General features: G+C 41.7%; 4 protein-coding genes across 10 annotated transcripts in view; 2 read left to right on the top strand and 2 right to left on the bottom strand.

Moving 5' to 3' along the window:
- Window positions 1-30491: 30491 nt before the first annotated feature.
- Window positions 30492-45092, bottom strand: tfap2a (transcription factor AP-2 alpha). Of its 5 annotated transcripts, none has more exons than XM_071906345.2 (8): window positions 41930-42500; window positions 41033-41059; window positions 40064-40483; window positions 38759-38810; window positions 36816-37041; window positions 35675-35793; window positions 33813-33954; window positions 30492-32164 (listed from the first exon to the last, which is right to left on the bottom strand). In XM_071906345.2, exons 1-8 carry the CDS (start codon window positions 42041-42043, stop codon window positions 31876-31878), a joined length of 1389 nt encoding a protein of 462 aa, XP_071762446.1. In that variant the 5' UTR covers window positions 42044-42500; the 3' UTR covers window positions 30492-31875. The 5 variants fall into 5 exon arrangements, with proteins under 5 accessions (XP_071762446.1, XP_071762447.1, XP_078147588.1 ...); XM_071906346.2 differs by having other exon boundaries at window positions 36816-37035; XM_078291462.1 differs by having other exon boundaries at window positions 41033-41462; window positions 41930-42017.
- A 4074-nt stretch (window positions 45093-49166) lies between these two features.
- Window positions 49167-51388, top strand: tmem14ca (transmembrane protein 14Ca). Of its 3 annotated transcripts, none has more exons than XM_071906423.2 (5): window positions 49167-49233; window positions 49796-49880; window positions 50386-50487; window positions 50661-50748; window positions 51130-51388. In XM_071906423.2, exons 2-5 carry the CDS (start codon window positions 49805-49807, stop codon window positions 51185-51187), a joined length of 324 nt encoding a protein of 107 aa, XP_071762524.1. In that variant the 5' UTR covers window positions 49167-49233; window positions 49796-49804; the 3' UTR covers window positions 51188-51388. The 3 variants fall into 3 exon arrangements, with proteins under 3 accessions (XP_071762524.1, XP_071762525.1, XP_071762526.1); XM_071906424.2 differs by having other exon boundaries at window positions 49169-49230; XM_071906425.2 differs by having other exon boundaries at window positions 49196-49237.
- Window positions 51389-51528: 140 nt separating this feature from the next.
- On the bottom strand, window positions 51529-68671 carry mak (male germ cell-associated kinase). The gene is made up of 16 exons (XM_078291382.1): window positions 68638-68671; window positions 65807-66151; window positions 64460-64514; window positions 63990-64111; window positions 63252-63331; window positions 61869-62001; window positions 61593-61764; window positions 60396-60563; window positions 58858-59100; window positions 58353-58561; window positions 57178-57317; window positions 56121-56267; window positions 54788-54874; window positions 53795-53914; window positions 53160-53255; window positions 51529-52745 (listed from the first exon to the last, which is right to left on the bottom strand). Exons 2-16 carry the CDS (start codon window positions 65908-65910, stop codon window positions 52585-52587), a joined length of 2037 nt encoding a protein of 678 aa, XP_078147508.1. The 5' UTR covers window positions 65911-66151; window positions 68638-68671; the 3' UTR covers window positions 51529-52584.
- A 1965-nt stretch (window positions 68672-70636) lies between these two features.
- Window positions 70637-71461, top strand: part of plcxd2 (phosphatidylinositol-specific phospholipase C, X domain containing 2) — a 7242-nt gene continuing 6417 nt past the window's right edge. The window contains exons 1-2 of the mRNA XM_071906417.2: window positions 70637-70739; window positions 71004-71140. Of these exons, the coding sequence (XP_071762518.1) occupies window positions 70637-70739; window positions 71004-71140 (240 nt within the window). The remainder of the gene's footprint in view (window positions 70740-71003; window positions 71141-71461) is intronic.

The raw sequence follows: 71461 nt of genomic DNA, 5'->3' as shown, positions 1-71461 counted from the left end.
AATATACAGTACGAGGAAAGAGCTCTGAACGCCTCTTCTTTGTGATTTCACACCCTTGCCAGCTATTTGCATGGCATTGTGTGGCGCTCATTTACTATTTATAATATCGCATGCACTGGCTTTTGTGCAGTCAATTCATAATAGTCCACTTTTTTCCAATTAATCACAAAAGATTTTTGTTTTGCCTGCAGCGGATTCAGGGGAACTCACAATAGTAAGCCAGAGCTCATACATCAAACACAAGTTCTTTCTTTCTTTCTTTCTTTCTTTCTTTCTTCTCATCCCTTATCTTTCCCTCTTTCCATCACCCACTTCATCCCTCCTCTCCCTCCCTCTCTACCTCGATCCCTCCTTCCCTCTGCACATTTTTTACAGATCTTTGCCCCTTAACCGTCTCCTTCTCCCCCGTTCGCTCTATCCTTCCCCTCATCCATTCATTCCCCTGATCCCTCTCTCATTTTTGGCCGTCACCCCTTCATCCCTCCTTTCTTTTGCCCTCCCCCTCTCCCTCTGTGGCGGCTGGGCAGGCCGGGCCCTGGGGCAGGGGAAGCAGTGCCCAGATCTGTCCTCTGCCGTGTGACTAGTTATTTTTATCTCAAGTCACTTTCTAGGCCCGAACCGACTCCCCTTTCTCCTCTCTCTTTCTAAATTTTATTTCTATTTTTTGTCTTTTTTTGGCAAGGGTCCTGGTTTACTCATTGTATTGTACTGTATTTGTATTTACTTCTAAACAAGCAGTGTAAGATAAGTCGAGTGGGCAGTGTTTGTGTGCATGCGAGCGTGTGTGTGTGTGTGTGTGTGTGTGTGTGTGGTAAAGAGATGATTCAGCTTGCTTTCTGTCATTGATGTAGACAAGCATAAACAAAAACACTGCTCTCTGTGTGTGTAAATGGATACATGTTGCTGAAAATAACACAAAAAAACCACAAACATACTATATTTAACATTACAACATAACAACTATATTTATAATAAATACATCTATATTTTTGACTGTCTTCATGTCTAATTTTTCTGAAATATATGGACAATATGCAAATGACTGATCTAATGATACAGTATTAAAGTGAAAAAAAAGTATAGCAGTACATAAGTACAACTTACATACTGTAGCAGCATTTTATAAACATCAGAATCAGCCTTTCTGGAAAACACCTTGGAGAGTTGTCCTGGAGAGTTCTGGGCATGTTGTTTCGAACAAAATATGTTGTTAGGAAAGAGGACATACACACACACACGCTCACACACACACACACACACACACACACACACACACACAGACACACAAACAATGGTCTGCTCTTCAGGAGGAAGCCCATTCTGTGCAGTGGAGATCGATGGAGGGGTCAGGCCGTGTCAGAAGAGGTAAAACAGAAACAAGCAGAAGATTGTTTTCTGCGTCTCTCTCTCCTCCACTGTCTAGAGACCCCGCTGGTCAGTGCTTTGCGCCAGGGTACAACCTTTCGGCTCAGGGAGGAGGCACTGTTCACTTCCAACCACAACTTCTTTCTGTGCCAACTGTACTGTGGAAATACATATATGCATAAAAATACCAGCCGACTACTTTAAGATGATATATTCAAACCATATTGATGCCCAAATTTATGTATCTAGCATTATGTTGTTATTGTTTCTCATGATCATTTTACCGTCACTATGGGCAGTTTAATACTCCTGTTGTGCCATTAGTATTTTTTCCATTTGTACTCAAACAAGCATGCCATTTTCAGTGTAGTATGTTAAAGAAACATTTGACTGCAAGGATGGAGAATGGATAAAGTTTTCATATTTTTGCCAAATGCTAATTTCAAGGATGCACTGGATGGTGGACTGGCTGATGAGAACGAGTGGGAAGCCCCAAGATTCATTGCAAGAACAAACCATCTATGTCCAAAACATACACAAAAAGTTTTCAAAACATAAAAACTCTAACTACCTTGCTCAAACAAAATGGCAATGTGGAGTAAACAGTCTGATTTCACAACAGTTGAAACAGTTGGGAAAATGAACACCTTTGTACAATTAGAAGAATCTGTGTCCTATGAAGGAGCTTCTTCATCATGCTATCGAAATTTGTAGCATTTTGGATGTAGGATAATTTATAGATGAAATGTTGATGTCAGTTCAGAATGGTGTAAATATTAGTATACATCCTGCTGAGTAATAATAGGATATAAACACTCTAACAGTAGCTCACCATCTCTATCAAAACTGTTAATTCCCCCTTTCTGCTGTCTCTTGCTGTTTTTAGCCATCAGCTGTTATTTTCGGATGCTGGCTCCAATTGATAAGTGTGGGAAAGGAGCATGTGGTTCTCCACACCAGTCCTCCAACCTCACCCACAATGGTCTGCTTTGTCCCCCTCACCTCCCTCCTGCCCTGTCTTGGGCCCTACATAGGGTTGGCATTGTGCTTAATAAAGTTACAGTGGCCCTAGGACGTCTGACTTCCCTGGGTAGCAAAAGCCGGCCTAACAGGGGCGTAACAAGCAGGGACAAAGGGCTGCAACTGCCACTTTGCCACAGCCGGGCCAAGTGGAGCTTAGCAGGGCCAGGGCCAACAAGTCCAACATGGTTACATCAAGTAATAAAATGCAATAATCGTTTATTTGAAAACCTAGCTGACAAATTTCTACTGATGTATTTAGAATAAAAGAGATTCTGTCTTGAGGGCAACTTACTGACGTAGATAATGAGTTAGACCTGGCTGGCACAAACCAAGATAATGATTCACTAGGGCTTTCTTATGACCTTACAGTCCTCATGTGCCCTGTGTCACATCTTTTCAGGGGAGGGCAGAAATCCTAGCAGAGCCCTCGTGGTCAGACTATGCAGGGGAGAGAGGGTTGGTATAACCAGAGGGGGTAAGGGAGTGAAAATGCAAGGGTGCTGGGTGCAGGCACAAATGCTAACAAGGACCTAGCTTCATTGAATTAACTGCCAAGCAGTTGGTTCATTGTCCCTCGCAATGTGGTGCAACGGAAGAGGGGGTGGTGAGGTGTGGAAGATTGATGGTGATGGATAGGTTGGGGTTAGGGTAGGTAGATTGTTTCAAGACCGACCTGTGGCTCATTTCCCAAAATTTGCTGAAGAAATAGTTCTTTGTTTTCAAAACTCTTATTCAAAACCCTTTATTTACTCGCCAATGCTAAGCGTAGGATTTTGATGTAATTATTGTGCAATGAATTTAGGCATGATGAAACATTCTAATCCTTGTAAAAAGGTGACTGTCTTCATTACAGAAGCCCCAGTGATTTGTGCCATGCTTTCATTTGATCCAATATGAGAGTTCTTACGCTTGATTCCAAACAAAACACCAAGTAGACTGGTAAGTAAAGGATCAAATATAGTGGGCAAGAAAAAATAAAATATACCAAAAGGCAGCCATTCACAGGCTCTTAAAAATGTGGTACCAATGGTTATCATAAAAAATCATTCAATGATAATATACTAAGAAATAATCCTACTCAGATATGCTATATGGTTATGCAAATTTTTGGAAAAAATAGCCTCAGCTCTTGTGACTCTGTGTTAGCTAACACTTTACATGTGTGACTGAGGGTTGAAGAGGACAGATGATGGCAGTTTCAGAGAGGGGCAAAGGGGGTGCTAGGGATAGAAGGTTACAATGGAGCCACACAGGAGAGACAGCAGAGCAGTGACACCCATAAATCACCTCTGCATGAAGGTGCAGAAGGCCTTAATGGCTACAAAGTAGAATTCAAACCATCCAACTTCCTCAACCAAACTTCTTTCTTCCCCTTTTAAAGGGAGATACACCTGAGCTGCAGAATTAGCCATTCTGTGACCTTCAACCCTGCAGGATTTGATGCTAACACTGTGCTACCAAATGCTATTCTGTGATAACTTTTCTGTGAATATCATGGCAGCTCACTAGCTTCGTGCTGTATACTGAGTGAGAGTATGTTAGATTGTTGCGGTCATTTCTAACTCATAGCAGGATCACTGTAACTATTCTCAGGCCCCAGGATGTTACAGGCCCTATATATCCATGGGTCCTTTAGTTATGTATCATTTATCATTTATGCAAGCGTCCTTGCATGTTGGAAGCAATGTACACAGGTTTTTATCATCGGCAAATTTTGCCAGGAGACACAAGAAAATGGGTCAGGTGACCATAACCTCTCCCCAAAAACCACAGAACAATGTGGTGTCATCAGTCAACTCCAAACTTTTTACTTAGATAAGTTCACTTCATCATTACCATGAATGTATCTATTTATAGTGATCTGCTCAGTCACTGCTAACTTAAACTTACTTAGTGTGAACAGCTAAGCTGCCTGTCAATATTGGCCTATGTTCTTTTGTCAAATGTTATTTCAACATTCATAAGAATGAAGGAATTTAAAGAGTTGACCATAGAGATTGATGTAGTTTTATCAATTTATTCTCATCCAATTGTCTAAATTATTTATGAATAGCCGTCTTTGCCTATTGCTAGCATTACTCTTGTGGCTCACAGGCTACTCATTGCTTATTGCCAGCAAAATGTGTCCAAAATATGCCAAAAATATTTGCACATGTATCATCACGTTAAGACATTGTTTGTTTGCTACCCATATATCTATCTTGCTCATGTCACAGCAGCACATGGCGAGCTCTTGACTGATGGCATGCTCTCTTTCCCCAGAGCTGCTGGGTCCCCTGGTAGTCTCTTTCTCCCCCCGCCACATAGCTCCCTCAGGTGTCACAACCAGGCTGTGTGTGTGTGTGTGTGTGTGTGTGTGTGTGTGTGTGCTGTATCTCCCCTGTGCAGGTAGCTAGCTGTGACAGCTCAGTCCACAGGTAATAGTCAGGCAGCTGAATGGAGGACCCCCTCGGGACCAGCCCAGTCCACCAGACCCCAAGGGACAGAGAGAGAGAGAGAGAGAGAGAGAGAGAGGACTGGAAGTAAGACTGAAAGAGAGCGAGGTGGATAGGTCAGCCAGCCAGGGGTTTCAGAGCTGAGGTGAGTGTTCCCCCCTGACTTGCCCACAACCACCCTTCACTCTACTTTACCCAGGCTCTGTCCCCACTGACATACTCGTTGTGTGTCTGTGTGTGTGTGTGTGTGTGTGTGTGTGTGTGTATGTTTATGTGCGTTTGCGTGTGTGCATATAGGTGTGTGTGTGTGTGTGTGTGTGTGTGTGTGTGTGTGTGTGTGTGTGTGTGTGTGTGTGTGTGTATGTGTCTATATACATAGTGATTTGTGGTCCTGGCTGAGTCTGAATGCACAGCCACAGAATGCATATGAGTGCTGGGATGGCGAACAGCCTTCATACAGACATCTGCCTGCTAATTGTAAGGAGGTCGGGATCTGACAAGTGCATGATAAATGGCTGCTTGATCCTTCATTCCCCGTTTCCCCTGGTCTGTATGAAGCTCTGTGGCTGGGTGGCTGGAACCAGAGCCATTTATTTAAAGAGTTTGGGCATCATAGCTTTCAGTGCTATGGTAGCTACCTCCATGATCCTGCCGTAAAGCCATTCCTAAGTGAGTTCTGATTCCCTGATAAAATAGTTTAGAAAATGTTAATAATCTCAACATTTTATGTAATGCTCAAAGGGCTTTGTTACATGTGTATAGCCACCTTTACTTGGTTTTATAGAAGAGACAGCAGCATGACAACCATAGTGCAATCTGACCAAACTCCCTGTGGTTCTGGTAGGGACTGATTCCTGTCCTATATGGATTCCGGGTGCGTCTCATGAGGCCAATCAAGTTGTATAACCACAGTGAGAGTGCAGGGAGAGCGAAGAGAGGGACTGCATTTAAGAGAAATGTGTGTGTTTGTATTTGTGCTTGTGTGCCCAGGCTTACTGTAACCCCACAGCTAAGGTTTCTTAGTTTCTTAGATTAGTTTCAAAAGTCAATCTTGCGATCATTTATGGCCACCTGTGTTTTGGCTAGATGTGTGATACAATTATTGTTTATTGTACACTGAATAATGGTGTCGTAGCCAAAATGTCTGTATAAAAGTGATGAATGAATCTATCATTCAATATATCTTTGTGTGATGTTGCTGTTGCGTGACGTAACTAAAAAAACACCCATAATATCCAAATATATGAACATCAATCTGAGCAGAAAGGTGTTGTTCCTAAAAAGCTGTATTTTTGGAGTTGCAAAGTTTATATGGGCCAGTAGCAATAACAAGCATCTCCACCCTCCATATAATGTATTAATTCTCTTTTTGCTTGCCCCCTCCACAGGGAAGTCAGAGTGCAGGGTCAGCTACAGAATAGCACCCCAAAAGCTGGGAGGACACTTCGATGCTTGTGGACACAGTGGCTTGAATCTTGTGCTGCAGGTTAAAAGGTAATCTCTCCACTAACACTGCCACCCTGCTGCCTAATAAAGTAAACGTGCATGTGATCCATTAAACAAAACATCCATTAAATAAGGGCATCATCTTCACTGATACATGCGCATGGGCAGGTGGTGATTTGATGCGCCAGTCCTGCTGCAGAGCATTATAGCAGGTGTTTGCAGGATTCTTAATGGCTCCCATGTGCCTGAACATGCCTTGGCCTACGATGACGGTAAGTGTGTCTTCAGAGGATGGATCAAGGTGGATTTGCATGCGTGCTCTCTTGCATGCGTGCAAACTTTTTAATTTACCAGACAGGCGTACTTAGTATGGGTGGTGGAGGAGATGGGAGGGGAAGGACCTATTGTGTTGTCTGTCTGTCTAGTCAACCACGCAGTGAAAAGCAGGATTTGAGTCAGACAGTTTACTCGGCCATGGAAACATTCCTACTCATGTGTCACGAGATGACAGGACCTCCCCAATCTAGCGCTGCATCGCCAATGAGCCCCGTTAAGAAAACTCTCTGACAAAGCAACACAAACAAGATTCTCTTCCTCTTGACTCTTCTTGTCGGGGCTGCCCTTTATCACCCTCTCCAGTTTTTATGAAGGGAGGCCTATCTTTGGACTATCATTTGACATCATGTACACATTCCTCCTACCCAGATGCTCCCTTGTGATATGCTGTGTGTGTTCCCCCCTTGCTATGTGACTCAATGGGCTGCTTTCTTCCTCTGTAGCCTCCCCCTTCCCTCCACACACAAACATATAGACCATGTCAGCCACAAAGTCCATTCAGCTGATGGAGGCCGCTTGCTGAGGGGAAAAAAGCCACCACATGATAGCGGGTCCGGCCCCTCTCAGAAAACCACCTTTTCTGTCCAAGGGGGGAAACAGACAATGTATTGTGGACCATATAGAGGGAGTCTACCCCTTCTATTAAGGGCACTGACGCCCAGCTGCTTAAGCACGTCGGCCAGACTATGGACCATTGTTCCACACATGCCTGCTTTAGTCACAACCCTGCCCCGATAGGCCCCCAGTGATGATCTATGGCCAGGCCCTGTTGGAGTGTCCGAGGGTCTGTGGCACCCCACAGGGTTCTATACTGGGCCCACTCATCTTCTGACTGATCGCCTGTCACTCCCCACCCTCTCCACACCCCTGGCCTGGAAGAGGCACTCATCTTGTCCCCTCAGTTAAGCCCACACAGCAGGTCTCTCATAGTCTCCCTGATACTGGTTGCTGGTTTTGTCAAACTATAGGAACAACAAGCCCTGTTTTTTTCTTCACGGCAAGGTACAGTTTTTATTGGCTGAGTTTGCTAGGGATAGGTGTACCAGTCCTTATGTTTTTCATCTACTCTCCATTTTACGACGGCCTTTAAAAAGCTAATGTCTGTCATCTCATCTGTTTGGTGCAATTAAATTCTTCTTTTAGTGGTATTGCGAGGAGGCCTCAGCTAGCACGTCCATCAGAAGAGGAGCTGTGTATGGGAGACATGCTCAGTTAGGCCGCATGGTCGTAAAGGTTATATTAATGGTTTATGTACCCCACTGCAGCATTGTTAATGGCAAATGGCATTTACTGGGTGCTGCAGAGGAAGGCCATTCAATCCACTGTATGGTTTATCTATCATGTCAAGCGCTCAATAAAAAAGCCCTCAGTAATATCAAAGGAGACTCAACACAAAGGCTCTACCCCAGGGCTAGGTTTAAACCTTCTCTTGTGCTCTATGTAACAAAATGAATAGTTTATATTTTCAAAATCCGTCTGAAATTAATCAAATTTAATTCCTCTTTGCGCCGTGCCTAAGTACATGCACACGGACACACAGAGACAAACACACACCACGGTGTGTTTGTGTGTGTGTGCACACAAGGCAACAAAGCAATCCACATACAGTGAAACAAACCCTATTAAAAGCATTTCAGGGGTCGTTTCAAATCTGGCTCTGTGAAACAGCTCACGCCTGAACCGACGGCTGATTTCATGTGCTCGTTTGATTGTCTGGTGTCACTTTATTGTTGATGATGTCATCAAACCGAGTCCCCGCGCTGCAATACCTCACTGGCTTTACAGTTAATCGATCCCCTCAACGTTGGGCGAATGTTGGTGAGGATAACGATAATGATGATGGAGGTTATCGTGGAGTAATTACTGTGCATGGAGGATTCCACGCAGTGTGAATGAGTAAAACAGCCAAGTGAGAGAGAGAGAGAGAGAGAGAGAGAGATTGAGAGAGGAAGAAACATAGAAGGGGAGGGGTGAGGGGTGGGGGGTGAGGAGGGGGCTGTATCTCTAAATGTGTCGCTTGATTGAAGTGCGTAAGGTTCTGAGCTAATTACATCCAGAACTGCAGCCTAGGAACAGATGCCACACTTGTGCATCAATAAATGCTTATAAGTAACTTATTTAGGGCTGCCTGCCATGCAAGGAAATGGCATGACTTAAAGCACAAGCGCCCGGGGGCTATTCCCCGGCTCTTTGTCTTGTCATCCTGCATCTTTTAAATCTATTCACCGCTTCAAAACAACACAGGCAGACAGCAGGGCAGGCAGCAAAAAAAGAGAAGAGGAAGAAGGAAAAAAAAAGATACAAATATTCACACTTTGCAGACAGTATTATGTTCGCCGTTTGGGTTGTCTGGCATCAAAGATATGCTGTCTTCTCTTAGATTTGTGAGCAGTAAAGGAGTGGTGAGAGCGCTGTTTTTAAGGCCAAGCTCCTGTTTGATGAAATGCAGCTGTTCTTTAAAGTTTTAAGATAAATATGTTTTGACTTGAGCATAGAGAGTTACATTAGCTTGACAAGCCTGTGCTATGTTTTATTTAGCTGTTGTTGTAGTAGAGTATTAGGCTTGTATGCCTCAAACTTGTGTGTTGTCATAAATTAAAGGTGCAGTCGTGCTCTATTATTTTGTTTGGTGCGAATACAAGGGAAGTTTTTTGTTTTTTGTTCCAGGAGCATATATATTTTGACATGCCATTATCTTTAGTGACCACTTTGAGTGACGGATTCCAACAGACAGGTTGACTGCCTTGACAATTCCACAGCAGAGCACATATAGAACAAAGTGTGTTATCAAAGACGTACCTTATCATTGCAAAGATAACAGGCAATTAGTGATGCGACAGCCATAGAGCATCACTATTTAATAGATACATTTGATTGACACAATTCATTTCCATATCAATTCTGAATTGTTTGAGGTTAATCCTTTGAAAAGCATTTCAATCATTAGTGCGGGGTTGAATATAACTTTTGCTTTCTCTATTCTGAATCTATCTAACTGGCATTTTTTGTGTCACCTGTTTATTTTTGTCAGCTCTCTAGCATTCTAAGCTGCTATTTTAATGAAAATATAATTTACCTGTGTGTGTGTATGTCTGTGTGTGTGCGTGTGTGTGTGTGTGTGTGTGTGTGAGAGAGAGAGAGAGAGAATGTAACTGCATGCCATAGTGCACTCGAGTGTGTTTTTGCTTGTGTGTGTGAGTGTACTGTATGTGCGCGCCTGTATGTGCGTGTGTGTTTGTGTGCATGCGTGTGTGTGCATGCGTGTGTGTATGCACGCATGCTCAGCATTGTGTGTGCGCATGTCCAGTGTCGCCGCTCCTCGCCCCACTCACAAAGCTATTTAGAGTAGCAAAGCTGGAAAATCAACTGTGTGTAACATTAAGGGCCTCTGCACATTCCCAAGGATTTGCATACAGAGAGAAAGAGCTTCTTCACTCATTACTGTCTCTGCAACATGATGTAAGAGGGCGAAAGTCGTTGGGAATTCTGGTTGGTTTAGATCAGCTTGCATGACTGACTGGTGCTGAAAACATCGCAATGCTTAACACAAAAATGCTAATGCAGAAGTGGAGTGAGCATTTCCCTCTGACTATTTGTTCTTTCTCTTTGAATGCAAGAAGCTGTTTTGCAATTGATGATTGTCCCCACGAATAATTAGACAGGTTTGCATTTTTCATGAGATTAATTCATGGCTTTCTAATGTGCGTTTTGTAACCTCTCACTGCATATATTCTGCACCGTATTAACATATTTGAAATATGTATGATCTTTAAGGAATATGCCATGTGTTAGAAACCAGCTCTGCAACATGGGTTTAACCATGTGAAAGAAGAATACAAATGGCCTAGTTTGTTTTTTAATATTTAGTGTAATAAGCTTAGTAGTGAGTTAGTGAGTTCACCATGGAGTTTTCACATAGACTTGTCTGTTCACGTTCAGTATAGCCAGATCATATTCATAACAATATTCATTGCCAAAGATTGCACACACATACACAAACATAAACCCAGGCACACACACACACTCACAGGCGCTCACACACGTAAATAAAGATTCTGGTGCTGTACATACTGTCTACTCTGTTTGAAATGTGAGGTTGATTAACTTATATTGAGATTGAAACACATGGAAATCCTTATGGTGTCTGTGTGTGTGTGTGTGTGTGTGTGTGTGTGTGTGTGTGCGCGTGTGTGCATGTGTCTGTGTATTTGTAAACTGTCACCCCCTGCGTAGACAAACAAGGAGGTAGACGACGTTGAGGTACGTGGGTGGGAAGGGTCGGGGGGCGGGGTGCAAAGGTGCGAAACACCAGCAACTTTTCCATGACATCACTCATCTGGCATTAACCCTATTAACGCGTCCTCCTGCTTTCCTCTCTTCTCCTGTGCCACCCAAAAGGAAGGAGGGAATATATAAGAGGTAGAGAGAGAGAGAAACAGGGAGAGAGAGAGAGAGGTAGACGGAGTATGTTGCTGTTTTATGGGGGTTCCATGTGGCCCGCTGCCAGAACCTCTGCTTTGCATTTCCTCCAAGGGCTAATTTATCACATCCCTCTCTCACTCTGTTCTCCAGGGGTGCAAGTGCTCCTGGGACCGGCCGCTGCTGGGACAGAATAATGTGCCAGTGACCATGGGACACAGTACTGTACTTGATTTTGTTCAGGGTATCAATAGTTGCGCTCCCATGCTACTAACTCTGACTATAATTGAATATATAGACGTTGATTGTGTTGTTTGTATTGTATTTTTTGTGTTTTATGTCCTGCACTGTCCTTTGCACTGTTTGTGAGGTCCTGTCTGTCCTGGTACCATGTGTGTAGTTATATGAACATGTAATGTAATGTGAGCTGTGTAACTGCACCATCAACACCAAGGAAAATCACTTTTTTTTTTATTGTATTGACGAATAAAGTGTTTTCTGATTCTGATTTAGCAATCAGAATCAGTAAAAATTGTTTCTTGTGTCATTTCTTTGAGTTTTATTCACAGCATCCTGGTTCAGAAAACAGCAAATTTGTCATTAATTAGCAAAGGAAATTTTCATGAAATGTTTGTCCAGCTGTACAGTACTACAGTGTCCATATATTGCCAGCAATGAGTAATAAATCTATGCCATAACTTCAACTGTGTTACATACCAACTGACAAAACAGAAAAATATTATTCTAACATGTAGCTGTGTAAATGTGTTGAATAGTGTGCATACTTCTATGGGCTCACACCACACCGCAGTACTTTAGTACAGTATAGTTGCTACTTTGCAGGTGAGAGAGCCAAGAGCCCAGTCTAGAGTGTTAGCGCCTGTATTTTCATTAAAAGTCTATTAAGTCAATCGATGACGTGAAATAGTGGTGTATAAAAAACCCATAAGCTGTCAGTTGAGTTGATCAGACTTGAGGCGTTGTTAGTACCAGAGGAGCTGGGACGTACTTTCTCACGGTGTGGAGTGAGTCTTTAAAACAAAGCGGGGTGCGCAATGAATATGAAAAACAGTAATCCAAGGTGTCTCATTTCACCTCCGGGGCAAGGGGGGGGGGGGGGGGGGGGGGGCTGTGTGTCGAGAGGTACCATATTTTAATGCCTCAAAAATTACCGCTTGCTATTTGTCGACTTGTTTGGGCAGTGAACACACACTCTTGCCATATATACTTCCAAACCCCACCGCTCCCCTGCACCCACAGCCGCAACCGCCAACCCCTATCGTTTTGATCTAATTTCCTCCTCTTTTTTTTTCTTCCTTTACCTTTCCTGCTGAAATTGATTTCTGCTTGTTTGGTTTGGCAGTAATAAGATCAACAGTAGGATTACGTTTCAATGGCATACTACCTTGAACCCCAGGCAAATGATTTGTCCAAACTTAATAATGGAAATACTTAGGATGTATGGGAGATGTAAACAGTAGTTGTAATAAAACAGTGCCGGAAGGTAAGGGCTCCTTTAAGTTGCAAAGCCCTTCCGCTTATGTTGGCCTTACACACCTCAGGCTCTCCCCAAACAGTAAGAATAAAATGTATCCCCATTTAGCCTGGCGAAAAGTCACCCAATAAAAGCTATTTAACTGGAGTGCGGTGTGGAGCGTGGCATGTTTAGCCCACTGCAAAGTTTGACCGGCAATGACAAAGCTGTCAGCAGAACAGGAAAGGACTAATGCTTCGCCATACTCAGTTATTTTAAGTCTGTCACATACATAAATAGCCATTGTAGAAGTCCCACCTTGTACACGCTTGCTGTTCTGCTGCTGTATTGTTTCTGCTGCTGCAAGAGGAATTATCTGGAAAATCCTACCGCATTAATGTAGGGAAGGGGGACTTTTACTTTTGTTTCCACTGTACCTGACTACAGCATATAAATATTTTTCTCCTTCAGGAGGCACATAGAAACAAAGGTGTTTTTTTTTCTCTGTGGGTTGTGCAGGTGGCTCAGAGTTAGTTCACACTAGTTCATACATGAAGTAGCATAGGTCCCTACTCTTAAAGTCACACTGAAATGAATTACTTTTTTGCCTTTTTAGCTTATTCTAAATATTTATACCATACACCTATTTGACAATTTATAGCCTACCAAAAAAAAAAACGACAAAATTTTTTTTATTTTATTGTATTTTTATATTAAAATCTCATTACTTTTACTTCCTGGAAAACAGGAAATCTTTAGTGGTGACTGGTGTAAAAGTAAAGCATTGTGGTATATAGGTATATAGCGGTCTTCAGACCTTTGTTTAAAACACTAGCATTACAGAAAAACTCTAGGTAATTGAGGTAGTAATTACAAGGTGGTACTTTTAGGTAACATTTTTCTTTTCAAAAGTTAGATATATAGCATTTTTGAATGAAACCCTTCAAGAGTTTTGCTCAGTGACTATTGCCTCACACCTTGTGTTCATTGACCCACTTACACTCCTTAATGTTAATTGGATTAGTTCCACCCCATGCAGGACAGCAGACACTCCCTGTCTTCTGTCGTAACCTGAAAAGTCAAGTCATCCCTTCCAGAAACCCTTCCTGTCCTCCCTCTCCACACCCTGTCTCCCACAGAAAAATGCTTCTATCTTTTAATAAAAACTTCTACCTTTCCTTACTATTCCCTCTTACTATTCCCTCTTATTATTTCCTCTTATATCTTTAAATAGAAATTCTCTATCAAACATGATCAATTTGGGGACAGGAATATTTGTTCTATCTATTGTCAGCACACTGTGCCTTTGATACTTGCACTCCTTACTATTGGCTACTTTTAATCTAGGCTTAATTCTAGTGTTGCACTCAGTCACTCGAGCATCAGCTAAATGCCGAAAATATAAATGTATCTTGAATCTTGTAATGAACATCAAATGGTCTCCCTTAAATTAGTGGCAATCCTCTTAACTGTGCAGTGTGAGTGGGTTTGATTGGGGTGAGTTCAGGGTCCCCAGACACTTCTGCAGCTGTACTGTGGCACTATTGACCCAAAATAGACAGATTCATGGTGTATTTAATGCTGCATCATACCCACTGTTGTCTGCCGCATGGAGTCCTTGTGACTAGGCCACAGAATCAAGATAAAAGTTTTGCGACCGCTAAGAGCTCCTAATAAGCTCTTTCTCTCAAACACAAATATGGGCGCTCAGAGATGCACGCATTCAAACACAAACACTTTCAAAACCGCACTTAGACACGTGCACATCCAAACACACATCTGAACACACTCCATGTACACATACACTCAAGGTTCACACATACACACTTGCACAAAAATGTGTCTATCTATTCTCCCAGCAATTCCCCTAACACTGTTTCTCCACATGCAGAGCTCCGCATGCAGCCAACGCACACAAAGACCCCATTGACCCAGGATCCAAAACTCTCTCCTGCCTCAAAAATTAAACAAGTTACACAAATTGAATCTCTGCCTGTCCAAATCCAATTTGTTATCATGATGTTTTTTTTTCCTCGTTTGTCACGACGGAATTGGCAAATCTGACACGAATGATAACACGAGATAAAAGCAGCCGGACATCGGACGGCTTTGTTGGGTGGAAGAACTAGTCTGATGAAGGTTGTGAGACTGACATGTCATGTTTGTACTTAAATCAATTTCTGCTCTTGGAATTGAGAGTGTCATGCCGTTTCCGCCTGAGTTATATAACGTTCCTGCAGCACTGATTCTTCTGCTACTGCGGTTGTACAACCGATAAAAAGAGGCCTAGTCAATGATCATAACAAGGCAGATAGTCATCATTCAGCAGCAAAGGAACCAGTATTCATTCAAAGAACTGTTTTTAGTTAGGCATCAAAACAGGAAGAAAGTACACACCATGTGATTTGAAGCTGTCACCCATTGAGTTGTTTACTTCCTTAAACCCTTGGCCAGGACTAGAGAGGGTGGCGGAGGGCAAATCTGAAAGTCGGCGGAAAGAAAAGGTGGCGGACCAGCAGGACTTGTGTCAATGCGGGGGCGGACTCGTAAAACACCTGTTTGCCGTATGGGGGCCTGAAAGCAGGAGTTGTTAATAGCCAGCCATAAATCGCTCACTCCATTGTTCTGTCACCAAGTTGCAGGCCCACATTTCTCAGCGGAGCTCAGGAGGTAAAACTTTGTCGAAAGTAAAACCGCCCTCTTGCTACTTTGACATCAAACATTTCACAGCGCCAATCGCTCGGCACATCGCGCTTACCTTTGAGATTGGAAAGCCAACTTCAGAGCCGTGACCTCACAAGAACATGCAAATCCGCTTTTGAATTTCGGCTTCTTTGCAAGTAATTTGGTTCTCTTCACATAATCTACATTCAAATGTTTCCCTAATTTGAATAATAAAGTTGCTGTCTTCTTTTGTGGCACGCATTATTTGACTGTACTGTATATTCGTCACAGCCTTTTAACAGACGCTTTTTGGTGGAATGCTGATATTGAGATTAATCTTTGCATACAAAAACACTCTAATTTATCAGAACTTAGCTTCTGTTGACCTTTTGTCAGAGCCTGGAAAAGCCAGCAGAGAGGGGTCTTTTTCCTAATCAGTCTTTTGACAACAAACACAAGCTGTTTTGGCAAGGAAGGGCCAAAGAAAGCGTTGGAGAGGTGTGTGTGTGTGTGTGTGTGTGTGTGTGTGTGTGTGTGTGTGTGTGTGTGTGTGTGTGTGTGTGTGTGCGTGCGTGCCTATGTTTGAGTATTTTGTGTGCGTATATACGTATCTCCATGCATGTTTTGTGTATGTGTATGCGCACACGCATGTGTGTGTGTGTGTATATAAATGGACTGAGTAATCCCCCACCCCTCTGTATTTTCTAAATAGACCAGTGGATCTCTCAGCCGTCTCACTGATACAAACCACAAGTCTGACGAACAAAGGAACAGCCAGAGAAATTGCAAGAAAAAAGAAAAAAAAAAAGAGCAGTCGCCACAGACAAGCCTGGACGGGACAGGAGGGAGACCTATGGCCTTCTACCAGTCGGATGAGGGGATCAGCTCACTGTAACAAGCCGCACAAAGACAGCGGGAGGAGGAGGAGGAGGAGGAGGAGGGGGGTGGGGAGGATGGATTGGGGGGGTCGAACACCTGAGATCAGATCTGATCACTTGCCTGCAGTAAGGGGTCATCTCTGTGTTCATTCCTCCTTTAAAGGGCCGAGCCTCCATTGTGTGGGAGGAACATCAAGGGGTTAAAGACAAAAAGAGAAGAGAGAGAAAGACAGAGATAGATTGTGTCTTTCATTTTGAATAATAAGACACTTTGCTGAATGGTAGCTCTGTGAATGCCATGGCGTCTGAGCTTCATTTTTATTTAATATTATTATTTTTTTAATTATTGTATTGTCTTTTTTTAATAAATTGTATTCTACTTAATTAATTAATTGTTTTCATTGTAAATAATATTTTAAAGGGGCTAAAGTCTGCAGAGTTTGAGGACATCATGACTGATTTCCGGCCAAATGAAGAATGCTAAGTATGGAGCATGCTAGTGTAGCTTCTACTCCGAACAGCAGACAGAAGGAGAGAAAGAGAATAGACAAGGGCCACGCCAGCTTTTTCTGCATTCTCTGTCTAGTTAATGTTGGGAGGCTCTAATAAAAAGCCACCATGTGCCAATTGAGCGCCTACAATTAACAGATTAGAGTGATAAAGAGGTTGCATGGCTGCGAGGCACGGGGCCGCCTCCCCGGGCCCTCAGGGCTCCACGATGGGCAGGAGGAGGAGGAGGAGGAGGAGGAGGGGGGTGGGGGGAGCCACTGATGAAGGGCCCAGATAATCTCTTCCTCCCTCCCGCTCCCTCTCTCTCTCTCTCTCTCTCTCACTCTCCCTCCTCCCACTACCCTCCCCTCTCTCTTCTCCTCCCCTCTCTCTCTCTCTCTCTCTCTCCGCCACCCCACCCCGCCCCATCCCTCGCACTCCCTCGTGCCCTGGAGCACCTTTCGCAAATACCTGCTCAATATTCTAGTTGGGGGTGCAGCGGTGGTGGTGGTGGTGGTGGTGGTGGTGGGGGCATGTGGTGTGTCTGCAGAGGGGAGATACAACACACAAAAAAGCCGCTTGAAACAAAAAGCGGAACATCTGCTAAAGCGATTGCGGGGTAAATATGTTTGACAATTATTGTTTACAGTGACAGTGGTAACAGTTTCAACACCCAAATCAAAACCCCGCCATTTCTCTATTTGCAGTGAAACAGATGGGCCTACAGCGATCCATTAGCAACCTGTCAAAAGCTTCATTCTCAACTTACTTTTATGTCTTTGCTTCTTTGCAGTGTGACAGAGGGGAAGCACTATTTGGGCATAATGATTATTATCTATTTGCCCGGCATAAATCAGATACCTACTGTTCATTGTGTGTAATCTTTTTTTTGTCTTGCTTTTTCTTTACTTTCTTCTCCTGCCAGTGTTTACTGTTCAAGGATAGCTCCTTGAATCTACATTTGTTTCTCTCTCTGCACATATTATTGTATTATTGATGGCGATATGCTCTATGTTGCACTTGAAAGAACCTGCGAAGGAGATAACGATTTTTCTGTGGTTGCTGTTTTTTTGTTTGTTTGGTTCAGCGGTGAAATCTATTACATTTGGGGCATTACTTATTTGTGTGAGTGAGATTATTCAACAATACAAATTATTAACAACTTACCTCTTTCATCACTCTGCCTGTATTCTCACGCTACCTCAACAGATCAACACAAGCCATTATGAGCGAGCATGCAAAGCGTGGACTTTGAATACCATGTGCAAAACTGTGTGGGTCTTAATCAAATCAATTGCCGACGGTTTCGAAGCTAGGATGGTACATGGGACCTTTTCTTCTTTAGGCTATATTCCTAGACACAAAATATATAGCATGAAGTTAAGCATCAGAGCATTACTCTGATTTTCAAATTAAGAAAACTCATGATTTTGTAGTAAGACCTAATGGTTTGTGATTATCCAGATTATTCTAAATGCTGAGCAGCAGCATTTAGAAGTGTTTTTGTATGTGTGTGTGTGTGTGTGTGTGTGTGTGCACAGACACATCAGCACGCACATGTCTGTCAGTGTCTGTGTGTGTGACTGCAAGTGTACATCAACAAAGACTAAGGTGTTATCTACCGTTACCCCGTTTTTCCCCAACACTGTACCGCTCTAAATACGCTCAATCAAATAATGTGTTGGGGAATAATTAACCCCGGAGCCCCCGTTGGCTCTAATTGGCACCTATTAGAGGGCTGTATGATTCCTTGATAAACACTGAGGAGAGAGCAAATGGTGGTGGCAGCAGCGGTGGGTGGAGGTTTGATTGGTAAGCAAAGTGCGGGAGCGATGCATACCGGGGGTAACCAACATTTAATTATCAATGAGGTTTTCGTAACACTTTAGAGAGGCCCCGGGCACCGTTTCCTTCAGTAGTAGTAATGGGCTCTTTTTAATGGAACTTGTGTTAAACACGGTGCTGCCACTGCAAAGCTTTGGCGTTCATCCCCAACCCTTAGTTGTGGCTGCTTTAATTTAGGCGACGACTGAAAGAAGACGGAGCTCATTTGGGTTGCTGCACTTTGAAAGCGCGCACCAAGGCCGTGGCAGAAGATAAAGAGGGTGTCCACAGTGAATTCACATAGGCTGCATTTACATTTTTTTCATTTGCATCTGTTTTGCAACTTCTTTAGGACTACGGTTAGGGAAATGTTTCATTTATTCGGGTCACATCTAACAGTTTCAGAATTTTATGACTTTGGTGGCAAGAGTCAGGTGGTTTACTGTGTTTTTCTTGGTAATAAAGAAGATATATTCAAAGTAGTACAACTTGTTCTATAACTATTGCAAAAAATGCTATTTGGAGCCACGCAGTTATGAATGATTTGAGGTTGAGGATCTGTATAATGTCAGACTCCACCATTGTCACCACAGCATATTCAACATGGTTTCCACTTCTGGGCTTAATAAGGCCAGCTAGAAATCATAGGTGAAATGTTATTCAATTTCCCCACCAAATTATTCTATTTTTGACTTGTCAGTTTGGCCATATAGTGTCAAAAAATATACTTTTCAATGCGTGTTATATATCCATGTTGGCTGGCCGCGGCCTTGGCTCCCCCAACTTTGTCCGGCTATAAAGAAGCAGTTACTAAAGAGTATGTGCTGCAGTCTATGCAGTACAGCATCCAGGCTTTCACCAACATCCATATCCATCAGTTGTTGGAAAATGACTTGCCAAGTCCCAGTGTTGGCAAACATCCACCCTGCTGAAGTGTTCTTGAGCAAGACACTGAATCCCTACCTGCTGCAGGGCTGCTGCTCTGCATCTGACCCTGACCTCTGACCTCCCTGTGGAGGGGCACAAGTGAAAAGAGAATTTACCTACAGGGATCAATGAGGTATCATATCATAAAGCACCTGGGGTGTCCTGTTGGCTCAATGTGCTACAAGACATCCCATGAACCTGGAACATTGTGGGTTCAAATCTAATTCACATCCTCTGTTACAGTTCATTTGTCTCCCTTCTTTCTTGGCACTCTCTGCACTCTATTTGATGAGGCCCAAACAAGCCTTTTTTAAAGAAGGATTGGAAACAAGGTGGGTGGGAGGGTGTTGTAGCCTTTTGTAAAGGGCAGGGGCAAATGCTAGGGCCTACACTATAAAAAAAGCTATTGTCTCAACTTAAAGTATCACAAGAAAAATTTGAATCTTGCGAATTATCACTTTAACAACATTTTTTTTAACTTTAATTTTCAGTTAATTTAAAATATCCGTGCCAGTTTTAGATTCCTTGTGATTTTAAGATGAAACAATGACTGGTTTAAGGTGCTGTGATTTGGGCAGCGATGGCTGCAGATGTGTCTGCACTGACTGATATTTCACTCCAGCTTTGGGTTTTTTAAGATGGCTGCCATAGAATTCTGATATTGGAAATGAGCATTGTGGGAGGGCTGAGAGATGAAGCTGGGGTAGCTGCCTGGGCTCTGGCCCTCGTCCGAGGCCCGGGGCTCGATCCTAATCTTCAGCAAGCACTTGCATCGGGACTGGAGCTGGGGCAGGGGGGCTCGGGGCAGAGCCAAGCCCAAGTCTGACCCACTTTTCTGGGGTTCCTGACAGGAGGCGGCTGGGAGTGTGAGGGTAACCCTCCATCAACACCAGCTCCTGTAATCTGGCCTAGCATGTGCCAATCAAGCCTAGCGCGATGACAAGCTCATGATGACACGGCCATAGTCCTCTCTCCTCTCTTTGCTGCCTGGACATCTCAAACCCAAGAAAACGTCCCAGTGATTATGGCATTTTAGTGTCAACTGGCATGTTGAGTTTGGCAAGAACCTTGAGATTGACAATGGAGAGACAACATGTTTGTGAAGTTTGCAAAGTTTATCGGGAAAGGTTGAGGTTTTTGGCACACAAGTGTTCAATAGCATTAGATGAAACTTGTTTGTTGAAGATCACAGATCAGATCAGATTCAAATCCATGAAGTCTGCAAAAACCATGAACCATGAATAAAGAAAAGCCACACAACAAATCTTTTCAACTTTTAGAAATGTTCTTTTCAAAAATATGTATACCAGATCCATATGAAAACTGTAAACATACATGGCAACTTAAATACAAACCTCACCAAGAGATGAAAATTAGCAAAAGAAAAAAGAAAAAACAGAGAGAAACCACAAAGCACAGATTCATTTCCCATGAAAGCGTACATAGACACTTTTTTCAGCCATTTTGAAAATGGCCTTTTCCATTCGCCACAGCTGTCAGTAGGGAAGCCTTTTTTTCTGGACAGTCACATATAAGAAAGAGAGGAAAAGAGGGAGAGAGAGAGAGAGAGAGAGAGACTGGAGCAGCACATCTGACAATCCACTGGCATGAAAGTGAGCCCCTCAAGCTAACAAATTCAGAGAGAAAATTACAGTTTTGCGCGTTTGTGTCAATATGCATGTCAAAAGGTAATTGGGAAATTGTTCTGCAATGTCAAGTCCTGTTGGCAGTGTTTAGCCTGTGGTAAGATCAAAACCATTTCTTCACAGGCTCCGAGAGGTCAGACCAAGCACTCTAACTCTCTCTCCCATACAGGGCTCTCCTTTAAGCTAATAATGTGGCCGTTTATCGTAAAGTTATTACTTGTTATTATCAGCCGTTCACAGAGATCTACTGAGAATGACAGCGAAATTTAAGGTTGCATTTATGCCCCGTCATAAACAATTGCAACTTTCATGTAAGTAAATTTTCAAGATCATAAGGTCAGTTAACAGTGGGTTTTAACAATATATGTAGATGAATAAAGAAGAAGAAGAAGGAAAAGAAGAAGAAGAAGAAAAAGAAGAAGAAGAACTATCTCTTTGCTTCGGAGACATTGTTAAATTTGTTTGACTGGTTATCTGCCCGAGAGAAAAAATAGAGATGATGAAGTCAGATCGCCTATTTTTTTCTTTACTGAGAAAAAACAAGGCTTCATTATCACTGTTATGTTTGCATTGATTTTGAAAGTGATTTCAGGATTAGGGTTAAAAATGCACCCATTGCATCCAATTTAGTACTGTGTCACTGTTGACATCAGCTAAAGTAGCTCAATAGCTCTGCTTCTCCAGGCACTGAAAAAGGTTAATCATATGTCTTGTCCCACAACACAGGACTTTTTAAATCTCTGTGAAAACAAAAGCACAGTGGAAAGAGATGCAGAGAGGAGAGACAGTAGTAAATTATATCAGAGTAGAGTATAGTTGTGAGTTTGGGGATAGAGTTGAACTGCTGAAGTGTCCGTTTCTGCATTTTAGACAGTGTGCAGTGAGGAAAAGGGAAAAAGAGGATGACAGAGTTCTGGAGAAGGATTCAGTCCCATGTGTCTTTGGCAAAACACTAAACTCCTCTCTAATCCAAGGCAGGGCCAGACCATTGGTTTCCTGATATGTTGGACGGCTATTTTCCCTTCATGAAATAGCGGTTATCGGCCAATCATGTCATCCGCTGTCAATAATAATAGAGGTTTCTCCCTGACCACAGCTGCAAAAAAGACAGTCTGTATAAAACCTTCAATGAGATTTTATTTTCTTTGCACTTTTTATTTATTCACTTAATTGTTCAGTACTGTTTATTGTAAATAAGTTTCCCCTACCATTGAATAGATGGGGTGGATCATCCTCGCAGAAGCAGCTGCAGACCCACCTAAAACAATTTTATTAGTCTGGGTTTCAATGGAGAACTGTAGTTTCCCATGGGTCTAAATGTTTCAGTGGCTTTTCCACACTGCCAAGAATACAATTCTGGGGGAAACACTTAATATTGATATTGAATGTTTCCAGATTATATTATCAGCAGCTTCAGTTCAAAAATATCAGCAACAATATCATCAACATCTTCAAAAACCCATATTGGTCGAACCTAAGGCCACAAATTTGACCCCTCAAGTGACATTTATACATGAATGCGAGGGTTAAATGATGTTGTTTCCATCTTTGGAAAATTGTTTTTATCACTGTACACCACAAAAAAATCAAAAAATGGGGTCTGCTCTTGGCTCGACAGGTTAGGGTGCATACCATGTGCTTGAAGAAGTGTGAGTTTGAATCTGACTCATGACCTTTGTCACATTTCATTCCCCCTCTCCCCTCCATCTTCCCTGTCACTCTTCACTGTATACTGCCTTAATGAAAGCAGAAATGCCATAGAATAAACAAATCAAATGTGACAGGGTTTAAAGTCCACAGTTGAAAAAGTAAATTCTATAGGAGAAAAATTCCCACCAGGTTAGTTTTTTTTTCTTCTTCTAACTTGTTTGTTTACCTCTTATTCTGTGGTGATGATGAGGAGGAGGAGGAGGAGAAGTAGGAGGAGGAAGAGGAAGAGGAGGATGGCAAAGATGAAGATGGCGGTAGTGATGAATGGAAGACTTTGTGGACAGTATATCTTTGGTGGCATCACACTCTCTCTCTCTCTCTCTCTCTCTCTCGCTCTCTTTCACACACACACACACACACACACACACACACACACACACACACACTCACAGCATGACTTGGAACCTTCAGTTGCGTTCAATATTACTTTAATCTCCATTTAGAGTAAAGTGGGCATTTATCTTTGGCATACAGCAGTCACAGAGACGCACGATATGTCTACCTTTCATCAAAATAATTACTTGCAATATCCAAAGCACCAACAGCAAATAGGCATTTCCAAAAAATAAATAGTGGCATTTGGAGGAAAAATAGCAGCAGACATCAGTACACTCTCCTGTTTGGATCTTAAGATAAATTGTAGTCGGTGCATAAGTGTTTTTACCTTGCTGGATGAAGCTAAAACTGACTGACCTAGAGGCAGAAGCAAAGCCAGTGCGGACAGAATGGGCCCCATCACCCAGCAGTAGATTTTTAGGTCCCTATCAACCACCGGCGCTTCAAGGGGAGACCGGTCCGCATTGGGTGTCCCCTTTGTTAATACATTTTAACCGTGCACCGCTTGGGAAACATATATTTTACTGAACGAAAAAAACACGCAAAAAACTAAATTCAATTCATTCCTGTTTCCTGTTTCTGAGAAGAATCTGTCCACAACCCGCCGACATGAATTTAGAAACAAAGTCCTTCCCACCCCTCAAATCCATTTATCCAGCGGCTGGATAAATAAATACATATCCAACAAAATGTGGAATAATCCAAAAGTAAGCAGCATTATGAAAAAAATAAAAGGGGGTTCGCTATAAATAACAATAACATTCTTATAGGGACTTATAGTGCTTTAGTGAGTTTAGAGTGACCTTATCGCACTTTGTGGTGTTTTTAAAACTCTTATGGTATCACTATAATATTCCTATAATATTTCTATAGAGACTTATAGTATAGTTTGTGGTAAGCTACTCAGTAGTTAGTTTTAGTTTATAGTGACATTATGGTCCTTTATGGTATTTTTATTTTCTATGATATTCCTATAATATTGCTATACGGACTTATAGTGAGTTTAGAGAGACCTTATCGTACTTTATGGTGTTTTTATCTCCTATAGCAGGCTATAGTATTCTTATAATATTCCGATAGAGAATGCTATAGTGTGTTTGTGGTTGGCTACTCAACAGTGAGTCTATAGTGACCTTATCGTATTTCATGTCATTTTCATTTCCTATGGCATTACTATAGGATTTCCAGTGATATTATTATTATCATTGACTTATAGGGCCTTTGCATGCTATTTTACAGTTTTGCACAGTGCAGTATATCCAAAGAAAATGCGTTTGGTTGTTGAGCGTTTGGTGAAGTAAGTAAACGCTCAACAAAATGTGCAATAACCCAAAAGTTAGCAGTATTATAAAGAGAAAATAGAGAGATTGGAGGGGGGGGGGGGGGGGGGTACCAATCGTTATAGGACCAAGCCAGTGAGTTGATTAGGGTCGGGAGAGAGAAGCTGCTGCGGCTTTCTTTACGCACAGACTGAGTATAAGTCCTTTATCATGGGGAGGCACCGGCGTGGCCCCGAGCTATTGCTGGCCTGGAGCAAAGTACCAGGGAAAAGCAAAAAAAAAAAAAAAAAAAAAGAAAGGGAGGGGGAGGGGGAGGAGGGAGGGTGGGGGCTCTATCATCAAACTTCATAATAACGCTTGGGGTTTGCCACAGCTGCGCAGTGACCCTTTTATTTTGCTGTGATGGAACAGATAGCTCACTAGATGAAATAGTGTGAAATTATCATGTCTATTAATTCAGTCAGACATCCACGGCTCTCTGCTGCTCCCCCCCACCACCACCAGGCTCTATACCCCTCTCTCTCTCTCTCTCTCTCTCTCTCTCTCTCTCTCTCTCTCTCTCTCTCTCTCTCTCTCTCTTATTCCATTCCTTATCCGTGGAAATATGCGATTTCCTAGCAAATGGTCCATTTTACTAGAGTGATTTTTCATCGTTGATTCACAGAAAATAAGGCAAAGGGGTGGGGGGGTTAAAGCACTAGTGTGTGTGTGTGAGTGAGAGACTATCTGTAACAAAACATATGATGTGCACTGTCATTATCTTTTTCGCATTTGCAGGAGAAACCGTTGCTGTGTACGGTTGTAAATTCATCACAGGAACACAGACAATATGGTTCACTTATCGAATCACCTGTTCTCCTAATGAACCCAACAATTTCAACTGATATATAAAAGCTGGAAACTGCTGTACATCCACCTGCTGTTCTTAAACTACAGTTAAGGTCTATGTCCAAGTGCTTGCAATTGATTTTTAATTCCTCTAGAATATATCCTCGAGAAATTATTATTAGGCTATTATTATTATTATTATCATTATTATTATTATTATTATTATTATTATTGTTGTTGTTGCCATTATTATTATTATTGTCATTATTGTCATTATTGTCATTTATTATTATTCACACAATCAACAACATATTAGCAGGCTAAACCCCTGAGCATGTTAGGCTCCCTATACTGCCCTAGGGTTTGAGTAGAGCAGTTGTAACTCTGCAGACCTTGTTATTTGCCACTTCATTTCTGTCAATTTCTAGCAATGTATTAGTGTCAATATTGTCCAACAGAAACCAAAGAAAGTAATAAGCCACCGTGTCAACTTTCTGGTTGGATGACTAGGAGGATTTTTTTCCCTTCTCGAACGAATAATGCTCCAAAACTGTAAATACTGTCTGAAATAGTCTTGAGGCGCTGGCAAAAAGTCACCAAAAAGTCACTTTCAGCTGTAATCACTGCACATGCAGCCCTATTGCCAATAATGCCTGCCAACCTGGTGATCTGTCTATATTAACGAACATATACACTCCAATGCCAAATATGATGACCTGACAGCAGCAACAACACTGGTCGCACACACCACACACACACACACACACACACACACACACACACACACACACACACACACACACACACAGACAAAATAAAAGAAAAACGAAAAACATAAATAAACACAACATAAAAGAAAGGGGTGGAAATTGAAACCCCCTTAATTTAGGGATGCGGCTTTGCTTATGAAGCGTGAGGGTCTGGTTTGATAAAAGGTCTGGGGTTTGATAGAGAGAGAGAGAGAGAGAGAGAGAGAGAGAGAGAGAGAGAGAGAGAGAGAGAGAGTTGATTGAAATGGCGTGTGCCTGGCTGACGGGAGCCAGTGAGGGACAAAGCCCCTGCGAAGCCACGGCCACTCGAGCAATTATTCCTCCACGCTGCATTTGGATTAGTGCAATGGAAAGAAGCATATGTTTGGCCTGGGGCGACACTCCCCCCCTGGCTGACTGCAGAGGATGCAGGGAGAGACAGAGAGAGAGAGAGAGAATGACTAAAACTAGAATATAAACTGCATTAACCGAGAGGGGAAACATTAACACAATTTTAATCCGCTCTTTTTTCATATATTTGGGGATACACAAGCCCATGAAATTGGCAGACCTCAGTGCTTGATAGGTGACTGGAGGACAACAATGATTTCTGATGTGCGCTGTCACAGCACACAAACATTATTTATATGGCGGTGCCTGGTTCAAAGTGGCAAAGAGAAACCATAAAACATGCATTAAACCTATTTCAACTTTACAACACCAACTTTGACCATTAGCTATTACCGACCCATTTATATCCCGAGTTGTGTTGGCACAGATTTCATGTTATTCCCGTCCACATTTGTTTACATTGTGAAATTGGATAATTTAATCTGAGCATCATGTGCCCATATTTTATTAGTAGCCTCAGTAAATTCGTTTCTTTGGCCTATAGCCTATGATTATTCTAAATGTCTACATTACATATATAATATATATAGTGTATATATTTAGGTGTATATATAAAAATTTGTGATCATTACGGAGTAGCTGCATGTCATTCTAAATTGCTGAGTAGGGCTATGTAGAAGTGTGTGCGCGCGCGTGTGCGTGTGTGTGTGTGTGTGTGTGTGTGTGTGGGTGTGTGTGTGTGTGCGTGCGTGCGTGCGTGTGTGTGTGTGTGTGTGAGAGAGAGAGAGAGAGAGAGAGAGAGAGAGAATAAGTGTGCGCGCGTGCACGTGGTTTCCCATGCATATGTCAACTAAAAAACTAATCAAATACCTCTCATTTCTCATTTTTTGTGAATGAGCCATATTGCGGTCGAATTATCGAGCCCCTCCGCCTATCAGGAGTCCCTTTGTTTATTCAAAGTCAGTTAATGTTTTCTAATCGATTACCTAATGTCTCAAGTAATCAAGGGCGATTTGGTGGAGTCATTGACCTCTCTTGGCTTCTGAGCCCCGGCTCGCACAGTGGGCAAGGGGCCCATAGTGGGTCAGCGGCAGGCGGGGGGCCAAAGCCCCAAATGACGGCTGATGTCAGACTTGAGGACAATTAGCCATTTTGCGCTTCATTGCAAACTTTAAAGTCACATAATTCGATTGCGCCAATCACCGTATCAAATGTCATTTAGAGGAACCCCGCGTCTTGTCCAAGCCACTTTTTATTAAGCCGTCAGTTTGAAATGTGCCGTTTAGTAAAAATATGATACAACTAGGCCTAATTAACAATACGTTTGCAGAAACTGTATCGATACACTGACCATATGTTTTCTATCATTCAGGATTTACTCTCATAGTATTTGTATCACACCAACACGTGTAGCCCATAGGAATCAAAACCCTACATCAAAACATGAAGTACAAAGCTCCACCAATATGCCAAACATTTTCCGGCATTTTTGTGAACACTAATCCCTTGCAAAAGCGGAGATCTTTTTTTTCCCACAGTGCAACGCAGTAACTGATCATCTATACACAATCATTTCAATCTCCATCAGCATCAGCTCCCTCTGTTTAAATGTCAAGAGGACAGCTGGGCTTGAATCAAATTCCAGTCATAGCAATGTAATATTTCTCGCTGTACAGTGAACAAATCTGGGCCTCGTAGGCTATTGCCCTATATCTTCCCATGCAGGCAAGCAACTCCAAAGTATTGCCTGCAAGCGTTACAGTGCAGACTGTTGTAGTGATGGTGCTACGGGGTAATTAGGCCATGCAGACACTCCATTCACCAAGCAATGATCTCAGCAGCATCAACTAAATACTTTCTGACCACATCAACACGGCTGCTAGCGTGTGAAGTGTATAGGACACGTGTGCACAGGATTGATGAGGCTATAACTAGTGATGAACTGGTTAGCTATGACCTGCAGACGGCGATCAACATAAGGCAAACAAACAGCAACATAAGAAAAACAATTATATTTCCAGAAAGGCATTAATTGACGTTTTGTCTACATATAAATTACATTAGTTTGGTGCTGCTTACAATTATTTGTGCTATCAATTTATGTCTTAAAGATTTATATCAGCCTAAAAAGGCGCGTAAACTCTATTCCACAAATTAAAAGGTGGCTAAACAGAGTTTGGGTGGGTTACATCCCTGATAGAAGCTATAAATAATACCAAAGGAGCGCCAGCCTACTGAACCCGTGGTTACCAGCAGACAAATACTGTACAAAATGAATAAATAAAGCGCTACTTAGGTGGGCAACCTGAGTTTAGGTGGCTGACCCTCCACTACATCCCAGCACATAACATCTGCTGCTTGTAGACGCTCAATCAGACACAGAATATATCGCTCCAAGTCCCGGAATCTATTTTATTTCGCCTATTCTCCAGAATATTTGATAACAACAGGCGCACTTATTAATTACTATACGGGAATCAGCTGTAATTGGTTTAGTTGAGACAAGCAGCAGTTATGGATTGAATTAGCCAAATTCAGTTGGGTATTGCTGACTGGCTCTTCAAATTTCAGACCTCCTCGTTTTTTGCAAATGACTTTAGCTGAGAGGCATTATGCAAAACCAGCTCTACCTGTTTAAGATCAAATTAGGGTAAAATTACAATTTTGTATTAAAAAGGTATGCAAATTATAGGCTAGTATCAGTGTAAACAAACGACAGACAATGGGATTTGGAGTTTCTTTAGCACTCCAATTCCATTACACAGAAAGACGCAATTACAGGCCTTGCGATGCTCTCTCTCATCTTACACCCATAATACGCACAAGCTTTCGATATCCACCATTGTCACAGATACCACTATTTCTAATGCTTTCGTTTCGCACTCAAAAACCTGTTTTCATTCAGCCAAACCCCGATACATTTATTATTAAACAACATTAGCATTAATGACACACGTGAGGGGCTTCCTTTCTCCCTAATACCAATGAATGCTGTTTTAATACGATTGTTTTCCCTTAAAGTGACTATTTATGCTATTCCCCCCTCACATCCACCATAGCAGGAGCAGCCGGGTAGTCTCTCCCCTTTATGAGTGAGCTATTGTGCCTGAGGACAGGATCCCACACACAATCTGAGGACTGAGCCAACAAAAACAGGGCCTGACAGACAATGCCTCGCTTCACCTGCTCCAGCACTGTGCATCGCAATTATGCCAAGGACATGTACAGTTAGGCTTCATTCACCCTCTTGCAAAACAACTGCCTCAGAATTAAACCAGGGCCCGAAAATCATGCAGATAATAAATATGGCTGCTGAGGAGATTGGAGAGAGACTAGGGGGAGAGGAGGAGGAGGGGGTGAGGGGGGGTGAGGGGGAAGGGGGGGTCGCCCAGCGCTCTATCTCCCAGTGTTACAATATATTTAAACTGCATGGTTACCAGACAGTGAAATAGGGAAAGCAGAAAACAATACCAAGATGCATATATCAACAGACTGATTCATGCTCCAGACGAGATTGATTTCGAGCTATATAGGTGCCACGCCATCAATATACAATCAAACTCAATTCAAATGTTATGCAACGGCTTGCTCTCTGCAGCTCTGCACGCAAACTACAGCTAAGGCCAGCATCACATCTGCTATTACAGCCAACGTGATAATCACATTTACAGACTCAATCACCCAGCCACATAGACAGCAGACTAAACACAGGGGGAGAAACAAATTCGATATGAAAGTATGGTTATATCACGAAATACAGTTTGTTAAAAAAAAAAAAAAAAAAGGTTTTCTCAAATTGCATTCCAGCATGTTGCTGAACGACGTGTGATCATTGATTACAGGGAGGCAAACAACATAACAAATATTTGCTGCATGTCTTTGAGTAAGGCTCCAGCACAGAATAAACGGGGGAGAGCCAAATATAGCCTATAACAACCAAACATTACACACTATAGGCCGATAGTCTATATACATCTCAGTGATTTTAAAGAAGGCTCTAGCTGCAGGGCTGGCGCTGCTTGCACACTTCAAACGCGAATAGATTCATTGTTGTGTGTCATTTGGCCTGCATAAGATCCTGTGCTCTGAACTAGGGAGTTTAAAGTAAGATTTTTTTTTATTATACTTGAGGGAAACAATGAGTTCAGCTGCTTATTGCAAGGAGCAATCGTCAGGGGAGACTTAAACTCAATTACTGTAACCGTACTGAATAGAAAAAAAAACTGCCAAGACAAAAAAAAAAACACCCGGGCGAATCAACCAGTGAATAAAAAATTAAAAGATATGAATAAAAATCGACATGAAGCGTATCAAATATTTATTTTTTTTCTGGGCAACAAAGGACTATAATACATTGACAGGCATGGGAACTATTGCCAGCACATGTCTATACAATACAGCTAAAACCGCCTCCAATTTTTGGACATTATCGGACATAACAAGATATCAGGTGGTCCCAAAAAATGTTTTCTTTTGAATGTCTTCGAACATTTAAAAAAAGACAATATTCCATTTATTGCTTTTATGGTGCTTCAAGGAGAGAACAAGAGGTGAAACGTATTCTGATTGGCACAACACATAAAAGCTTGTATAAAAACAAGAAAATAGAAACACAAAAAACAGTTCTCGTCAGGGTCTCACTTATGCTCTGTCTCAAATAAAAAAAAAACTGAATAAGGATGATATATAGAGAGAGAAATGGAAGTTTATTTCTATTAAATTTGTTCACTTGCTTCAATGTCGCCTCAACATGCTACAAGAGGGCTGAATTGAAATATCCCAGAGAAATAAAAATACCCCAAACTTCTGTTTTCTAAGAACCATAAAATCACATGAAGAACTAACCGAATATTCAAACCCACTAAAACAGGAGGCACCAGATAAATAAAAAAAGAAGTTTCAACAGACGCACCATATTTACAATTCCCATTAAATTACACATAAATAAATATATACATACATGAACACTGATTCCCTTATATAACCGTGAATCGTGTTGAAATTCAAAAAGTTCAAGTTGGTCGCTTGGAGAAGAGTGTGTGAGAGAGAGAGTCTACAACTGAAGTCATGGCATGGAGCTCTGTGGATTTTCTCTTTTTGTTTTTTTCAAGTTTATTATTCACAATACTGATAAGAATTCATCCTCTTTTTAGCTTCTTTTTTTGTCATACGGTTCACAATCGTAAAATTGAGATATAGAGGGGTCGCTGGATTTCAGTCCGTTCGTTGCAGCTCATAAAAAATAAGGGGAGTACATAAAAAGTCCTCTGGCTGAGGCAAGACACCTTTTCCTCTCCCTGGAGCTGTTCCTCTGCAGCTTTTTTCTCTTTCTTTTTTTTCTTTTTTTTAATAATAACATTTCTTACGGTTGGGGTGGTGGTGGTGATGGCGGTGGAAGAAGAAGAAGAAGTAGAAGAAGAAGATTCTTGCGTCGTTTTTCCCCGTGAATCCAAAATGGGATGGTGTAGTAAAAACAACAAAAAAAAACATGTAAAACCGCGCAAGATCAGGAAGAAGTGGCACGTTTAACTTGATCAATAGTATTTATAAGGTATTTATAATATTTATATTGGATGGGTGGGGGGGCCGGGGCGTCGGGGGGTGGGTGGGGGGTTGGGGGGGTGGTAGTGGGGGGCGGATGGGGGGGGTCTGGGCCCTCAGGTGAAGGTGGGATGGAGAGAGAGAAGAAAAAAAATCACTTTCTGTGCTTCTCGTCTTTGTCTCCGCCTTTAGTGCCGCTGTCTGAGTGACTGTTGGGGTTGTTGTTGAGGTACATTTTGTCCATGGCTTTGATAGCCTCGGTCAGATAGTTCTGGAGGGCCGTGATGGCCGCGCACATGGCCGGGGTCCCGAAACCGTGCGAGATTAGACTGAAGTGGGTCAAACAGCTCTGGATCCCCGGTTCAAGAATAGGCTGCGGTCGAGAGTTTCCCAGCGGCGAGCGGTCCTGGGACAGCAGGTCTGTGAACTCTTTGCAGATTTGCCTAAAAACAGAGGCGAAGACAGCGGCGTGTTAATGACCAAAACCACAGCCCCGGAAAGCCCTGCACGCACGCTGGTGTCCAGTCATGTCGTGGTACAAAATAAAGTGGAAAGCACACTGCAAACATGTCCATCTTAAACAAGTCAGTTAATCCTGCACAGGCCTGTTGGGTTTTAAAATTAGAATTTTTTTAAACAAGTGAAAAATGATCAGCCAATGGGTTGAGATATGTCTCCATGTTTCCTTTTGCAAATCAACTTGTTTTCAAGAATTGTGAGTGATTCGCCTTATTCTTATTCTGCCTTGTTTCATGATATTAACACTTGTTTCTGGAAAATGTCCTGAAGCTACACTGGAAACAAGTGGAATTATCCCACTCCAGTGGCACAATATTTCACTTGTTTTAAGAAAAATAAAATGTTAAGAGTGAATGTGAGAACAAACGACTCGTTAATAACGTAAGGTGGACATTTTTTTGCAGTGTAAACTATGAGCTCCAGTCGCTGATCATCAAAAGGCAAACATCCACTAATAAAAATATATACTTTCAGAAAAAATAAACATGAATGTATGCTTTTTTCCCCCCCTTTGAAATACCATATCTTCATATAACGTACAGTACATCAGTTTGATCCTACTTACTATGATGCATTCGATGAACTTGAGTTATAAATATTTATATCAGCTTAAAACGGTGAATAAACTCTATTCCGCGAATAAAAAAGCTTTGTAAAGTGAGTTTAGGTAGTTTACCCTCCACTTCATCCCTAGTTGTGCCTCAATCAAACTCAAAAAGCTTCTAATAGGTGGTTATAGCTGACAGCTGTTTGATTATAGGGGTCCATCATCAATATTAAACGCAGGCCTTTCCGCCTCTATATGCCTTGCAAGTTTCTGCACCGGAGTTCCCATGTTTCAGCAACGCATAGTAAAAATAACCAACACCAATCTTCGAGACAATAAGGAGGTTGGCGTTGGATGGGACCCAGCAATGTGTCAGTGTCAGTGAAATCACAGGGTAAACAAAATGCTTTACGTGTGGATGAGGCAGAGGCCTAGTCGACATACCAACAGCAGCAGGCTTCACTGCAACATATCTAATAATATATCCATGCACGTGTTTGAATCAGCGCTTATGTAAGAGAAGGGAAATGAAGGGTTTGAATGAAATGCATATTTAGCAGAGATGTCAAAAAAACATGTGCAAGTGTGTGGCAGATAAAAAAGTAAGTAAGTAAATTAATATTAACCAATAGTGTTAGCGGATTGAGATGGAAATAAAGCAATGCAGACCCAATGTTTGGCCAAACTAAATACCATGGCCACACATCTGACAGATAAAATTGCTCTTATTTGTTTAAAAAGCACTTAAGAACTTAACATCAACGTTGGTTACATGTGAAGTCTATCAACTGTAGTAGATTATTTTTAATAAAGCTGAAAATATGTAATTGTGCGTGCGTGCGTGCGTGTGTGTGTGTGTGTGTGTGTGTGTGTGTGTGTGTGTGTGTGTGTGTGTGTGTGTGTGTGTGTGTGCGCGTGCCTCTGCGTGCGTGTCGTGCAAACTGTCACAATAAACACATAGCCTATATTGGCACCGACTCGGATCCATTTGGTGTGATACAATGAAATGTGATAATAGCACTTACTTCGTTGCCAATAGCATGTTTTTTCTTTGGACTTGTTCGTTTGGGTCGGAATGCTGACGGTTTACATATTCAGCTACTGCCTTGGCTGGAAACTCAGTCTCGCATACATAACCAAAATCCCTGGCAAGATGTACCGCTTCGCCTGAGAAAGGGGAAAAAATGGGGTTGAATGTGTTTGCGTAATAAATATGGTGACATCAAATACAGAGCAGTTAACACTCGCTGCTTAACACATGATTAATCTAAGCCGAAGAGAGGGTCCACTCTGATTTATCCAGTCAGACAGCAAGGCTATGGCACCTGCCTACCTTCCCAACAACACACCCTTATAATAATAATAATATAATAACAATAATAATAAAAAATAATAATAAAACACGGGCCCACGAGTTGTCAATACACGTCGAGCCCCATCCTTCATACCGTGAGAACGGCTCAACATGGAGGGAGAGACAATAAGTGGATATGAAATATTAGACGGAGCGTCATGCTTAACACCATGTCATTGATTACCAATGCCTGCACATTATTGAAAGTCCAGCAGATCACAGAGGCATGGGGAAGCAATTTTAAAGGGCTATACCTAAATCTCGGTCCCCCTTTACATACTTCAGCTATGAGAATTACAGGTTTCATTCCATCGGAGTCTGAGCTCGTCTCTCTTCTTTTTTTTTTCTTTCTTTTTTTTGGTTGAATTTTTTCAAGTCTTTTGGTTTTAATTTCCTGAACCAGTTGGGTTTTTACTGCGGGGCTTCCTGCCCATAAGCCTCTGCTCCGGAAGAACGCATGCGCCAATTAGCATCAAAGCTCAAGTCCAGTAAACTCGTTTCCATAAAATGGAGCGGATCATAAACAATAACAGCACTTCAGAAAACGCAGTGTCCCTTCACTAAATAACCGGCTGCCTTCCTATCCCACCACCTCCCCCCTGTCCCCGCATCCCACCGCTCCCTTATCACCGAGAATCATACATTTCTCCAGGCTCATTACAATACGGCACCAAATTTCAACGAAGCACAATGAATATTGCATTCGGTCCTCGTCTGCAATAATGATTAACAGGGACCAATGAACCATCGCAGGCTTTCACCTTTTGAAACCCACGGCACACCAAATACCACTGCACTGAATAATAAGGTTCAACTTTGCAAGCAAAATGGATTTATCCAGTCGCGAAAAAAGGCATCTTTGCACCGCACCATAATTGACTAATTTATTCTTTAATAGGCCCGAAACATATAGCTCTCAATAGGTCAGCGCCATGCCATTTGCATGCAACAGAAATCCTCACTGAAAACCACAGCACGGTAAGCTATTAACGAAAGAATTAAGCTACCATTACAAAAGCAGGCCTATACCGTGATATTCAGGCTGCAATAATGTTTGGAACAATACAGGGTTAATAAATCAATCGACATCTCACCCATGAGGTGAAACAACTCAACACTGCCCAATAAACAAGCAGCACTCAATAATTAACTTGACTTCAACACAAATTCATCGAGTGTATAAACTAGGCCAGCCGTGGACCTGCAAGTGTGCTACTGAAAGCGAAGGCCAACGCTGCAAAGCCACTAGAATTATCAGCACCATTCTTTCTCTCTCTCTCTCTCTCTCTCTCTCTCTCTCTCTCTCTCTCTCTCTCTCTCTCTCTCTATACACACATACACACACACACACACACACACATACACACATATCCTTCATGCTTTATTACTTGCGAGGCAAAGTCGGTCCAAATTACACGGATGAGCGCATATGCTGATTTCCAACACAGAGAGAGAGAAGAAAAAACCCCGTTCGCAGGCACCTGATATCGCGGGAGCAAGAGAGTGAGAACGTGATTTACGGCACCGACTTACCTTCGACTAGTGACGTCAGCAAGGTGACGTTCGCTGCCTTGCGTCTGCCCGCAGGTAGATTCAAGCCGATTTTATCCAACTTCTCCCTTAAGGACCTTCCTCCGTTCTTAGACTTGGCCCTGTGACAATAAGAAAAGGGAGAAATTCATTGTAGTATTGCTCATGTGTAGGAATTCGTCTGAGTGGGCCATGAAGTGGCATATTTTCCCTTGAAATGGACATTAAGGGAAATATGCCTATGTGAAGCCTAATCCAAAATATATAATAATATTGACTAGTGATGTAGTGATAAATAAAAACATGAGTAAACTATGGTCTCCAGGCAAACAACCACCAATATAAACAACATGATTTCGTCAAAAATAAATTATGTTTTGTTTGATTTTTAGGACCATGTCTTTGTATAATATCAAATTGTATAATATCAATTTGGTGCTACTATGATTTATTCTCTAAAATTAATTTCATATAGATTTACACCAGCTTAAAAAGGGTGGTAAACTCTATTCCACAAATTAAAAGGTGGCTAAATAGAGTTTGGGTGGGTTACATCCCTGATAGAAGCTATAAATAATACCAAAAGGAGCGCCAGCCTACTGAACCCGTGGTTACCAGCAGACAAATACTGTACAAAATGAATAAATAAAGCGCTACTTAATAGGCAGCACTATTACTGGCTGCAGCACTTCAATAGACAGTTCACTGGAGACCAATGTTTTCATGTGTAATGCCTTCACTGGGCCTATAGAGCTGGGGTTGAAACAGACTAGGCCTACATTAATTTGAGAGAGAGAGAGAGAGAGAGAGAGAGAGAGAGAGAGAGAGAGAGAGAGAGAGAGAGAGAGAGAGAGAGAGAGAGAGAGAGAGAGATCCAGTGCGCTAGAGAAGTTAATATGGAATTTAACAGACCCCTCCTGCTTTAAATGCAGGAGCTAGGTGTCATGGTTGGTCGATTTTAATTATTCTTGGTACAGAGGAGAGAGAGAGGGGGAGAGAGAGAGAGAGAGAGAGAGAGAGAGAGAGAGAGAGAGAGAGAGAGAGAGAGAGAGATGCACACATACAGACACACAGAGAGAGAGAAAGAGTACAGAGACAGAGGTAGAGGGAGATTTTGCAGCCATCCAGTCAGGCTCAGGCTCACCTCCTCAGCACCCCGCCCAGCAGAGAGGCGTTGAGGCACTCGGGCGGCGAGAGGCGTCTCTGCACCTCCGCCACCGTGACCTTGTACTTTGATGTGGAGCTGAGGAGGGACAGGCGACCCGGAACCGAGCAGAACACCTCGTTGGGGTTTACCACTCCTCCGAAAAGACCGTCCTTATTTATGGGGATGGCGGAGACGTTGTTGTTCTTGGATAAAGACACTGGACCTAGCAAGGGAGGGAGAGAGAGCGGGATGGTGGGGTAGAGAGAGAGAGAGAGGAGGGAGGGAGGGAGAGAGGAGGTGGAGGGGGTGAGAAAGAGAGAGAGACCGTGCTCAGTGAATTTCATGCAATGCAGAGCCTTAACTAAATGAGAAGGGGGGATTTAGGCCCCGGATTTAGAGTTCAGCACCACATGTGTACACTTTCAGCAACAAGGACAGACCAAAAGCTACTTCAACAAGAAATACATAGGCTAATAATAATAATAATAATAATAATAATAATAATAACAATAATAATAATAATAATAATGGCCACTAGGTTTGTATTCCATAGTAGCAGAAGTAGCCACATAATTAGGTGTAATAGGCTAATTCTCGTTCAATAACAGCTTTACCAAATGCTGAATATTTCCATTCGTCTGGTCTTTGTCCAGAATACACCACTTATTTTTTTATGTTTAGGGCTCAACAACAGAAAACCAAAACCTCCAGTATTTGAGCGCTCAAACGTGCAGCCTACATTTTATCCAAGGCGCTCGCCACGCTATGAATCCACTGTGCACAAAGCACCAGCACCAACCGCGGGAGATGGTAAAGTCTACCTATTTTGACATATCCTCAGTATCCAGCAAAACACCGTCGCCCGTGTGTGATTTCACATCGGGGGGGCTCGGCGCTGGGCTTTACACCGTTTTGGTGTGCAGTAACCGGAGACAAAGGGGACTGTGCGCCTTTGGATAGATCACTTGTGACATTAATGGCTCAGGGGAGCCTAATAGAGACAATAGGAGTTAAACGAACTCTTGAGATTACTAATATAAGAAGCCAATTATCATGTTGATGTGCGGACGGAAAAGAAAGAAAGAAAGAAAGAAAGAAAGAAAGAAAGAAAGAAAGAAAGAAAGACAGACAGAGCATCTCTCAAGATCTATCTGGCGCGCATCTAATTTGACCTGACAAAACGCTCTTAAACCTGACCGTGGAAAAGGCCTCATCGTGCTGTACCCTAAACAATAAAAAAAATCATTCTGAATTTCTGATAGCAAATATATTTCGAAGAAAGAAGGAGAAAAATACAGAAGCAATAGCCCAATAACCGTGACTAAAATACCCTAAATATGAAATGCTACATTTTGAAATATTCAGAAAGAGCCCCTGGTTTTTCCACGCCGAGTTTTCACTCCCTCTATAAAAGACAGACTATCATCTCGCACAGAGCAGGCCTATGCTCCATCCAGCGGTACCAACTTCCATTTTAGATTTGACCATGCAGCGTGATTGCAGCTATTGGCTTCCACCATTGAAGTGCGAGTATCGTCTAGGCCTATATATCTTTGACCATCAATACAACAAGGCCCACAAAGCCCACCAGCTCTACTCATCTCTCCACTGCTCTGAAACGCTGACAGTAAATTCCATCATCGAGAAAAAAAAAAAAGGTGCAGCCAGTTTGATGCACTTGGAAACCATGTAATGAAAAATAGGCTACTGCGTATTAGGATCAGTCAGGCATTACCGCATTGCATCGAGTTCTCTCGAGCAGAATGGTGTGCGTGCGTGTGCGTGTGCGTGTGTGTGTGTGTGTGTGTGTGTGTGTGTGTGTGTGTGTGTGTGTGTGTGTGTGTGTGTGTGTGCGTGTGTGTGTGCGTGTGTGTGTGTGTGTAGCGTAGTGGTGTGCAGCTTGCAGAAACATGCATGATATCTCGGAGGAAATTGCTTACCTTTTTTAATTACAGTCTGGTCGGGAATGTGAATTCCTTGGTCCTCGACATGCTAAGACACAAACGCAAAAATGGACAATTTTTAGTATGAAAACACAAAAGGATATTAGGCTCAGTCGTGTAGAAGTGAACGCACGTCAGGGTGTTGTGCACGAACAAAGCCTGACACAATTAGCGGCCACAATCATCCAACATGGAGGCTCTGTAGGCCTATACCTGTTATTATTGCCCATCAGTGTTTTCAGTGAGTTACACTGATGGACACATTACATTAGATCACAACACAGACTTAAATAACGAAGCTGTGTCGCCCCATAATCTTGACCTAATTTCGCCCTCAGATTGGCTCTACTCACAAGGAAACTACTAATCTAGATTGGATAGTAATTACGGCAGCGCAGCCTATTAAAGGCCTATGAACTAATTAGGCATTATTGGTGTTTGTTTCTGACGAAAAACTGGGAAGAATTCTCTCAATAAGACTGAGGGTTATTGACAATTTTAGGATTCACACAGCGATTCAACTTCAATAAATGGTGCCTATAGCCTACTGTATGTACAAAGCGCTTTCTGTACTGTGTATTGTAATTCTGTTCTGTATGTATTATAATGTTATTGCTCGCACAGCACGGCTCACTTAATCTGCGTTTGACCGAGGGTTTTTGAATAGAGAACACAAATAAAATCAGACGATCTAATAGAAAGGTATTTTTTAAATTTATTTTTAATGAAGTGATATTTGATCAGCCATATCAAATTTACTGTGGCAATTACCAGCATTTTTGGAGTGATAATACTGGTTTAAAAACTGTCTTTTATAGGTGAAAATAACGATTCATAATTATGCTGCTTGATTTAATCCTGACAACATTTAAAATATTTTTTACATGTTCATTTTTTTAAATCTGAAAAAACTGGCTGTATTAAGAGTTATTATGAGCTATCCGAACCTAGCTAATTTCATGCGGCTCTCTACACTGCCATTGTATAGTAATAATAATAGTAGGCTACTAATACTATTATCTTACTAATACTAATATTAATACTAATACTAATACTACTAATAGTAATTATTAATAGGAGGGTAGGAATAATAATATTCAAAATAAAAATAATATCACCACCACCACTACTGCTACTTATAGGCTAATAACAATAATCCTGATGATAATAATTAAAATATATATTATAATACCTCCTGGGCCTAAAATTCATAATGACAACAGTATTAAATAAAAAATTTAAAAAAACAACAACAACGAGTAGGCTCAAATAAAAAAGTTAACCAGCTGAATGTTAGCTTACCTGAACGTCTTCTAAAGAGTGAGGTATTCCATGGATAGGGATAGAGTCCGACAGTCCCGTATCGATGCCGTGGCCGGACGGTAGGAGCACCTCCCTGCGGTACTCCCGGCACAGCTGGTGGGGCAGGCCGCGGTGCTGGTGCAGCAGGCCGCTCTCCTGACCCTGCCTCTGGCCCGGCCAGCCCGGGTGCTGCGGCTGCGGCTGGGCGTGCAGGGAGTTGAGGGAGTACGGGTCGTTGACGTGCGAGTAAGGATCCTGAGACTGCGGGTAGATGGGCTGGTAGGGCGGGGGGAAGTACGGGGGCTGGAAGTCCGAGTTCGGAGTGTGGGAGAGCGGAGGGGCGCTGGTGTAGGGACTCTGGCCCACGCCGCCCAGCTGAGGTAGCCTGGCTGTCCCGTTGCTGGTGCCGTCATGGCGATCCTGGCGGGGAGAGACACATCAGAACGAGGGTGTTTTAGATAATAACACGGGGTTGAAAAAGATGGAGCCATAAAAGAATGAGATTTTTTGTTTTGTTTTCACTGCTGAATGCTCTGCGGGCTAATAGTGGGGCATTATCTAATGTATTGCCCAAGTGGATGACAGGAATTAGATCAAGTGTGGACTCTATATCGAATTAAAACTATTATCTCTCAAACGGATTATAAATAATAAAAACAGCAAAGCCACACACAGATCACATGACCACAAAGTTCTGAGAAATAACAAAACATGATGTTAAAATGCTCAAAGTAAATAATGAAAGGATGCATCGAAATTTCGGAGGTGAAAATGCCCTCAAACAAATACTGAACCATGCTTTTTTTCTGCATTTTTCACAAGAAGGCCCACAGTTTGTAAGCATGCAAGCTTGGCAAAACAATTTTCAGCGGACAAAAAAAAAAACACATAATGCCATAAGCCAATCGGAAAATGTATTAGGAACAAAAGTCGAAGTATCTGAGCACGGTGAGGCTCGTTACAACTTACCATCGCGGAAAAACTGTGCACTAACATCTGTACGGATTTTTGGAGCGATTCAAGAAAAGAATAATCAGTTCAAAAACACGTTGAGTGTGCAGGGAGGGGGGAAGCAAAGGGAATTTACGAGCAAAACAAAAAATTAAGCCCCCAGAAATGACTCTTCTCTACTGCAAGATCACGGTGGCCCCGGCGGTCAGATATGCGCCACAGCAGCAGGACGATAATCCATCAGAAATAATTGGTTAGATCCCCGCTGCCCTTCATTTGAGTCTAAAAATGCAGATATGCGGTCGTGCTGGCGGATTTGGGTTGAAAAGTTTTTCTTGGTATCCCCCTTTTCCCCCGTTCTCCTGGTTTCTATCACAGTGCTGCCGTCCCCTCGCTTGAGCTCATATTAGCAAAAAAGAGCCGCTTCTTCTTCTTCCCTCTTGGACTCCTAATAGAAGGTATTCATGACTATTAATATTACAGGAATACTTAATAATAAGGAAAAGAATGGTCGGAAATCGGGCGTGAAGCGGAGGACGCAACTCAAGGCAGGAGTCTGCGCTTAAATGACGTCCATTGAAAGGAGGAATCAGTATATCTAATCAGATGGAGAGAGAGAGAGAGCGAGAGAGAGAGGGAGAGAGAGAGAAAGAGGGAGTGAGTGAGGAGGGAGTGGAGAGAGAGAGACAAAAAGAGGGACATTCACTCTCGTCTGACGAATCAGAGAGAGAGGGAGGCGGGGGGGGGGGGTGTTGGGGGGTTGGAGGGGGGGCATTTTAAAAGGGTCCCAGGGCCAAAGCGCAAAAGTGAAAGAAAGACATAGGAATGAAGGGAGGAGGACCAGAGAGAGAGAGAGAAAGAGAGAGAGAGAGGGGGGGAAAGAAGGAAGAAGCCGTGGAAGGAAACAATGTGCACCTCTGAATTGGGTGAAAATCCAGCAGACGACGCTAAGGGCATCCCGACCGGCACATTTTTACGGCCCGTCCCTTTGTTTTCCACCTCAGACTCCGGCGGCGAGCCTTCCTCCATGGGGCTCCTCTCTCTCTCTCTCTCTCTCTCTTTCTCCCTCTCTCTTTCTTTCTTTCTCTCTCTCCACCGAATTAATCCACGGGTTTTTCCTCGACTCCAAACCCCACCGCCACGCCGGCTAACTTTTAACTTTCACTCGGAAAGACAGAGCAAAAAAAAAAAAAAATAGATTCCCAAAGTCTATGATAGGGCCGCTCGGATCCGAAAGCTCCAACCAACTTTTACGCACGGCTAAAAGCTCCACTGCCCTTCTTACCTATTTACGCATTATGCAATTATGAAACGCTGGGTTGGGACTTGATTTCGATAGCAAATATTGCTTTTTTTTGCATTTACACCAGCGGAAAAATAAGCCTGTAGAGCTCAAAGCCACCATAACGTGGAACGCGTTTGTTTTTCCTGCTCTTGGACGTCCCCGTCCTCTCCAGACGCGGGTGAAAACACGTCCGACTGGCTTCTCCACTCCTAAACAAGTCCCTGATATTACTGCCAAACTTTCTGTCTATGCCCATAACAACAATCACTCAGCGTATGCACTGCACACACACACACGCTGCACAAATCTAACGGCTCAAATTGCAAAGACATATAAAACTAAAGGGGTAAATTTCCATGCCCTTTTAAACACTGAATAAAATAGGCTTCACGAGCGTTACATTTGCCATATACTCCAATAATTATTTTTAATTAAATGTATGTTAAGATGTAGGCTACATGGTTTCAAAATATTTTTTTATCTTCAGTTATTTACCACATGACATTTAATTTTTTTGGACACTATTTTTTTTTCTGAACTTGAAGATAAAAATAAGCATCTGGGGTTTTTTTAAATCACCAGTCTGATTTAATTAATGCAGCCAATACATTAAATAGGCTTGCAGTTGCCATATGTCATATTATTATTATTATTATTATTATTATTAATATTATTATTATATACAAATATGTACAAAATAGCAACCTGTTTAAATCATTAAAGATCAAGATCATGGAAATATTCATCCTCCAACTGAATTAAATGTGCTCACTAACAACTGTCAAAACAGTGACAGATTTTGACAAAAAATCACAACATATCCCTTATAAAACTTATCCTAGTATATCTCAAAAATATAAATAAAATTTTTTAAAAATCAAAGAGGAGCCCCTTACCTCGCATTCTTCATATTTAATGTTATCAGTTAATTTCCAGAGCATTTTCATGGGTTGTTGAGGTGGATATTGAGTATAGGTATCGCCTTAGCCTTGTTTTCAGTCAGTGAATTGTGCTCCCCCGCTCAGAAAAACTAGTTTTATTGAAGCTGTGGGCTGCTGTCTGTCTTGCGCTCTGAGGTCTCCCTCTAATGGTGGAAGTGAAGGGCTGGAGCAGCACTGTAATAACACTGGCACAGGGCCTCATTAGCATATCAACAGCCGTTTGATTCCCCCCATCTGCTCACACAACACCAATGGACAGCACACAGGTAAAAACTAAAGCAGCAAGACACTAGACATGCTTATTATTTCTACTGTTCAGTGAGAAAGCGGGGTATAGTCATGCATGGGGACCTGCATGCACCTGGGAGGATTTTTAAATATTTTTTTTTACATATATTTCCCAGCCTATAGAAAAACAAAGCAGACTCTCGAAATGTTATTTTAAGTCATATTAATATGATAAAATGGCGCAATGTGTTTGGAGCTGCGCTGATGTTAAATAACTTTTTTTGTGAACTTGTTGCCAAAAATCAAGCTCAGCTCTTCAGAATCCAACCTCTTATTGATTAAGCTGTTTGTTTCTTTTATTTTTAGGACTTGGTGTGAAAAGAGCATGCCTCGCTAGGCGAAGACCTCCCTGTCACACACTTTGTTGCCAACCCTGATTTTTCCTAAACTGTTATTTTAATCCCATCGAGACTGGAGACCTTGAGAGGCTATTCTTTCAGTGTTATGTTAAAAAGGTGACCCATTCGAAGCGGCCATACAGGTCCATTGACTACCTGTAAGGGCACAGGGTTTGGGGGAATGTAAATAATTAACACAACAACATGGGCTCGTTTCATTTGAATGACCGGCTAGGGGAGCCTGGCTCTGCCCTGTCGCCGGCCCAGCCTTCACCTCAGCAGGTCGTGGGTCAGCAGACAGGTCGCCAGCTCTTTAAGGCGTTGGCCCCTCTCCTTTAAAACCTGGATTACCATTTTTGGTGGGGTACCTTTACGGCCAGTTGTTATTAATGAGAGAGGAGCGATGAAACTGGCTCACAATGACAACTATGCATGTGCCTGTTTGAGAGATTTGGCCTGGTTGTCTGTGGTGGTGATCTTTTTTTTTTTTTTTAGGAGTGAAACCAAAGTGTTTGATTTCAGCAAAGGATCTCAGTTCGATGGTGAAATCCTCCAAAACCAAAAACAAGGCCATCATTTCAGTTAATCCCAGGCAACCCATTACAGCAGGACAAAACCCATGTGATGTTTTTTCTAACTTTACATCAATAGGCTTGGAACAGCCATAAATATACGCGTTCATTTATGAAAAGTTACATATTTTACTCCACAGACGCACAGAAGATAATCTCGAATAGCCCCGTATTTCGTCAATACTCCACTGTTGACCAAAACAACCACACATGTCGTCACGTGTCTTTTCACTCGATTACCAATTTCTGTGAAAAATTATACGTATATTTTCCAATACCTGAAATGATAAAGGAGTCTACGGCCTATAGCAACATGCGATCAACCCTCTTAGCGTTTTTTTCAGAGCAAAACAAGGGGGGTTGCCAATTTGACGTGTAGGGCTCTAACACCGCCAAACAGGGCTTCCCAAAATAAAACATCTGTAACTTCGTCATATGATCTCTTGTCTAATAAAAATCAACTGTGATACAGACTACATAGAAGAGTATTAACCTATACCATCTCGTTTAGGAGGTTTCTACGCTCCCTATGAAGTCTTATCCTACAACAAGTCGACACTTTGACAGTTTTTACAGATTTTCACAGCCGTGTCTTTGTCTTAAAGTAAGCAGCACATACCTGCCATTCCCCCATTTTGCCCATAATTGACATTCTTTGTCTTCTGCTGCCTTTGGTGGTTTTTTGGGTTGATGTGGCGCCGTGTTATCTCATTGAGCCTTCGGTCCCAGAGTCAGTCGTTACTTTTTACCTGGACCGGATCGACTCACCTGGCCATAAAAACGGTGCGGGGCTACCTGGTGACGCATGCGCACTGCGCCGGGTGTGGACTATAATGGAGAAACTATACCTACCTGGGAAAAAAGTGAAATATTCTGGGATAAGTTGTCTTTCTTTGGTTTATAGTGAGAATAAAATGAGGTGTGTTTCTAGTTAAATGAAAAAATATATAATGGTAGTGATAAATTATTAAGGCACTAAACATATGACATCCAGGTGGTGATGATAAGGCATCACAAACACTAATATAAACAAAAACTAATTGTATTTTCAGAAAAGCATTCATTTATGCTTTTTTCCATTTTAAAGACCATGTCGTCATATAATTTAAATGATTTTGATACTATACTTTCTATGATGTATACTATGAATTTATGTCAAAGATTAATGTCATCATAAAAAGTGGGTAATGTCTATTCCACAAATAAAGATGGGTAAACTGAGTTCAGGTGGGTTAACCCCCCATAAAATATATATAAATAAATACACAACTTGTCAGGAAATATGGTATTAACACTTCTATAAATTACAATTTTAAAATAAGTTAAAAATGTATGAGCAAGGAGAAAAAATTAGTATATATAAACCCAAGTATATAATATAAAAAAAATACAATATACTATACTTTAGCTTCAAGTAACATAAAAGTAAAAGGAACAGATATGTTAAGCCAATTAACATGCCCATTCATTTTTTTTTCTATACCGTTCTATCTTAGTGAAAAACATGCGTTCTCACTGCAAATGAAACTGTGTCAAGTTAAAAACTTGAAGGTTAACAGCCAACATCATTACTTTAACACAAAAGGCTACCCCGCGCATTGTGAGGGTCATTATTTATTTATCCACTGTTTATTTCTAATACATACTTATGTAGACCCCTCGGGCCAAGAGAGTGAATGAGCTCCGATCTCTCTCTCTCTCTCTCTCTCTCTCTCTCTCTCTCTCTCTCTCACACACACACACACACACACACACACACACAGAGAGAGAGAGAGAGAGAGAGAGAGAGAGAGAAGACAGCAACACGTGCGCTAACCTATAGGTGATAATGGTCTCAGCTATTAGTCCAAACCCCTTCTCTCTCCCAACTTTCTGACGGAGCACGTGCACATTGACTGCAAAGTGTGCGCACAACTAAAGGCAGACAGTTCTTCTTTCTCACTGCATCAAACACTTGGATTAAATATATTTGATGGATGCACTGGGAGTATTGGACAAACTTTTTAAAGGAAAAATACTCTTTCATTTTTGTTATTTTTCCCAATGAATTCTTTAGTTGTGTTATTTGCAATTGCATAATTCCACATAGAATCTATAGATTTTTTTTTTATTATTATTTTTTTGCTGGTGTTATTTTCAATAAAATATTTAAAACAAGCCTTCATGTTTGACTTCAAAGGCGAACACACAGTCGATATTAACTGCACACACAATACCTGCAGCTATATAGACCTTCCTGGGCCTGGACAAAAGAGAGAGAGGTGGGGGATCAGAATATTGTTTGGGGCTCTGCGCACTAAGGGAGGAGTAAGTTATACAGCAGATCTGTCTGAGAGTGGGTTACTTAGACAAGAGCGGGGTCCCATTTGAATATCCAGCCTGTTTGTCTAGGGCTTGGTTTCAACCACTTCCACCGTAGCACGAGGCCTCCGGCATCATTTCAGCTAAGCTTCATAAAAGTGCGCGCTGTGTTTAATAGTCGTCGGCAATGATGACTGCACCTTGGGCACTTTGTAGACCTATTAATATTAAGCAGATAAAATACAGTCATATTATTATTATGATTATTATGATTATTATTATTGGTGGTAATGTTAGGTCCATGTATTACTCGAAAATGCTAAATGCTGAAAATGTAGACACAAACTCACGCACACCTTTGCGCGTAATTGTTATTACCAATAAATGTTGTGAAACTTCCCGGGAAGCCTTTTCCTCTTTGTTTCATTGTTTTGAAATATTGATCGGTCCGTCAGCCCCCAGTCAAGCAGAAGTTGGAAAATCATCTTGGCAAATATGCTCACCTTGATGTGCAATAAAGTTATCTGACTACACTCTCAATCCAGCTGATCACACCTGACCGCTGGAGCCAGTAACTATCCCGTTACCAGAATCCAAGATACAAGATACAAAAGTCCCATATACCTTTGTGAAATTAATGAAATTTGTGTCTGTTGAGTGGGAAGGGTTGAGGTCCATTGTATCAAATGCTGCTCCCCGAGGAGGATAAATTGTATTCTAGCGCCATCTTGCTTCAGGATTAGAGAGAGGACTCACCACCAGTGGATCTCAGACAAATAGCTGATATATTGAGGTAATTGAAACCAAATGAGAATGTGTGTGCGCTAGCAGCATTCCAGTAAATGAAAGTGCCAAATCGGTGCCAGTCAAGAAAGCAGGTGGTCAAAACTAACATAAGTCAATTGGGTTGAAATATGATATATGGTCACGGGTTAAAGTCAAATGTCAGAATTGTTTAGTCCTTCACCAAAAACCAAAATAGACGCCATTCATAGCACTTGGTTTAGTCTTAATAGACCGATCCTCCTGTAGATGAAAACTTTAATCACCCTTCCAAGCGTAATCCTGCCCATTTTCATGGTAATCACCTTTGACCCAATAGGGCTCCACTGTTGAAAACACACATTCCGACGCAGGGGGATATATTGTGTGCTTTCTCGTGCCTTTGTGTAGACTATTTTTTTCCACATGCAAAGGAAAACATGTTTGGAATAGCAGTGGGAGAGAATTCAAAAAGTCCAATAAAAGCTTAGAGATGCTGAGGCGTAGCAGCTTGAAACAAATGTTATTCTGATCCTGTGGTGCCATCTTGTGGCTGTAAAGATACAACTGCTTCACAAGCTGTTCCAGGGGTCCCCAGCAAAATGAGGGAGTTTAATTTCAATATTATGTCATAACCAAGTTAGCACAAATAGGCGATGTACAACGATGACTGTTTTCTTAATAGGTTTCACTCTCCCCACTGTGTCTTCCCCAGAGACAGTACCAAAAACTTCTCAGATGGGGGTCTGTGGTCTAATGCAGGTCTATTTGGGGGTCCTTCAGATGAAAAAGTTTGGGAATCCCTGACCTTGGGTATGTTTACTGCACACACTTTCTCTTCTTTTTAAGTAAATGCCTTGCTTCACATTCATTCAGGCGACATGCAGTCAGAGCAGAGTGACGTCAGTGAAACCACAGTTCTACTGCTGAGAAACAGTTGGAAGTTAAATGCCTTGCTCAAGGGCAGTTTATCAGTAGTTGTTGGGGGAGAGGGCAGCACCAAGTTGTACTAGTATTAGTTATGACAACCATACTGTTTATAATCTAAGATAATAATTCTAAGGATGTATAGCTGGTGTCACATAACGACATGTATTGTTAAACATAATAGTGTAAAGATCACACAACACTGTATATTATTGTTGTAAATTCTCCTATTATCTGCTATCTGCACAGGCAAGCACATATAATCATATAATGTGTCGGTCTACCCTTAGGAGGTGGAGACAGGTTTTGCGTTGATGTTGCGTTCAAGTTAAAGTGGGAAAGTCCCAGCTGGTTGGACGTAATTACGACCTCGGTGCGTTCCAGTGGCCCACCTCGGAAAAAAAATCCGAGGTGGGAAGAAACATGGACACCCGTGGGATTTAATCTGCCCAACATAAAATAGGCCTACTGTGCCCTATGCAACAGATAATGTTATGTCAATTATATTGGCACCGTCAGATAGCTCGGTAGCATAGAATGTTAGCAACTGCAAGTGCAAATTAACATTTCAAATTAATATGTTTAGTAGAAAAGTAGAGTCTGCACACTGAAATATGTGCCTTGGAATTTTGCCTTGTAGGAAACCAGAATTCCCGACCTCTCTGGAATGCAGCACGGATCTCACCAGTAACGAGAACTACATTTCCCGTCGAGCACTTCGCCGAATCGAATGTGTCCCAGTGATATGTGCTCGGTAGAGAACAAGCAGCAGCAGTGGCAAAGGACAAACTGAGAGAGCAAGGTTGTACGTAAGCCTGCGTTTTAATTTGAATGTTTTTATATGTGACATTTGTAGTAGACCTAGTCGTCATTTTCGTACAAACCAATGGTGTAGACTTGCGACGCCGAGTGCATTCAATAACAGTCTACATGCGTCCGTGTAAACACACTGCCCTGCATGTGTTGTAACAACAGTGATGCTAGGTTATGGTCATGGTGCGTATGCTAAGGCATTTGGGAGCCTGTCACCCAGTTTCTCTTATCTAGTGAACCAGACAGACACTCCTCCTCTCTGAAGCCACAATGTAACGATTTCTGATGAGCAGTATTGTGTGAAAGGAAGCTCTTCGGTGCTACAATGTTTCCAAATCTTTTGTTTGCTCACTTAATGCTCTGTAATAATTGTTCTGTGTTGGCGCACTCAGATAGTCCTTCAAGTATTTTTGCGGCTGTAAGTAGGCGCTGTACTCACCAGGGACTTGTCTGAATTAGGCTAGTTTGCTTTGCACTGGCTTAAATGTTCAGTTTGTTAACACGAAGCTAACTTGCTTATCAACTTTGTCCCACACGTTGTGGCCTCTTGACAGGTGTCCAACATGTCTGTGGATTGGGTAGGATATGGATACGCAGCCCTCGTCGCATCCGGGGGAGTCATGGGTTATGTGAAAGCAGGTATGAGTTTTATTTGGTGGGAACCAGGGATGCAGTGGAGGGTAAAACTCACAGATATACCCATAGCCTAATACTGTTCTACTTTTTAAGCTGCCCTGAATCTTTCAAACGTAAATCCATAGGCTACATCACTGCTTTTCTGAAAATGTAATGGGATTTTATTTTGGTGGTCGTTTGCCTTCTGATGTTACATCGTTTACACTCCCTTTTATTTACCACTACATCACTAGAGGAAACTTTCACAGGGGGGCAGCTACAAAGCAGATATCCACCACCTCTATTTGTAGAAATCCTGGTGGTTTTAGAACGAGGGTTTCAAATAGGGCTGGGTGATTTCTTCATGCATTGGAAATCTAGCTGTCATGAGTTGTTGACATGGGTCTGGTCTCACCTCATCTTTGCTGTTTTACAGTTTTTACATTTTTTTTTTACATGTCAGTGTAAGTTAGGAAAGTTAATACAGCCATTTATGGTCTGCAAATGTTGTGCTTGTGGTTTCTTTCAGGCAGTGTCCCTTCACTGGCTGCTGGTCTTCTCTTCGGTGGCCTCGCTGGTTTTGGTGCTTACCAGATCTCCAACGACCCCAAAAATATATGGGTGTCCCTTGGTTAGTAAACTAAGAATGTCTTAATGTATTGCATGTGGGTAAACTAAGAAAATGCATTTGTAACTAAGGATGTTAAGCTACCCGAAAGGTCGGCACATTCTTGCATCCTAATTTCCAACCCTTCCCTATGAAGTTCTTAACACTGTACACTCCCCCCACATGGTGTCTTCCAGCTACATCAGGAGCTCTGGCTGGCGTCATGGGAAAGAGGTTCTACGGATCCAGGAAGTTCATGCCAGCTGGCTTGGTGGCTGGAGCAAGGTATCCATCTTATCCACATTATTAAAAGATCACAGAGTGCGTTTACATGCAGGGAGGATTCCAGGTGAAATAAGAGATATCACGGTCAGGGTAACGACCACTCCTACTCCAAAATGACTCAGAAAACTTCTACATCCCTGAGCTAGAAGGCAAGAATAGGGATGTGACATTTCTTTTTTTCCAGAAGTTTAGGAGCTTTTTGGGGAGCACACAACTCCCAGTGACTTCTAATGGGAGATTAGTTTTTCTGTCTTTTTTTTTTGTTTTGCCTTTTCCTTTTCTTGTGTTTCAGATAACATTCCTGCCAACAGGGTAAATACTTTTTAAAGCAAATTGATGCTCTGTGAATGTGAAAACTCTCTGTTATCTGCTTGTTTCCAGTCTTCTGATGCTGGGGAAGCTTGGTGTGGCAGTGCTCCAGAAACCCCAGGAGTCCTAATGAAGGGAAGATTTCCACAAACTCAGGATGTAAAAAAATAAAATAGCAATTGCCATTCTCTCACATGGATCCCATCTTCTCTCTGCTTCAGGAGCAGCCTGTCAGCACTTGTCATTTATTGTTGAATGTTGATGTCATTTTGTAAAAAAAAAGAAGTGTATAATTGAGAATGAAATATAATACCTTGTTTATATCATAAAATGGTTGTCTTGTCTTTTTTTGGATGAATTAAGCACTATGAACTTTCTAAGGTTTTATAAAATGTTTACAAAATGTTCCGTTTATTCATTGCATAATACAAAGAAGTTTGCAATTTACAACAGTAGTGTAACTGCAAATAATCATTCTCAAAGCCATTAAACAAGTTTTTTATGCCTCATCTATGGTAAATAAAAGCAGAAGGAAAATAGCGTCGCAGGAACAGTGAATGAATGACTTTTTATGCTTTGTCATGGGTAATAAAACAATAGCACAACACCTTACAATAAAAAGAGTACTAGAGTAAAAAAAAAACTTAAGAGCTATGCTTATATTTAAAACCTAGGAAGAATATCTAGTCACTACACTAGAATTGGCTCCCACCAGATCCAGTGAGCTCAGTTGCCCTCAGGAATATAGTGGGATTGTCTTACACAGAGTGTCAATCTTGATTCAGCATCATGTCGACCACCACCTCATCTCCAAATGTAGATGTTCCATGTACAGTATACTGTATGTACCAGAGATCCTACACATTAGGTTTGCTCACAAAACAAAAAGATGCGAGTGTGTCAAAGTCATGAAAAATGTCTCCTGCTGATCTTCAAAGAACATGCGTCACATCTTTCCCAAAGATGATTTCAATGGCAGGCATCAGTACTTTCTAAATGTTCATACACTGGTTAGGTCTGCTCCCATGCTGGTTAGGTTTAAATCATTGTAATGCATCCAAAACTACATCATCTTGCATTCATACTTGAGTTGAAAAAGGCTGAAACTCCTAACAGTAGGATTATATAATCCATTTCTATGTAATTTGAGGGAGGCAATACATTTGATAAACATGAAGCTAGGTCTATGTTAACCTGGTTACTGGACCAGTAAGAGACTCTTTGTCACAGTATTTGCTGCAGTTAGTAAAGGTTCATCATTTCCTTGCATCATTTCCTCCATACCAGTTGCCACCATATTTGAGTTTGAACCATAGAGCCTTCTGGTTTTGCTTCACATGTTTCTTGATGTAATGTGCTTCAGGCAACACATCTGGACAGGAAACTACGTTTGCGTCATTTCCTCCAGATTTGAGCTGAACGTGGTTATTCCTCCTCGCTCAGGATTAACTTTCTTAACTCAAGATGCTTACAGTTAGGCAGCATAATGCGACAAGCAGCTGGGTTTGTGTTATTTTCCTCCCTGGACTACCGATTGCCGCCGTATTTGGATGTCCAGTCCACCCTGCCGTGGACGGGCTGTACGGCGGGAGCTCGGGTCAGGAGGTTCCCAGAGGTTTTCCCCAGCGCAGAGTAGCTGCTCCCCTTCATCTGGGTCCGGTCTGACCTCCTCTTCCACCCCTCATAGTCTGGAACATGGCAACCAGTCAGTCAATCAATCAGTCTGTCTATATATCTACATATCTATCTATTTATCCATCTATCTGGATTAACAGCATGTTTTATAAGCAGTTGAACACATTTTCACAATAACTAAAAATAAGGAGACACACTCCAAAATAAAAGCACCAAAAGTCAAGATAAAACAAAGGAGAAGCATTGCAAAACTAGTGATAAAACAGAGGTTCCTCTTTTTAGTAAAAGCAAAGTCAAAAAAGTATGTCTTTTGTTTTGCTTTAAAAAAAACAGAGTAATGTTTAAAAGCCATAAAATGACAAAAGCAGAAAAGCACTGAAGAATACCCTAACATTAGTTGACAGATGCATATAGCTTCACACACACACACACACACACACACACACACACACATACACACACATTACCTTCATTATTTTCACTCAAAGATGAGTTGGTTAAGGACTTGGGCTTTGTAGACTTTGGTTTGTCTTTTATGTTATCAGGAGAAGAAGAAAGATTGACTGAAAGGATGAAGAAAGAGGAGAAATGTAGTCACAGCGAGTGAGGGTTCGGATGGAAATATTCCAAGAGAGAAATAGATTTGAATGGATGTGAAACAGAATAGCAGGAAGAAGAAAGACTACTCAGGCATGGCATTATGGTCTAGGTGCGGACGATCAATCACTGAGCAGTTATGCAAATGCAGTGTTTACTCAAGATTTGGGGTTTTAAAGGAGGAGTGCAACCAATCAGATACTGGGAAAATGTATGAAAGGCACTAATTCTGGAAAAAAATTAACTTATTATATTGCTGTGGTCAGATGAAAACCTTGTAACATCAATTTTAGCATTTTTTTTCATTATTGGTGTTAGCTGTTCTGAAAGGTGAGAAGATCCATGCCAAATACATTGTATATTTAAAAAATGCTTGTCATATTTTTTTGAGATTTTCCACTGAAACCACCAATGTATTTTTGAAGTTATCTGGCTAAAAGCATCATCTGGGGAATTGATAAACACGTCATTTTCTTGGATTTACATGGATGAAATAAAAGCTTACTTGTGTGCTGGCCAGCCAAAGGGGCAAGCTGGATCCTCTGCCCCACTGATCCCACCTCTTTCTTTTGGAAAGAGGGGATTAAACCACTGGAGAGGTTGTACTTGGTGCTCACAAAGTTCCCTGAAAGAAAAGATAGAGTGAGTCTGTTATTTTATTTTTTTATTTCAATGTCACACCCTCAGACAGCATGGGCTTACAATGCACTTCATCTAAACTAAAATCATGTGAAATATTTAAGATATGAAATCATACAAATGAATAAAAATGAAACACACACCTAACAGCAGATGTTCCCACACTTATGCACTCATACATAAATGCACGGCTTGATTGATAGTAGTAATTTATGTGAATCTGTGTCAGGTAGCTACTGTGTGTGCAACAGCTAATGAGGATCCCAACAGATGAATAGCTAAGTGATTTAAGTCATTCAACTTCGCCAAGTGACACCATCGATCCAACTCACCCAACGGTCACAGATGGTTATCAGTATAATTAGTCAAATGCCCCATTGTTCCCTTATGAAGACATTGAGGTTCTAGTGCAATTTACCATCTATTTAGCAACTGGGGTTCTTAGTTCTCAGGTTAAAGTGTGTATTTGGACTCTCCTCTCCTGCAGAGGCTTAACCAGCTGGCTTCTTTCATATGTTAACTTGTTGGCTGAATACCTGGAGCCTGTTGCATCAGCCGCCATGCTGGTTGTTAGTTTATCTCCCTTTACCCTCAAGCAATTCTACTGGCAATTAACTGCAATGTTTGCTCAGAAAAGTGCTTTTGCATGAGTAATATCTCATAGAAGACGAAGCAGGGAAATTAAAAACTGTACCAATGCTACAAACTATAACACATTGTACAAATACAATGTTTATATTATGAATGATGTCCATTTCTAATAGGAACAAAGCAATATGACAGCTAACAATGAAAACGAGTTAATTATGATAACAGGTTGATAAATGACAGTTAACATGCAGTCATCTCATTGAAATACCTTTGGAGGGATCAATTTTCTCCAGTATTCTCTCTTTAACAACAGTTTTCTCTGATGGGCTATCCATAGCTTTAGAGGCACTCTCTTCTAGTGTCACAGCAGAAGGAAGAGGTGGAGATGTGCATGCAATCAGAAAGGAAAGAAGAATAAGGAAAATAGAAATGGATGAGAAAAACTGACAGAGGAAAAGAGAAGATATATAGAGCAGACTTGTCACAAATATGATAGGGATAAACTGACATTTTGCATGCACTGTATCACACTAATTAAACGCATGGCACACAGATGAAGCTGCTATCAGTCTTCTCGTCTCAATGGAAAAGATCTTATTTGCTAAGAGAAAGAGGGAAAAGACAAAGTAGAGGATGGCCTAAAGATTTTCATGATAACTCATATTCATGAGTAATAAGTTAACTCAAAACAAACATCGGTGTGGTGGGGTGGTGGGGTGGGACGAGTGAGCGTGGGGGGGGGGGGGGGGGGGGGGGGGGGTCAGTCGGGGGCCATTTAAGGGACACTTGATCTTACACCAACAGTCTTAACCTCATGAATAAGCCATGGAGAGGGAGCGACGGAGAGAAAGAAAGAGACAGAGACACAGAATAAGAGAGAGAGAAGGAGGGAGCACGGTGGGGGCCCGTATTGTGTGACAGTCTACATGACAAATGAATTATAGAGGTCTCCCGTCTCCAAAGTCACAGACACTTAGGCTCACTCCAAACACTGCTTTGTCCGCGGCCCCGTAACTACTGATCAGTCAAACCAAAGGCATTAGCCGCATCATTAGCATTTAGGGCCTTTGTGTCACACCGGACCGCAGTGTCAAATTATGCAACAATACGTGACACTGACAGTAGCCCAGTTTCTACTACAGGGCAAAATGGGGATTACTCAGAATTTATGTTGCTGAATTAATACTGCCCAACCTAAATTTAGGGGTAAAATAGACATGAAATAGAGTGAAATACTCATATAGTAGGTAAATACTGTATATTAGAATACTTGACAAGAATCTCTTAATTTATCTTAATTATCTTGTGTTCTGGGTCTGTTTTAAGGCTACTTGTAGTTCTTCCTTACACAGGGAAAACTGGGATGTCAAATTATTTTTTTGAATATGCTGGGACAGAAGTTGCTCAATTCTTTCACTTTTCTACACTGGGGAGACTCAACAAGCCCTGCTGTGCAATTACCCTTTAGTCTTGAGGGGAACACACAATTTAGATTTTAAATAAGTCAGTAGTTTTGTTTGATATGATTTTGTTAACATGTGAGCCAAATCTGACGGCAAACCGGAGCTCAGTCCTCTGCATCAGACAGCAGCAGTGCTTACCTGGGTTAGCTCTGGTGACTGATAATCCTCCCCCAATAGGAGCAAGAGGTTTATTTATAGTGGTGGAGGAGCTGTCCCACAGGTCTCGCAGTGTGACACCACTCAACTCCTTATCTGCTGAAGGAGTCTGGTTCTTTCCAATCAACCCTTTGAGGCAACAGACATGATGTGATGATAAGCTGAGTGTACAACATACTAGAACCACCAGCTTTTTCATGAAACTGACTGACCAGGTGACTGCAGGTGATTGAATGCATTTAAATCATTAAAGGAGAATGTAGACAAAGGGGAGGAGGCAGGTTGAATAAGGTATTTTAAGCCTTGAGACAGTTGACATGGATTTTTCAAAAAGGGGTGCAACTTGATATTAGGATGGTGGTCCTTATGTGGTGGATGTAAATGGGGTCATTTACAGTGCTGGTTGCATTACAAATCACTACAGGGGATTTGAAATTAGCAATGAGGCATTTAATAATAGAATTAGAGGGCAACTGAGAGAAAGGAAAAACTGAGGAAGGATCATATGAAAGTGAGCATTAAATGCGCCCTAATGCCTCTCCATTAGGGTTCCTACACATTTTACCATCAATTTCCATAATTTTCCACGATTATTCCATTACAAATAGTACAATTACTATTGTTGAACAGCTGGTTTGAATTTCTGAGGTTTTATTGTGCTAGCAACAACTATCATTTAGGAAATTTGTTATAAAGGCTATGTTTTCAAAGGCAATTACATTTACCAGCAGCCAAGCTTGATATTAAACCAGCTGATCCAGCTAAAACAAAGATTATGAATACATTTTCATGGGATTTTCAAAATGTTTTGGATGTGTATCATTTCCAATTACCATGGAAAACACAATGTTTTCAGGTTTCCCATGACTGTATGAACCCAACAGAATTGAGGCTGAACTTAAGAGGGGAAAAAATGACATAACCAGAAATAGAGATGCAAAAACGGTGAATATAAATCACATGCAAACTGTAAGTTAAAGTGATCTTTTTGCAATCATAAACATAACCTTATAGGCTTTTATTAGTCATGCAGTCCTACCAGGCAGGTATCGTGACTGGCTGAGATAGTGCTGCCGTGCAGAGGATCCTGGGAGACTGGAGTCCATTTGGCCGATCTTGACATTGCTGGGTAGCTTGGTAACTGTGCTGAAGGAATACAGCGGTTTCTGCTCTTTAGATCTGAAAAAGAAGGAGGAACCAGACGGTTAAGAGCCTGTGCCCACCAAGCACCTCATTTTTAGTGAACAGTGTTTAGCAGCTGCCTGGGAAAATCCTAACTGTGACTCCTGCTGTTCTATAGGACAATAGCAAACTTTGTTTAAAGCAAGTCAGTCTATTGCTACATTTGAAACACCGTTAAACTCTTTTAGAGTACTGAAAACATGATTTGCTTTCTGGGTTGTCAACAATGCATCCCCTCCATTGTAAAGAATCAGAAAAAAAGGTGGACACTGTAATGGAAGCCTGGTGGACATGAAGCCCAAAACACAGAAACACAACCATCACAAATTAAAAGCTTGTTTACAGCGTTATGCTGTCAACACACACAGACCAAATAAAATGCACCATTTTTCTCAATGTGGTGACTCTATGAGGATTCTGAATGTAATTCAATATGCTATAAAATACAAATAGCGAATACATATAGAGGGATGCAATAAGGAACACAAAAAACAGGAAAAATATCTAAAAAGTAATCTCCCATTAGAAATGAAGAGGAGTTGTATGTCTAAAAACAGCTGTAATTCTAAAAAAAAAATGAAAAAATGACACCCCTGCATAAAATAAAACAATGCAAAATTTAAATATTATATAAATTATTTACTTGAGACATGAGCTAAATTTCAGTTATTAATGAACATTTATTTAGACAGGGGAACAAAGGTCAAGCTCTCTTTTTCAGGTTGGGCCTGTGAACAAGGGGAAGGACTAAAAGGAAAGAAAAAAGTAGCATGTGCATATGTAAATGTATAAAAGTAGCAATATGTAGATGCATAAAAAATATGACCGTAAAACATGCTCCACTACTCTCACTACCTACTACTGAATTATGCAGAATGCACGAGACATGTAGATCCAACACTGAATTATTTTTAATAAACAGCAACAATTAATACAAAAAATACACTAATCAATAAAAACTTTCTTGTGAGTGCATACTTGAATATTTGTCAAATTGCCAATGTACTCCTGCCAAGATATTACAGGCCTTACTGTGGGCGGTGCTCCTTGTGGCTCCTTTCCTCCTCTGCGTTCCCCAGGCTGGGTTTCTTGGAGTGGGAGGCGGCGGTTTCCGAGGGGTCGGATTCCTCCCAGCTGTCTGAGGTCCTGGCCACCGTCTGGCCCCAGCGACGACGGCCGCTCTTCAGCCCCCCCGTCCCGCCGCCGCCAACGCTGTTCTCACTGCCCAGCGACACCGCCTTCTGTAGGACAAGACGGTACACTAAGTGCGCAAAACACGGTCAAGTTTGGAATAATAAAATCCGCTTTTTCTACTTAACTCCCTCTCCCTCGCTTCTCGCTTTGTCCAACAACTCTGACTTCTCAGGAGAGGATACATCCAGTCTACAATTTCGGTCAGAAGCCAAAATGGCCTATTTCTATTTCTGGCGGATACTGACAAGAGAGCCTGTATGTTTTCATGAGCCAGGGTCCCTCCAAAGTTTAAATGAAAATGAATAACAATCAATCAGGCTCTGCTTGGTGTAGAGACACTCACCGTTTGGCTATGACCCCCCAGTTTACCCTCCTCTTGGGGTAAGGGGATCTGCTGAAGGGGCTGCTGGTGCGGTCTGGAGGAGGAGGAGGAGGCTTTGGACTCAGATGAAGAAAGCTGGATTTCTGCCTTGGGCTCGGAGGCCTGGCTCTGGGCCGGGGGCTTGGCCTGGACCTTCCTGACCTCCTGGCTCTGAGGCCGAGGCCCTAACACCTGGCCTACCTGGAAGTACGGGTAGCGCAGGGCCTAGAAACACAGCAGAGAGGAGAGGAGAGGAGAGGAGAGGAGAGGAGAGGAGAGGAGAAGAGAGGAGAGGAGAGGAGAGGAGAGGAGAAGACAGGAGAGGAGAGGAGAGGAGAGGAGAGGAGTGTGAAGGTAACGTTCAAAAACAGCAATTCTCTGGTGATGTAATGTTCTGTGATCACATTAAATGTTCTGAGCACAAATGAGATATCTTCAATCTTCAATAAAACTAGAATCAAGGGCTTGATTACTCCCTATATATGCAGATGGAATGAAGCAAAATTGTTTCCTAAAAATAGGCTAAATTAGATGTTGATCCTAACAGAACCAAGACACCTGAGGACCTGGTAAGCAGAGGATGGAAAAGCCTGGTCACTCCCACTGGAAAGGTGTTTCCTATTCAAGGCCCACAGAGTAATCAAACTGTCTTACTGGTGTGGAAATTATGTATAATTATATAGTGTGTAATAACCATGTGATGGTTCAGGCTATAATATGCGTGCATGACTCACCAGCAGAGGTAGATCATGACGCACTGGCCCCATGTAGGACAGGGGATGAAGCATGGCTTTAGCACCACTCAAAATGATTGGAATTAGGATGTTGATGCAATCTCAGGACTGGGACTACAGATAGCCTCTCTGTTGTGGAGTGTGCTGTACTGCAATGAAAATTGCTTCTCTAAGGTACGTTTTTTAAGTGTTAGTCTAAAAGTCTACAGATATACAGTATGTCCAAATGGTGAAGGATTTTGCAGAGGATCCTTAAATAAATGAAAAGATGAAATCCCCTGATTCTGCAAACTGGCAGATGAAACAGTATAATTACTAGCTTAGACACCCTTGGTTGTCCCAGGTTCCCAGGTTTCCCCTTTCAAGTACACTTGAAAGAAAAACTTGAAAAAGAATCACAAGTACAAGCACACTGGCATTCTTGCTACTTCGCCTTTAAGTGGAAAAAACAACATTTAGCTCAACAGAAAGAGAAAAACTCTTTCTCAACCACAATCTAAGGATCCCCAGACCCTAGTAAGTTGGGAGAGGGTACCAGAATGTGCCATTGCTTTATTTTACAGTAACTATTTAAAAACAATTGTGGGCTAAAGAAGGTGCTCATTGGAGTCAAGGGTAGAGACAGTTTTAAAGAAAATAAGCCAAAGCACTTAATGTGCAAAAGTTGAAAATCCTTTATCGCTGTGGCTACTCACAAGGAATCAAAGAATATTCATTATTCTGTTTTCATTTCTTAGGAATTTAGCTTGACTTTCAGTGATAGACCCCACTGCTGATGTAGCCTACCTGCACAACGGTGGGTCTTTTTTTGGGGTCCCACTGCAGCAGGTCCTTCATCAGGGCGATAGCCTCGTTGCTGGCGTTAGGGATGAGGGTCTTCAGGTGGGTGGGCACACATTGGGGGAAGCGAAAGTTCATAGCTGAAGCCAACTGGTAGCCTTCCGGCCAGTCCGACTGATGGAAGAGACATTCAGATGTTTATTTTAAATTTACAGATTGAGCCGTTGTGTTTGTTTGTTTGTTTGGCTACCATTTGTGTTTAGAATATTTACATTTTGGAAATGTTTTCTAATTTTAAGCTTCCATGCCACTGTTAAAGTTCAGAAAAAAGTAAATGTATGGGATGCTCAACTTTATAAGTGGTTTTTAAAGCATCTCCTCAGTAAAGAGAAATAGTTTATTCTATGCTGTTTAAGAACAATGTAGAACATGGCAATCAAACAAGAAAGCAGAGTAGATCAGGCTTGTGGATGGTGTAAAAGAAGACAGTTTGCAACCATAGATCAATGGCAATTAGAGTAACATAGGTCTAGATTAGATATCTTTGTTTCAGACAGATCATTTTGCCCTGTGAGTGTACATGACATATGCCCGCTCTGTGTAGACAATGTATAATGATGCAGGAGAAATCCAACACCAGCCATCTGAACACAGCTGATCGGCATCAACGGTTGCTTTGATGGATGAGCCTCCAATACAATTATAAACATAGATCATAAAACATTCATAAACCTACATGAGACTTGCCACCTCTTGTAGGTTAATGAATTTTTCATGACCCATGCACAATAACATATCTGAAATGCAAATCGCATGACCTATGTGTACTATAAAGAACAGATCAGTGGCCTTGAATTCACACCACAGAAAGAGGAGCCATGGTCCTGTCCTATGAGCAACATCAGCTCAACAAGGCTCACTTGCTACTTACTTATGTATGATAAACCTATCACACATTTGTCTCTACTCTTTAAAACATTTGAGCACCTCATGGCCTCAATAAGTTAGAGACTCAGAGGTAGACGACTTGCTTTTTGTGTAGTAAGTTGGTCCTTTTATTCTCTGGTCCTATTCATAATAAGTCTAAGTTTGGAATATGTATCATTCAAACCCTAAAGGCAAAAATTTAAGCCATTTTTTCCCTCGATAAGGGGCATCAACTGCTAAAGTCAACATGATTTTGTTTTCATTTCTGGCTCTCACCTTCTTGACAGTGCCCAGGACCTGGCAGATCTTAAAGATCTCGTCCACTTCGCTGTTCCCAGGGAAGAGCGGTCGGAGAGTGTAGAGCTCGGCCATGATGCAGCCCACAGCCCACAGGTCGATGGGAGAGCTGTAGGTAGACGACCTGAGCAGGACCTCTGGAGCACGGTACCTGCACAGAGAACACACGCATGAATATTAACAAATACACGCAGGCACACAGCAGCATGCATACACACTTACATGCACACAGGAAAATGAGACTGAGACGCTCACCATCTGGTTGAGACGTAGTCTGTGTAGGGTGGTCTGGAGCGGATCTCCCTGGCCAGTCCGAAGTCTGCTATTTTGACCAGTTCTGGACCCATGCACAGCAGATTCTCTGGCTTCATGTCCCGGTGGAAGAAACCTGGAGAAAGGGTAACATGCATGTTAGTGTGTCTGCCACTGCTGCATAGCAGAAGGTGGACCACTGTGCATAGAGAAGCTGCCACCTGTCCTAAAGCAATTTCGTTTCAATTGGTTTTAAAGGTCTTAATGTCATATGGTCTAAATGCTATTTTAAAGTCTTTTCCTCTGCTTCAACACATTTTTGGGAGAAACACTGATGAACAGGATTGTGCAAATCATGATTTGAATAACTTGCATTTGCATGACTACTAGCAAAAATGCTAATTTCCTCTTTCTTTTTCAGTGAAAAGCATTAGCTGTTGAAATGTCTGGGATAATAAATCAAGTATACCTCAAGATGTTGGAATGTTTTAAGTCGTATTCAAATATATTTTGACCCAGGTTTCACTTGAATGTATGTAAGCACATGAACACACATACTGTAAGTGGTCATACAGAGTGAAATAGAGTCCCATATACAGTACATCCGTTACACAAGCATATTATATATAGGCTACTATACTATACATGCACACACTCAACTGTAGAAACAGAAAAGACGTTTTGCAAAATGAAACATGCCCAGACCAACAAGCTAAAAGTAGTAGTAGCTACTCTATTGAACAGATAAAGGACAGAGCAAAGCGGCTTACCATGCTTGTGTACAAAAGCCAACCCAGAGAGCACTTGAAACAAGATGTTCCTAATTTCATTCTCTGTGAACATCTTATTCTCCCTAACAGCAGACCAAATGAGAAAAAGTAGGAGGGAAAAAGGGTAAAGAAACAGAAAGGAAAGAAAACCAGTTATAAGAAAGAGCAGCCCGGAAAAGTACATGCATTCCCATTGGACGTGTGGAACCATGGGCATGGGCTCGTGAACCACCATCCACAGTTTTCTTTTTCTTTTTTAAACTTCCTGGTCTATGCATCTTTTTCTTCTGATCCAATACTATCACATCTGATTCAATTTATTCTGAAGACTGTTATTTGTGTTTTCAGCAGAAACTTGCATACATATGAGGTATCCACACATCCATTCACCACAACAATACAAGCCAGAGAGTACGGTGAGATTGTTGAGACAGTTATGGAGAGTTCACAAACTACAAGATTTATTTATCCCCAATTTGGCCATCCCATATAAATTCACAGAATTCTGAGCTCAAATATTGGACAGTAATTTGATATTTGATAATCGTTCAGGGAATCTTGTAGTGTGGATCCACTCTCATGCGACTGTGAGGCGTAAAGCGACCGGTGCACCTACCGTGTTTATGAATAAATGACAGGCCTTGTAAAATCTGAAAGCTTATGTTTCTTATCACTGATTCGGGGAACAATTTGTTTCTGCAAATATAAAATCGATAGAGTCCTCATGAGCCTGCTAATCTTCAAATAAATAATAATTTGTTTGTCTACAACATACATCAATTGGATAAATATGCAAAAAAGAGCAAAGCATACATGAAAAAGTGCATATAACAATGAAATGGACTAGGTGTAAAACATTGTGGCTTCCTCGACTGATATCTTTCACCCCTCCTGCTTCTTGCCTGTCCCACAGGAGAAACCCAGCAGTGTGCATGTGCAGTGTGCACCCAGTGTTTCCAACAGTTCCCAAACTGGCAAAACCAGCAGGGCTTCCCCTAAGAGAAGCTGTTAGTTAGGTAGCAGCTGCATACAAAGGAAACGCAGGCCCAGTGGGAATGTGAAAACATGATTATGTTATATCTGGGTTCTCCGTGTAACAGAAATATCCAGACAATCTTGACAATGCTAGTAAGGCTTGATACTTTTTATTTGTTTTGACGGTGTCTGTTCAAGGTAGGGAGGTAAATTCGCCCAGTTTGCTTGTCTAGCTTGTGATCCAGTTGGGGGAAGTCCTGACCCGATGTTGACATTCGGACACTCTGTGCCATGGGAATGATGTCAAACCAGAAAGCCACTGTGTTTCTGCACCTTGTCTAAAGCTTTGCAGTGAGAAGTGTGATTTTCCTCTTCCTACCTGTCTTTCATAAGCTGGTAGAGGTTCTCCTTCATGTACTCAAAGACAAAGTAGAGGTGATCGTTCTCCCTGATCACCTCCTTCAGTTTCACCACATTCGCATGGTTCAGCTTCTTCAGCGACTGGTGCAGCACATCATGGGAAAAGGCAAGATGAATGGTGCTACATGCAATGTTGCACATGTAATTGCAGGTTTATTACACAATGCCATTACAATATTGTAGTTATGACTCAAAAAGGCCAGAAAGCAGGAATACTGTTTAAGGTGAAACAGTATTGTAATATCTGTCGGATAATGTAGTAACTTCAAAATATAATAAAATGTCCCTCTAAATTAGTTGAAAATGTAATAAAACCTCTTAATGTAATACATTACTGGATAATGTAACATCTCATTATTACATTGCTATTACATAATAAGGGTCCATATACATTTCCCCCCAAACTGCCCAATGAATCACCATCCTTACCTTCACCTCTCTCAAGTTCATACACTCTTCCCATGAGTAAAACTTCCTCTTCATCCTATGAAAGACAAAGGCGGTCATCAGTGCATAGAATACATCAGACATACAGAAACTGAAGAGATAAAAGAGATCACATTTGCGGGCCATATACATTACACCTCGCCCAACATAGTGGAGCTATCTTTACTAAATTCCTTTGTGTGTCTCCATTAATAATTCACCTCCTTTGAGTCATATGTAATTTCAGCTTATTTCATTTCATGAGGAAAGCCCCATAGCCTGTAGTCCCCCCTTTAGATCTTCTTCTTTGGTAATGAAATGGTAATAATTATAACATCTCTTTTGTATTCCAAAATGTATAGCTTTACCATCAATACATTCCACTTGAATGCAGTGAAAAAATATGGCTTGGCACTTGAGATTGACATGTCCATTTCATAACAGTGTGTGTTGCTATGTACATTAAAACACACACCCACCCACATACACACACACACTCACACAAACACGCCACCTGGTATATGGGACACCTTTGCGAAAGCTAATCTTCTCTGAGCAACATTATTCCACCTCCATCTGGAATTATGTAAGAGTTACAGAACATGCTGATATCTTCTTCCTCCTCTCTGGGACGCTGCCAGCTTCGCTCGTCCCGTCCGCACCGGCGGCAACCCGACACGCCCCTGCACTTTCACTCCCTTTCACCGTCACCGCGCGCATTGTCTTGCATGGTAACCAACCTATCAGCCGGTGGAGGCATCTCCCAGGCACCTCATCCATTATTGAACCCTGCTGCCACGCTGTTGAAACAAAGGCTTGTAAGCCAGTTTGTTTGCCTTGGTGATGGGGGTGGAAACCTGAAGTAAGGTTAGACTTCGCTTTGACCTTGTTTGTTTTTATTATGCCAGGCAATTTAGTGGCTTAGATGCTTTACGTATTATCCAGGGAAAGTACTGCAAGTGCAACACATTTCCATTTTTTTTAATAGTTTTTAACGCACCTCTGCTTTGCAAAATAGCATGTAGTGAAGAGAGGGAGCAAAGATTGGAGAGAAAGTGGAAAAAAAAGCCAGACTCAAACCCCGAAAATCATAAATACATGGGATGTATTAGGCAAGAATAACCATATTTACTCCACTTCATACCATGATTTGACCTTCTACAGTTCAAATTTTAAATATATTTAGATTTGTTCTAAGCATTCATTTACCCAAATACACATACATTTGTGTATATACATTGCATTTTATATCAAGCTGCAATGGTTCCATATAAAAAATTCAGGCTCACTGGGAGAGAAAATGATAAAAACCTAAAGTCTAATGGGTTGGATGGTATTCAGCCTCCTCACCTCTTGATAGCCACCAGTTCTCCAGACTCGTTGCTTCTCCCCATCAGCACGCTGCCGTAGGTGCCGTCACCCAGCTGCTTCAGGGTGGTGTAGCGGTTCATCATCTCTCAGGTGCTGCTATCAGCTTATTGATGTTTGATTCATTGATTGACTGTTCAGTTCCAGTTGTTCCTCTTTTGCTGAAGGAAGTGTTCTGTCTCTGATTGTTCTTTCCAAGGATTTTAAGTTAATCAATACGTCGAAATGCCCATTAATTCTTGAAGTTCAAACAACATCTTGTAGGTAACTGATCCATTCTTCACTTCTGATCCTGATAGGTCAGCCAGACAATGTGTCCTTGCAAACCTTCAGTGATAGTAAAGAAATTAGCATCATCAGCAGCAGATACAGACATTTCAACTAGAAATACACAAAATCACACAACTGATTCCAGTCAGAGGCCTTACCCACTTCTGAAAATCCCCACAAAAAGCAAGTGTGTTTAGAGATCTGAGGACAAAGAAAAACTAGGAACGCTCCCTATTTTTCCTCAGTGAACAAGCGGTGAGCAGGATTAGATGTGTGTGTGTTATACTAGTCGGAGGCTCCGACATGGCCACCCAAGGGAGATGACACAGGCAGATTAGGCCAACGGGGATGTAAATAGGATGTTACATCACCGTCATGCTCACCGGCACCCGCTACCTCCCCAAGCACCCTTCCCAGTGCCTGGCAATAGGATCTGATTGACGCCACGGGGCACAGTGATCAGACTGTCGTGTTGTGTGTTTAGCCAAATGACCCTGCCGGTGAACTTTGGGAAGAAACAGACTTGGTTAAGGTGGAGCTGGCTTTAAGAGCTTACTGCATGCTTTGTTTGTGCATGAGACACCAAGGACAAATGTGGACAGTCACGTTGGGGCCTAATAGAAATCTTACTTTTAGTTTTATGTTTTTTCTTATAGTCTATCATTTTTTCTTACTTACTTACTTTGCAATATGTATTTTAATACTTTGTTAGATAGATAGATAGATAGATAGATAGATAGATAGATAGACAGACAGACAGACAGACAGACAGACAGACAGACAGACAGACAGATAGATAGATAGATAGATAGATAGATAGATAGATAGATGCATTCTTTACATTTTACATTTCAACAGGATATTATGCTTAGGAGACTATCTGACACACCTTTTGGGGGAAAAAATGCAATCTCTTGCAATATGGAAATTGAAGTAGTCAATATTGTGATTTTGATACTTTTTGATTAATTGAACCTTGGGACAGGTTTCTCAATTCCTGCACAAATGCTGTGTCTGGTATGGAAATCTGCTGCACATTGTTTAGACTGGTAAGTTATCTACGGCTTCTATCTTCTATCTTCATCTTGGAATGACATGGGAGTCCCAGGCTGAATATGAACAGTTGTGGTGGAACCTAAAATTGTACTCCAGGACACTCCAGCAATGGGATATAAGGCCCTGGACCACAGCATTCACACTGTGATACTGTATACATTCCATACCCATACCACATGCAGTTTCTAATTGTTAAAGTTGAATACATGAAGTCTTTCTGTGATTAATCCCACTGGACAATATTTGCTTTGGCCATTTGGCTTTTACAACAAAGGTTAATGGATATGAGCATCAGTTGCAAATAATAACTAAATATATAGAACTGGTTTAAGCAATATAGGCAGCGATGCACCTTCAAGATTTAGTGCATTAGGATGTCAGGGTTTGTCTTCCATCTGCGTACCGTTTCAATCAAGCTGAGTTTTTATCCTTGAGTATCAGCCTGCTGTATTGAGGGCAAAGTAAATACAGTCGAGGACAGCCAAGGCAAGCTAGACAAATGAGATTAGTGCTTTTTAATTAAATTGGGCCAGGAATACCCTTCCAAACAGAATCTCCAGACACAAACTGGACTGTGCTGTTTATGAGTCTTCATCCTTATTTAATAAATGAAACATCCGTTGCAGCCATTAAACTCATGTAGATTAATTGTTTGATGTTTGACTTAATGATTGCTCATCCTTTTCACACACTGCACTACATAGATTTTTACATGCATCTTTTTTTTCATTGCATATTAGAAATGCTTTCCCTACATTTTAGTATCTGCTTGATAGCCGGGGCTCATTGAGACAATAAGGAAAGTAGTGAGGCCAGTGTAACAGATTGCTGACCCCCACTCAGCTTTCACATATGGCAAGCTGTTGTGGAGGGACTTAAAGGGAATTACTAAGTTGAATCCAGGCCACATGACATTAAGAAGCTATTCAAGGTCAGCTATAGTCATTATAGACATGGACCCACACAGGGGGAAGTAACAGGCTAGTCATTTAGATTTAATCATCAACTTTAAAATATGATTAGGCTACTTGTAAGCCAGATATTTGCAACTGTAGGGAAAGATGTTTTGTTGGTTTGTTTGTTTTTTGTTTTTTACTGTAAGGTAAAATAAATAAAAGAATAGATTTTTTTCTACCAAATACTAGCCATATAACATCTTCAATGTCCCATATGATAGAAACTCATATAAATAACATATCAAGCACAGTAGCCATTAATCCACTTGGATCAAACTATTTACACAAGTATTCATAAAACAAACATGCAGTATTGTAGAGGCTTAGGCTATTATTATAGTAACTATAATAATAGGCTATCTAAATTATATTAGCAGTGCAGCCTATCAGAAAATAAGAAAACAGAAACGTAAAAGAGGCATTTGTTTTTGACGTCTCGGCTTTGACAGTTCTGTTCCTCAACGATCTTTCTGTAAACAATTCATCTCTTTCGCCCTCACTTCATTATTTCTCTCATTTTCTTCAACTCACCGTTTCGGGGTGTTGTTCCTCTCCTCGGCCGTTGTCTGGGCCTGCTGATAGCATAAAGTTTCTTCAGATAAAATTCAAGTAGTAATCTAGCTGCTGCGATAAGGTGTGTGCGTGCGTGTGACTGCTCCCCATGGAAACAGACAGACAAACGAGACGCTACAAGCTTCCAGGTGACCGTGTGTGAGGGCGCAATGCTTTGTGGGATTTGTTGTCCTAGCATAATCTGTGTTTCAATGGATGGGATTGATGGAGTGTGAACATTTCGCACTGCACACAAATGAGATTGAAAATTAGATTATTTTGCCTTTTACATTGACATCAATCTCTCCTTGTCCAATATTTACTGAAGGCCCATTTCCCAAAGAATTGACAGAATCAATAGCTTCCAGGCCCAAACAGATTAAGAAAAGATCCATACAATTGATAGCCTATGCAAATTATATATAGGCTATTTATGTAACAAAGCAGCTGATGAAGATGAATATTGACCAGTCAAAACTGAAAAACATAATGCAAGGTTCCAATGAAGGTTTTGCTTTTGTGTGTGTTTGTTTATTTTGATTTATTTTGTTCTGTTAAAATCTATCTGTTAATAGGCCTATTCTGTCGTCCATGTATAAACGTGATTTTACCAGCATACATATAAACTCTTATATCCATGGCGGCTTTAGCAACAGTCGCCTATATCTGTCATACTAATAAAACTTTTCTGATTTTGATTTTTATTCTGAAAAATTAGCCCATCTTTAGGTCTGATTAACACTCTCCTCCTGCAGTTTATCATCTAGGCCACATCAGCATATCCGTTACCATAGCAACCGATCCGAAACAAAGTTGTTTTTATTTTTTAAACTTCTTGTGTGCAATTTGGTCCAAATGAAGCTTAGATGTTTTTAATGGAAGATATCTGCCACAGTTGGTCATATCTCACCGCTTTTCCAGAGCAGACTCTGGTCGCAGTGTTTCGATGACGTTTGTGGTCCCCGGAAATAGAGGCAGAGTGAGTGCTCTTTACTGTAGGCCACTCTGGACTCAGTGGCAATTCAAGGGCTTTACCAATAGATGGAGCTGCAGGGCTACATAGCGATTAATGAACATGTGAAGATACGAAAACCAAATACATCTCAAGAAGTTCAAACATTTGAAGCTGTTCAAATATTATTTTGCCCAAGTCAGTTGTTCAACATAGAATAGAATAGAATAGAATAGAATAGAATAGAATAGCCTTAACCACTAACTTGCGAAACTGAACATCCTACATTCGTCAATTGAGAGAAACAATAGGCCTATGATATAAAAATATAAAAATATAATCACGTCACCCCTGGTGTAGAAGGAATGTTATGGGATGGGGTCGAGCTGAGAGTCTTCGGTGGTTCACCTAAATTATGATCTTTTGATCTGTTTTATGTTCTATGAACTTTAAACCTTTCACTCCTCATGGCTGACTGACCCTGGACCACTGTAAATTCCAACCTGGTCAAGAAGTCCTTCCCATCTGCCACTGTCGCCTTTTTTTCGCCCATGTGTGAGTGTGTGTGTGTGTGTGTGTGTGTGTGTGTGTGTGTGTGTGGAGGGGGGGGGGGGGGGGGGGGGGGGGGTAGTCTGTGTACACTTGAACCAGGTATAAACCCGTGGCCGAGTCGCAGAGGGAGGGGGGATAACGACTATAATTACGGTCTAAGAGGATTATCACGCTCATTAGCCACAGCGAGGCTTGTCGTCGGTCGCCCGGTTGGGAAACCACACCACTGCACACCACGAGGAAAGGGGGAAACACGGGTCACACGCACCCGGTGAGGGACCGTTTTACCGGGTCAGTGGTGGAAGCTCTGTAATTTCCACATTCCAAGATGATCTCCGGTAGCTTCCACCTCTCGGGAGCGCATGGGAATCCGTCACCCGGATTTACATCTGCACCCGGATGCCTACTTGTGACCAGTGAGGGTGACCAGTGAGGGTGACCAGTGAGGGTGTCTGCTGAGCGTCACAGCCTGATATGAAGACGCGACCTGCGGGCATCGGCAGCTACAATGCTGACTGGATGGGTTCGCTCGCTCCCAAGCTCACTGCCATGCCGCTCAAATACCTTGCGGTGCCAGGTGAGCTTGTTGTGCGTGAAGTGTGTGTGTGTGTGTGTGTGTGTGTGTGTGTGTGTGTGTGTTGATGCTGCATATTCATTCACACTCTCCCATACCCTTTTATTTTCTTTTTGTCCTCCATAGTTTTTGTCTGTTTTTATCATTTTCCATTGATAATAATTATTATCATCATCATTATCATCCTTTGTATCATCATCATCAGCTTAACCACCATCACCACCATCATTATTATCATCATCATCATCATCATCATCTCTCTCCCAGGGTCCCATGATTCTTTTACCTTCTGGGTGGATGTGCAGGCTCCTGTGGGTCCAGATCAGAAGGTTTTTGTCCAGTACCTGGCCACCATCTTCAGAGACATAGCCAAGAAGGTCATGGTGAAGTGGTCCATGACCCAGGTACAGCCACAGAGACCTGAGTCTGGGGAGACACGCGGTTTGGGGCCCATTTTTGAGATACCCTGGCAGGACAAATTTTGGAAGTCTGCAAATTTTGCAGTCCTGAAAAAAAGGTCTAGCAGTTGTGTTGAGTTTGGTTACAGATCTGAGGCAGTTTAAAAGATTACTTTGGCTTGACTGCGTTCATGTTGTGTCCCCGTTGGATCAATTGTGTTGGGCCAAAAAGTATCTGCACCCAGGCTTCACTACTTCAAATTCTCCAGATATGAGATTGTGCTTCAAATCACTAATTTCTCTGACCTGATTCCTGTGTCATGCAGC

Source organism: Centroberyx gerrardi, chromosome 22 (assembly GCF_048128805.1).
Source record: "Centroberyx gerrardi isolate f3 chromosome 22, fCenGer3.hap1.cur.20231027, whole genome shotgun sequence".
In the NCBI taxonomy this organism is placed as follows: domain Eukaryota; kingdom Metazoa; phylum Chordata; class Actinopteri; order Beryciformes; family Berycidae; genus Centroberyx; species Centroberyx gerrardi.
This window is presented reverse-complemented; position numbering and strand designations above follow the sequence as displayed.

Bases quoted from the DNA above. Each gene is read 5' to 3' on its own strand.
- mak (XM_078291382.1), bottom strand. From the start codon at position 65,910: ATGATGAACCGCTACACCACCCTGAAGCAGCTGGGTGACGGCACCTAC. The intron at 54,875-56,120 runs GTAAGCACTGCT...CTGTGACACTAG, and splicing joins AGTCACCAGAGCTAACCCAG to AAGAGAGTGCCTCTAAAGCT. The intron at 53,915-54,787 runs GTATTTCAATGA...CTTTTCTTTCAG, and splicing joins GAAAATTGATCCCTCCAAAG to GGAACTTTGTGAGCACCAAG.
- tmem14ca (XM_071906423.2), top strand. From the start codon at position 49,805: ATGTCTGTGGATTGGGTAGGATATGGATACGCAGCCCTCGTCGCATCC. The intron at 49,881-50,385 runs GTATGAGTTTTA...GGTTTCTTTCAG, and splicing joins CATGGGTTATGTGAAAGCAG to GCAGTGTCCCTTCACTGGCT. The intron at 50,488-50,660 runs GTTAGTAAACTA...GGTGTCTTCCAG, and splicing joins AAATATATGGGTGTCCCTTG to CTACATCAGGAGCTCTGGCT.
- tfap2a (XM_071906345.2), bottom strand. From the start codon at position 42,043: ATGGAGGAAGGCTCGCCGCCGGAGTCTGAGGTGGAAAACAAAGGGACG. The intron at 41,060-41,929 runs GTGCACATTGTT...AAATCCGTACAG, and splicing joins GATTTTCACCCAATTCAGAG to ATGTTAGTGCACAGTTTTTC. The intron at 40,484-41,032 runs GTAAGTTGTAAC...TCTCCCCGCCAG, and splicing joins TGCACAGTTTTTCCGCGATG to GATCGCCATGACGGCACCAG.